A 67,890-nucleotide genomic window follows, 5' to 3' on the forward strand; every position below is an offset into this window, starting at 1 on the left:
GACCCCAATTCATCACCAGAAAAAATAAAATTTGATAGACTGATTTTCTACAGCTCAGGATCTTTTTCCCGTTACTTTTCATGGTCAAAATGAGAGATCAGGTGGCCGATCTTAAAATAAATCAATACTGAATTTTAAATAAATCGTTAAAGTTGGTGGAGCCAGGGGGCGTGGCTATACTTGATAGACAGTCTTGTCTGGAATGATTGACAGATCCTTTAGAGGCTTTCAGCAGTCTGGCTTCAGTCTGGCCCGCCCATAGACTGGTCCTGCCCCTAGTTGCTCTCCGGTTCAGCCTGTTTGATGACGCTTTTTACGTTACTGGCTCCAAAAAATCCAAAATGGCGACCAGGAAGTAGCAAAATCCGGACTTCATTTTCTCGGTGTTGAAACCAACGGATGACGTCACGGTTAGTTTACGCCTGATTAGAACACAGGAGTGATGGTTGCTGGAAATGTTCCTCTGTACCCCTATGGAGATATTCCATTAAAAATCAGCTGTTTACTGCTACAATAGTCATTTACCACATTAACCATGTCTGCACTGGATTTATCATTCATTTCATGGTATCTTCACGGGAAAAAAATAGCTTTTTTCATAAAAAAGGACATTTCTAGGGGACCCCAAACTTCTGAACGGTGGTGTACATGAGCTGAAGTTGCTCAAAAATGTTAAATTTGCTCTAAAATGAAAGTGGCTCTAAAAGGAGTTAAAGTTGGTATAAAATGCATTAAAGTTGCTCTACACTACTGTTATTCTTTCAAAAAGAAATCCCAAACTGAGGATGATCCCAAACTTTTGAGCAGTAGTTTGACTGAATTAAAACAGAAATAGTTCAGAACACCGAGTACAGAATATTTTATGTCACAGAAACAATGACACAAACTGAGAACTATTTTAGACCCTTTAATTGTTATTTTCTGTCTGTTATCCTCTTTAATCCTGACTCTAAAATGACAACGAAGCACAGCTGCAGGTTTCTGAAAAGTAATTCTTTTATTAATATTTTACAATCCTTTATTCGTGGTTATGTCATTATTTACTTTGTCAGCGCCACTCTGTGAGTGTCATTATTCCATGCTGTCTGACGACAACAAACGACAGAAGAAACAAAAAACAGGAGGAGAGGTTTGAAGAGTGAGAGTCTGTACAACACTTTACCGAGGGCACAGAGAGATTCACATTTAGGCTCTCAGATGGACCTCTCATCCAAAAAACAACCCGGAAACAGACCGGGTAAAAGCAGGACTGTGGGTTCAGGTGGAGAGTCTGGTGATAAAAACACCTCCTTTAAAAAGATCCTCGTTCTCCTCTGGGTTAAAAAAAGAAGAAAAAAAATCATCTACCACAAGATATTCAACAAATACAAAATAGAACGGTGGTCTCTTCCAGGTGCTGCTCCAAACATTGGAGGATATTTGTATTTGTTTAAAAAAAAAAAGCTTTTTGTGAAATGAAAAGGGCCGCTGTGGAGGAAAGGAACTAAAAAGGAGGCAGGAGGAGGAGATCACTGTGCTGCTGCTGCTGCTGGCGGAAACATTTCCTCATTTAATGGTCTATCAAATACTTCCTGAGAAATAAAGGAAATATCTACCTGGTATGGAGGAAGATGAGGAGGAGGAAGAGGAAATGTTCTGGTTGTAAAGAAAACAGGAGGAGCTGCTGTTCAGGGCAGTGAGTGTTTGATCAGAGTGTAAACATGGAGGAGATAAAAGTGGAGGAGATAAAGGTGGAGGAGACGTGGACAGACCTGCTGGTGATGCTCAGGAAGGAAGGAAGGAAGGAAGGAAGGAAGGAAGGAAGGAGCTGTTGGTCCAACCCTGATCGTTCCTTGTTGTCCTCCAGCAGCATCTGGTTCAGCAGATGTTTGCGGTTTTATCTGCTGAGGTTGAGATGTTTAGAGAAGAATCCAGCTTTAATCTTTAGAGGAATAGTTTGTTGAGATGGTTGGTTCCACTCTGGGTAGATTTAAACCAATCACTAGTGTGTTGGTCGAAGACTCAAAATAACGACGGGTTGAATTGTTTTGGTGGAAAATTAGCATCCATGGAGGCGAGGACTGTCACTACAACGGATGATTCACCAGAAAATACCAGCAGGGCTTCAAAATATGAAGGCTGCTGTTATCTCGGCTCATCCAGGAGATCTAGATGATAGTAACACATGACAGTGGGGATTAGGGGACGGCCAATGGGAGCCTGTAGCTGTTTAACTGATGCTAGAAGAACAGTCTGAGGGTTTACGGGGAGCTGGTTTGGTTTCTTGGTGGGGAGTCATCTTCAGGAAGCTGCCAGAGCACCAGAGAGACGAGAAGCTTCCAGCCAAGAAACCGTCCAGAACACAAGTTTCTCATGAAACCACAACTCAACGTTCAGCACAAAGCAAACAGACGACAGAACCAGCTAAGAAGAGCCGGTTCTATCAGATTTAAGGAGTATCAATCGTTTCATCCACGTCTCAGACAGACAGATGTGTTTTTAGTAGGAAACGATGCTTAGTTTCCTCAGCTGGTTTCTTTAACTCTGAACATCTACAACCACTCATTGTGTCGTCAACAGAGTGGAGGCGACTGGAGTTTGGTTTGTGCACCGTAAAGCGTAAAAAAGTCTGATTTGAAAAGCTCACGAGGAGACGAACTGGCCTCCATCACCAACATTTTAGTGTTTGAGAGCAGAACCGGAGAAAAAGTTCAGTTTCTGCCATTAAACACCAACGATGCTCCAGTCTGCTTCACTCTGCCGGGTAAAGACCTGAAGAACCAGACGGAACTGGAGTATCATGACGAGATAAAGACTTCTAGACCTGATCTGGGGCTGGAAGGCAGGATTATAAGGTAAAAGGTCTGAGGGATGATCTAAGTTTGACCCTCTGTCACGCTGCCCACCAGGTAGAAGACGATCCTACGGTTGTTGCTCCTCCACCGAGGATCGACGGTAGCGGGCAGGTCGGGGTTTTTCTGGAGGATTCTTCACGAAAGGGTTAGGACCTCTGAGAGACGATAAGTGCGAGAGAGAAGCCTGCTGCCTCCTACGACCAGCCGGCTGCTGTTCATCCACCAGAGGATGGTCTATCGGCCAGAAGGTTTCTGAGGCGACAACCAGCAGCAGGACGATGGAGACAGACGGGTTTATAAAAGGTTCTCAAACGTTTAAACGCATGTTTTCTTTAGAAGGACAAATTCATGGAAGTTTCAGTTCATATTCAGAACATCAGACCCGTTTCTACGTTCACGAAATGAGCTCGTTTAAATCCAGCAGCTCTTCCAGAACTTTCATCTTTTCGAAGCTCAAAGTTTTGTTTCCAGTGATTCTGGACCAAAAGCAGTTTCTTTGTTTTCTCATTTCTTTCCATTCTGTGGCTTATTTCTTAACCGCAAAATAAAATCCTGCATCTCAAAGCAAACTGTCCCCAGGTGACTTTAAATGACTTCTGGAAGAATTAGAACTGTTGAAGAAAAATTAAATTAGACCAAAAAAAAAAAAAAAGACTTAACATCTGCCTTCCAAATGTGTTCCTACTTCGATGTTTTATCTGTTTTCATCCCCGTCTGTAGAAACACGGCCTGCAGTTCATCCTAGAAGTCCCTGAATGATAGTTCCCTGGTCCCCACATGAATCACTAATGAGTTATTTTTATTCCATTAGGCTTAAATCTGGTGAAGTTCCCAACCAAACAGCATGAGAGATCACGTTCAAGGAGCAGCAAAAAGTTCTAAATCTGAGGATTCTTTCTGCTTTTGGAGTCTCCATGAAGACACACGATCAAGAGAGGAGAAAAATCTGGGAGTTCTCTGCTGAACTGCAGGCTGTGTTCAAAGAAAAACTAAAACTGTACATCTGTGACATCATGTAGAGTAAAATTATCCCCAGCAATGCTCACAGCTGTGTGCTCTTAGAACAGTGCTGTTCATCTGAGTGCTTCTTAAAACTTTTGTAAAATAAACAACTCTAAAAATTCACATTTTCCCCCTTTTTAGGTGATTTATTCCATTAGAATTGTGTCTTCAGTTCTCTTCTGAATCATTGGACTGTAAACTTTCCAACACTCTTTGAACTACCCAGAAAAGTCCCCAAATGTGAGCTTCGTGTCTTTTTAAAATTTGCCAAAAACAGATGAATCGCTGTAACCAGATTTGGTGAAAAACAAAGAATTCTGTGCTTTTTAATGTAACTGTGAAGCTGTGATAAAAGATCGTCTCAGAAAAATTCACTGTTTTTCAGCTGAACTGCAGGCAGTGCTAAGACGAGGATAGAGAAAAATTTAAACTGTAAGCAGTAAAATAAATATAGCATGTTAATATTTTCCAGTGTGGAACACCTGAGATGTCAGACTGGTTGATTTTCTGACAGGAACAAATCAGAGGAATTCAACTTTTATTTTTTGTGCTTCATGATATTTTAACTGCAGACAGTACTTTTATTGTAGTTCTCTCCACTTCTAGAAAGGATTTTTCTGTTTCCAGTGAGGTGCAGGACTTTTTATCGGTGAGAAAAATGAGCCAAAAAAAAAAAAGGAAAAACATGGCAGGAAAAGAAGCTGCTTGGAGTTCTCTAAAAGTTAAATTTTCCAGCTGATTCCTGCCCTGCTGCCACTAATTAGGGAGACGTTTCAGCACAGACTGAGGCTGGACTCTTCAGAAGAAGTGTTTTATGGGATTAACCAGGTATCTTTGGTCCTCGAGGGGAGAATAAAAGCAACAGTTTTTAAAGCCAACAAAACAGGAAACACCGAGGGGCGGAAAGCTCATGATAGTCTCATTATTAAACGTGTGATTTGTTTTCTGGTTGTCAAGTCAGGAAAAGATGGAAACAAAAGGCTGGATGGTGGAGGGATAGAGGAGGAGGAGGAGGAGGACAGGGTGGGAGGAGCTATCAGTGCCGGGGGAGGAGGAGGAGGAGGGGGGGTTTCAGAACGAGTCTCTGCTGACCCTCCTCCATCCTCAGAGAGCTGAGGTCAGATCCAGGAATGTCAGCAGGAGGATCTTCTTTCTTCACTCGTTCTCCGTCCGTCAGTCCGTCCCTCTCTAACGTCCTCGGCTGTCCGTCCGTCCGTCCGTCTGCGTCTCTCTGCAGGTCACTGGAGGTCTCGGTCTTCGAGGTACCGGTACTCAAACGTGAAACCCTCCTTCTTCCTCTGGCCCCATTTCTCATAATCGAAGTAGATGTAGGTTCCCTGAAGAAGAGCAGAGAAGAAGACGTTAAACCAGGAGAGTCCAACTCATCTTAGTCCAGGTTCCACATCCAGTCCAGTCTGATCTCCAGTAAAACCAGTAAAACCACAGCATAATAACCGATAACCACAACTTCTGACGGATCCTTTGGTTTAGTGCAGAAATGTTCACATTTAAGGAATTATATTTGTACCAAACATCATGAACAACCTGAAGTTTATGAAGAAAAATAAGTTCAGTTTCATCCACATTCATCCTCAGTTCATCATTTCCTCATTACAACTTCCAGATCACAGAGTGTCGACAAAGGAACACAACATTTAGTCACCTGGACCTGAATCAGAGAGGATTAGACTTTAAAAAAGGCAAAAAAACACAAAAAAAACAAGACAAAATCTGACAAAAATGAGAAACAAAACGACAAAAAATTAAACAAACGACATGAAACAAAAAAAGTCACAAAAAAAAAAATCAGACAAAAAGTTGGAGTGACAAGAAAATGGACAAATGAGACAAAAAAAGATAAAAGCATGAAACAGAATGAGAAAAAACTGCACAGAACAACGAATAAAGCAAAACACAAAATAACAAAAATGAGACAGAAAACACCAGTGAGACAAAAAGGAAACACAAAACGACAAAAAATTAGACAACAAAAACTCGTCTCATTTTTGGAATAGTTTGTTGTTTTGTTTCTTGTGGCATTTGTTGTTTGTCCAGTTTTTTTGTCGCTTTCTAAATTTTTTTGTCTAATCTTTTCATCTTTTTTTGTTTCATGTCGCTTGTCTCAGTTTTTATCCATTTGTCGTGTTGAGTCTCATTTTTTGGAATATTTTGTCTGGTTTTCGTCGTTTAATTGTCGTTTTTCTCTAACTGGTGCGCCAGCTTGTGTAAACGGGTTGAAGCGTGTGAAAGAATTCGTTTAGGAATAAATACATGCAAGCCAAACAGCTGACCTAATAACTGCACACAGCGTACAACAACACACAACGCACAGAAGTTCTAAGATTCACTCAGAGAAACGAATGGAAGCCAAACCCAGCAGGACGGTTACTAAATATTCAGCCGGTCTGTGAAGTGAAAACATTTAAGGAGCTCAAAGTTCCTCCACCAGAGGCTTCAGACGCTGCTGACCTGCTCAAACTCATCGGTGATGGTCTTGGGCTCTTCGTGTCTCTGGAACCACATCATGTACTTGGTGTGGAACCTCCACGACTGCTTCTTCAGGGCTTTGGCTGCCAGATACTGGGCCTTAGTGCCCTGCACAGAGGACAGGACGGGGGAAACGGAGCAGAAGGAGGTAGAAAACAGAGGAGGAGAAGGATGCAGGAGGAATGAAACGTAGACTAGAAAGGGGAGCATGTTCTGGTTCCAATGCAGACTAAAATAAATGTTAGTTTAGGCTGTAATTAACTCCAATAAATGCGCCTGAATTACTGCATCGGATAAACAGAGGATAATACTGGTGTTTAATCAGCCTTTAAGCCGTTCCTCCCTTTGGTTTAGACTAAAACCTGGAGTCTACTGTTCATCTTCTGGAACCAGTGTATGGTATAAAAGCAGCAGTTTACCTCCAGGTAGTAGAAGATGAAGAACAGGGTCTCAGTAGAAAGCCTCTGGTAGAACTCTACAGTGTCGGAGTGGGGGGGTGGCACCTGGTGGTGGAAAGGCAGGGTGGGGCAGGGGTTCCTCATCAGGTACTGCCTGTCAGACACAGAGGGGGTTAAAATAGTACCGTTAGCAGTGGAGGAACAACAACTAAGGATCACATGATGAAGCAACAGGGCTGTTTGAGGAGATAATCAGTGGTTGACCTCAGAGAGAACGGTCTGCTGCTCCTCAGCATCATTCTGCTGCAGAGACAAGACTCAAACTGCACTTATCGTTTCTTCAGCCCGCAGTACGACTTTAAAAAGTGTAAAAACTACAGAGAAGACATGAACTGCAGATTGTAAATTAGTAAAACTATACATTTAAAATCATTTCTAGACCATGACAAGTTGTTTGGATCAGAAAGTAAAATACTAGATTGTTTACTGTTCTTTTATCATTTTATGTCTTATTTTTGTGAGGTTTTGTCTTTTTGTCACTTTTTGTTTTACCTTATTCATTGTTCAGTGCATCATTTGTGTCATTTTGTGTTTTTTTTAGTCTTGTGTCTAATTTTTCCTAATATTTTGTCTCGTTTTGTTGCTTTTTCACTGATTTTAGTTGTCTCATATTTTTGTCATTTTATTTCTCGTTTTTGTTGTTTTGTGTTTCCTTTTGTCTCGTTTGTGTTTGTCTGTTTTTCATTATTTTGTGTTTTGCTTTATTCGTTGTTTTGTGTGTTGTTTTTGTCTTTTTTGTGCCTCACTTGTGTTGTTTGCCTAATCTTTTGTTGTTTCATTTCTCACTTTTGTCATTTTTTGCCTTGTTTTTGTCATTTTTTTGTAATATTCTGCCTTGTTTTTGTCTGACTTTGATCCTCCAGTAAATCCTCTGTGGTTCAGTTCCAGGTGACTAAATGTTGCGTTTCTTTGTAGACACTCTGTTATCTGGAAGTTTAATGTGGAAATGATAAACTGAGGATGAATGTGGATGAAATTAAAATCTGTAAAGTCTGTTTAAATCTCCAGCTACTCGTGTTTTTGACGGCGTTTGGTGGGAGCTGTGGATAGATCCACACAGAGTAGGAACATTCATCAGTGGGCCAAACACGCTGCCCAGATGCACTTTTCCATCCAAAGCCAGTATTTTTAGACGTGTGACAGACCCAGTTTGTCCTCTCCGTTTCCATTAGGCCGTTTGTGATGTCAGCGAGCGCCCAAAATACCAACCGTGTCACAAAAAACAGAGCAAACACAAAGTTTGGAGCGACAACACTCACAGCGTCTCACTAATACGAGCACAGAGACTCGAACACGGTGGAAATAAACCAGAGTATAGGCAGGAAGGAGAGTTAATGCGTCTATTTGACTCGGCAAAATCTAGCTTTAAATACAGGAAAAGAATCCCTGCAGGCCGTGTGTGTGTGTGTGTGTGTGTGTGTGTGTGGAGAACACAACAGGTAATGTGTTGTGGCACAAGAGGGTTTGAGTGTTTGGATTTAAATGTCAATTGTAGCTGTGTGGGCTGACTGCATGGAACAATAGATAGTAACAGGATAATCTGTGTGTATGTGTGTGTGTGTGTGTGGCTACACACTGTACTACTGAAAGATAACAAATGAAACACAGCTGTTCCTCACAATATCGCAGGATTTTGCTTGTGTCTAATTTTTGTATCATTTTGTCCTTTATTGTAAGACTTTGATCATAAAGGAGAATACCAGATTGCTCATTGTTCTTTTGTCATTTTGTGTCTCATTTTTGTAATATTTTGTCTGTTTTTGTCTGACTTTTGTCGTTTGTCTCATGTTCTTGCCGCTTCGCTTCTCGTTTTGCGTTTCCCTTTTGTCTCGAAGGTGTTTTTCTTCTTATTTTCATCATTTTGTGTTTTGCTTTATTCGTTGTTTTGTATGTCGTTCTTGTCGTTTTGGATTTTTTGTGTGCTACATTGTGTTAGCTAATGGTGTTGAAAGGCTCACTGATGATCAGAAAACCCTTGTGCAGTTATGTTAGCACATGGATAAAAGTGGGAATTTTCACGGAAAACATGGAATTATCTGTATGACCTCAAACCTTTGAACAGGAGTGTATAAATCTCAAACAGTATTTTGCACATTCAGGTAAAATTCACAAATATCTTCATAAATATCTACATTTAATGCAGAAACTGGTTTAAAAATGTGATTATTTGAGATGGAATGACCTCCATGTATTACCAACAATCATCTGCTAATGGGCAAAAGTAATAATATGTTTAGTTTTTGTCATTTTACATGTAGTTTTTGTCATTTTGTGTCTCTTGTCGTTTTGTGTCTCGTTTTTGTCGTTTTGTTTCTCATTTTTGTCGTTTTGTTTGCCATGTTGGACGATGGGCAGAACATGTTAAAGCAGAGAGCATTGTGGGAGTTTAGCAGCAACGGGCACCGTGACAAAGACTAATGAGGAGGTTCATGAATGAAATGTTCCATCTTTAAATTGTAGGAGCTTCAGGAAAACCACTTCTCTGGAAGACGTTTCTAGAAATGTCTTCCAGAGAAGTCCGGCTGGATTTGTTTGGGAGCCATAATGAAGGACTAAAAGTTAGTGAATGCAGCACAATCCAAGGTGGAGTACAACCAGAGAATGGAAACAAAGCCGTCTGATAGCGCCGTGTGACGACGTATTCATCCGCTCTGTTCATCAACTAGTTCCAGTAACCAGTTCTACGTAACGATGAAACGCTGTAGGTCGAGGACGCCGTAAACCGAGGAACTCTTGTACTTCTGTTCTTAACATTCTAACTTCTAAACTTTAACCGTAATGACATAATTAAACACGACACGTCAGAGTTTGACTGCACCTGATCCTCTCGGAGTCGGACGGGTGAGGCATGTGTGTCCACGCCGCCTCCTCCATGGCCTGTTGGTAGAGCTGGTCTTTGGACAGGGGGACGGGCCCCAGAGGACAGACCCCCAACGAAGGGGGGATGCTGACCTCCGACAGCGAGGGCTGAGGTGCTGAGGGGGGACCCGAGGGGGCCGTAGTGCTGCTGGGGAAGATGTCTGCAGAGAGTGGGGGATGAGAGGAAGGAGGGTGAGGGAAGGTGAGGACGTAGGGGAGTAAGAGGTGATTCAGGATTGGAAGTTGGAGAGACAAAGAGCGAGAAGTTGAGTCAGGGATGATAATATCAGCAGCAGCTTGTGTTCAGAGGAGGCTGAGAGTGGGAGGTGAGATGACATTTTGTTCCACTAAACTCCACTTTTCTATTCCTGCTGCCTCTATCTGCTGTAGTTCAGGTGTATCTGTGAGGTACCTGGGGTGAGGTGCAGGGAGGGCACGTCTCCCTCGATCCCTGAGCTGAGTGCTGCTCGCTCGGCCATGGACTTCAGGCTGCTCAGAGGCTCCTGGGGCTGATGAGGACAGACAAGGAGACTCATGGGAAAACAGACTAAGCTGGACGTGTGCACACAGCTATCGTACCTGCACCGCTGCTAAAGACATCATGGAAATCACTGTGACTTCACTTTGTTTGTTTTGGTTTCTCTGGTGTCCTCCCCACTAAAGATGAGTGTGACGTAGCGTCAAACTAAATGATGAAGACCAGGAGAGGAAGTCTGTGAGGTCTTTCAGGGTTGGGCTGGACGCCTTAGTCCAGGAGTGTCAAACTCATTTAAGTTCCACATTCAGCCCAATTTGATCTCCAGTGACCAGTAAAATCACAGCATAATAACCAATAAATAGCAACAACTCCACGTTTTTCCTCTGTTGTAGACCAGAAATGTTCACATTTAAGGAACTATCTTTCTACAAAACGTCATGAACAACCTGAATTTTTTGAAGAAAAATAAATTCAGTTTCATCAGCATTCATCCTCAGTTTATCATTTCCTCATTACAACTTCCAGATCACAGAGTGTCTACAAAGGAACACAACATTTAGTCACCTGGAACTGAACCATGGAGGATTTTACTTTATGATCAAAATGACAAAAGTCAGACAAAAAAAAGACAAAAAAACAACAAAAACGAAGTAAAAATATTAGAAGAATTAGACACAAAACAGAAGACCAAAGAACAATCTAATATTTTACTTTATGACCCAAACAACTTGTCATGGTCTAGAAATGATTTTAAATTTATAGTTTTACTAATTTACAATCTGCAGTTAATGTCTTCTCTGTAATTTTTACACTTTGAGGGCCGGATTGGACCCTCTGGAGGACCACTTTTGGACCACGGGCCTCATGTTGGACAGCCCTCCTGAGTCTGACGTGGATTCATCTTCATATTTTGGCAGCTACATCCATACATAACAACACGTTAACAGACCTTTTCCCTCCAGGTGGTGGCTCTGAGAGGCACACATCAGTCCAATGAACAGTTAAACTCCAAAAATGACTGCATGTTTAATGCATTATAAATTAAATCTATAGTACCAGCTGCAGCTCTCAACATAAACACTGCAGGTTTCACATGAGTTCATTCTCCAGCTGCATTATGTGACTGGAGATGGTGCTAATATCCGGTTTAGTGCCATGTTTAACGGTTTCATGATGAATAAACATGTCTGACAGCAGAAGTTACCTCAGAACGGTCAGCTGAAGGTGAAGCTGTTACATTTGATTTCCTCTCATTATTGTCTGCAGTTTTGTTGAAGTTTGGTAACAACGGTTGAGACAGTAAACAGCAGTAATGAGACCGTAATCATCCCCTGATGGATTTAACTGTGGGCAGAATTAATTAAAGTGGAAGCTCGCTGTGTCTGCCAGTAAATTAATAGTCCACAGAGATCTGGGAGATTAAGTTGCTCTCTTTGTAAACAGCAAACAATAAAGTGTCTTTTAAAACCCACAGAGAATAAGTCTGTGTTGGATTCTCACCTTTATGCTGTCGGAGGACTGAGAGTACGACAGCGGTCCGTTCAGCAGGCTGCTGCCGCTCACCGCTTTGGACTCGCTGTAGGAGGCGGGAGACGGGGAGCTGGACGACAGACTCATAGAGCCCAGTAGACTGGACCAGTGTCCTTACTGGGAGAGAGCAGGGACATGAGAGACGATGAGAGGACTGTAGATACTGACAAATCTGTATATGGGTCAATGTAGAACTGAAGGACTTCATACACAATAATAAAATGAGCTGATTCAAAAATAGTTTTGCTTGTGTTGTTTTTATTAAGTCGAGTGGACTCAAAACTTGTCCAAAATGACTCAAAAATGACCCTAAAGACACAAAAATGATCCAAAATGATGACAAAAGAGTCAACTGACATAAAGTTAGTTGAAAATGACTCGAAAATGATCCATAATTACAGAAAATTAGTCCAGAGTGACACGAAATTTGTCCTAAATGACTTGAAAATTATACTAAAAATACAAAAATGATTCAAAATGATGAGAAAAGATCCAAGCTGATATTAAATTTGCTGAAATTGACAAGAAAATGATCCAAAATAACTCAAAACTTGTCAGGGTCAATAACTGAGGGACTTTTGAAGTCAATGGGATATATCTGCATACATTTTTATTAAAAGTAAAAAAAATAATGTTCTTGTGTTCATTATGATCATGACTTCACAAATTCCATAATTATTTATTATGGAAACAGTCACTTATTAACAAAAATGACTGGATAAGATCACTAAAATGTCAACTATGATATAAAAAGTCCTGTAATTATAAACTGACCCAGATGACTGAAAATGAATCATATAAACAATCAAACAGTCCTAAACAAGCCACACATATATTTCCATGTTTCTGCTGCTTTGTACTTACGGCTGATTGGCTGTGGAGGTCAGAGATGAAGGTTGGCTGCTTTGTGATTGGCTGGCACTGTTGAGGGCGGAGTCTGTTGTGCTGTCTGCTACTACTGCACTGTAACCTGCAGGGAGGAGAAGACAAAACAAATGAGAATTTAACTTCTTTTAAACACACTAAACATCACCGTGAACATATAAACAAGCTTCAGACATTTAAAAACTGAAATACTTGATCAGATATAAGTCAATAAATGAAATGAAAGACTTTATTTTAGAAAGGTTCTATTAGAATTAATGAAAATGTAAGGAAGACAGTGTAAGGACCTGGTGACACGCAGAGAACGTTCAATCATTCCTATTAGTGTTGGGATCATCTGATATTCTTTAAATACTTTTGGTATATTTTTCAGATTGTATGTGTATTTTGGTGTTTCCAGGTTGGAACATCAAGGCTCCAGTAATCCCACATGGAAAAACGACTATAGGTCATCAATACACAACTAAGGATTAATTCCACTGTCTAATAATGTGCTTATTATTTTCTTAATTCATTAGATCATGATGTCAGAAAATAGTTTTCCAAAGTCTTGCTATGCCTGAAGCCCAAAGATATTCAGTGAAGACACCTGAAGTTTGGAGAATTTAAACTTTTTTTTTTTTTTTTTTTTAAAAAGAAGTACTTAAATTGATCATTCATTTACCAAAACTGTTTCATAATTTATTATTTTATGGTTCACCACTGAACATTCCCGTCCATAATTCCTTTAATTTATATTTTATTTGCTCTGACAGAGTGATAACTAGAGCGGTTCTACAGCTTTCAGCTCGTATTCAAAGAAAACTGCTGTTTGTCAGAGAATGTTTCTGATGTTGGACTTTATCTGTAACGATGGTATCTGCACTGTAAGAGCGTCCTCAGGTGTGACGTCTGTGGATCTCAGCTACTATCTGAGTGAAATGTGTGGATTCTGGACATTTCAGTGGTTTTTAGTCTGTATATGTTCCTGTATTGCTGCAGACTTCAGACACTCACTCGTGCTACCGTTCTGCTTCTGTTGGCTCGGCGGTCGCACAGACAGCGATGAGTTTCCTCCGACTACTCCCACGCTCCCCGCTGACCCACCGCTGCCTCCGTTGCTCCCGATAACTCCGACTCCACTACCTGGAGCTAAACCTCCTACCGGGCTCAGTGACATCAGGGACGACCCCTGCACCCCCGACTGACCGGAGCCCAGACCCAGAATCCCAGACCCGATGCTGCCCACCCCCGGCGACGCCCCCAGCAGCCCTCCTGACGAGGACGTCGGCCCGCCGACCGTGATGCTGCCGCTGCCGATGGAGCCCACGGCGCTGTTGGTGGTCGTGGTGCTGACGCCGCCCAGAGAGGCCGGTAAGCCCGAGCCCACCGCCCCCGAGGCAGCCGCCTGAGCATAGGGAGCCGGGGTGGAGCCGGACAGAAGCCCCGCCATGCTGCTCAGGGACGCCGGCATCCCTGACAGGCCGAGGCCCCCGGACATGGGCTGGTGGTGATGGAGCCCGACAGGCCGCCTTTCCCCAGAGACAGGCCCAGGCTGAGGCCCAGGCTGTTGGAGGTCGGCGTGGGTCCCAGGGGGCCCTGAGGCTGGGAGTTGGAAGTGAAGAGCCCCTGTGTGCTGGCATTGGGTGGGGAGGAGGCGGAGGAGGTGGGGTGGCTGTTGGTGGAGGTGCTGGGGTTGGAGATGGGCGCCATGGAGGCGGAGCTGATGGAGTTTTTGGCCTGCTGCTGTGCTGACGGCTGCTGCTGGGTGGCGTTGCTGTAGCTGCCGGCCAAAGTGTTGGAGTGGAGACCCCCCGAGTTGCCGTGGTGACTGTTGCCCCCAGAGCCGCCGCTTCCTCCCCCGGCGATGGTCGCCATAGAGACCAGTGAGGATGAGGTTAGTCCCGAGACGGAGGAAGAAGAGGAGGAGGAGGAAGAAGAGGATAACAAGGAGGAGGGGTTTCCGTTCTTCACAGGCGACTGGGATATAAATAAGAGAAAACGATTTAATGTATGAAAACCTGCAAGACAGAATACTGGGTTTAACGTAATAACGGGCACAACCAGAGCTTCATCAGCACACTACAAGTTTTACTCGGTGTCTTCAGAATGTTTTGGAAAAATTAAAGTCAATGATTCAGCTCAACATGGAAGCAACACGTCATAACTGAGTTTAAATCTGAAGCACACAGCAGAGAAACAAAGCTGATTTAAGATGATGAAATTTGTGAGTACCCTGCAGGATGTCAGGGCTTCAGCAATACTTTTACTGTTAATCTTTTAATTGTTCTGTAAAATGTCAGAAAATCTTTTAACAGCTTGTGAATGCTCAAAAATCTGAAAATAACTCACATACCCTGATACAAGAAAGAAAAATGAGGCAAAACTCTGACAGAAATGATAAACCTAACAGACCGTTTGCTACCTGTTGACTCGTAAATGAGTTTTATTCAGTAATGTTGTCATCATGACGACTGCAGTTGGTATTCCTGGAGCTGTTGGTTTTACTGACTTTGAATTTACTTCAGATAAGACCGAACAGGAAGCTTCAGTGTCTTCAGACTAACCTGACTAACTTCACTGTCTGTTGAACGTCCCCTCTTCTTGTCATCTTCTGAGTTCTCCTGAAAAACAAACACGACATTGTCTGTGTAGGTTCTCATTCATCCAGGTCATGGTTATCCAAAGTAGTTTAAATCAATCCACTGGACTTTAAGAAAGTTCCTTGAAGACGTTCCACCTCTCATCCAAGAGGCTTCTTCAGTTCTGGTGGTGGTTGGTGTTGCCTCAGCTTTTAAACCTCTGTGAGGTGTGTCCAGGGCTGTTATTCCAACGACCGATACCAAAACTCATCTGACTACTCAACGATGGTCGTTGCGAGTATCGGTGGGGTCGTTGAAATGCACAGATGTCACTGAGCCCTCGTGTGCTAATGGTGGTCATTAGCATGAGTCTGCTGAGTCGTTCTTTTGGGGAGTTTTGAAAGGACCTGATTGTAAATTGGTGAAAGATGATGTCACAGACCACCCCCCCCATTCAGAGATGGCTTCTCTACTTTGACATGGATGGCTTCTTTCACTCCTCTCTCAAACCATCTGTCCTCCCTGTCCAAAATCTGAACATTGGTGTCCAGAAACGAGTGTCCTTCTTCCTTAAGGTGAAGGAAGACTGCCGAATCCTGTCCTGAGGAACTGGCTCTCCTGTGTTGAGCCATGCGCTTGTTAAGTGGCTGTTTGGTTTCCCCTATGTAGAGGTCTGAGCATTCCTCGCTGCATTTAACTGCATACTCCAGGTTGCTCTTCTGGCTGTGTGGTGTGGGGTCTTCTGGGTGGACCAGTCTTTGTCTGAGGGTGTTATTTGGCTTAAAGACAGGGATCTGGTGTTTGTTGAAATCCTCCTCAGTTTTTCAGACACATATGGCATCACTATATTGTTGCGCCTGCTCTCCTTCTCTTCCGTCTTCACTGGGTTATTCTCCTTTCTGGATCTTGTGTGAGCTTTCACAAAGGTCCAGTCAGGGTATCCACAAGTTTTCAGTGCCTGAAAACTTGTGGATACCCTGAGGTTTAAAAGCTGAGGCAACACCAACCACCACCAGAACTGAAGCAGCCTCTTGGATGAGAAGTGAAACGTCTTCAAGGAACTTTCTTAAAGTCCAGTGGATTGACTTAAACTACTTTGGATAAACACGACATTAAGACCTCATAAAGCCAAACTTCACATTCATCATGTTTAAAAAAGCTGCACCGCAAATCTTTGAAACTCTGAACTTCTTCAACTCATCTTAACCCTCGTGTCGTCCTGTGGTTCAAACTGACCCGTTGGAAAAAAAAAAAAAAAAAAAAAGAAAATTTCACAGTGAAACTTCTGATGTCCACATTTTTAACATTTTTGGGAAATTGTTAAAAATGTTTCTGAGGAACATTCACATAAAAATCATGGTTGATTTTACACGAATGTTCTACAGAAAATATCAGAAGTTTTACTGATATACAAGTAATCACTTTAGATATTTTTAGGACTTTTTTTAAAGATTTTTACTCATTTTGGAATAATTTTCTTGCCAAATTTGGGGGATTTTTTTTAAAATAAAATTTTTAAAGGAAACTTTTAAAGAATTATTAGAATTTTCTTCCTGAAGTTTTTGTAAATTTTCAGAAATTTGGGGAATTGTTTTACAGATTTTTTGGATTTTTTCAGACAAGGAAACAATATTTTTTGATGAGGACAACAAGAGGGTTAAATGAAGATTTGAGTTCCTTCATGAAACTGAACTTTGCAAGTAAGACTATTAAACAATTTAACTTTTTAAAAAGGTTCTTGTTGCTGGTATATATCCATACTGTCTTGTCTTGTATATTGATCATTAGTGTCTGGGTGAGTAAATCATAATCTTCCATCCTGCAGGACAGTAACACTCTGTTCTGTCCTAAGATCATAATCAATGTCAGCACGTTTAGGAAGTAAAACACAAATTTTTAAGTGTCGAAAACTTTCAACATCTTTCCTCTGAGAATTAAAAGTGAAACTCCACTGAGTGAACTTCACGTTTTCATGCTCTACACCCAGTTCCTTTACGTTCCCTTTCAAAGTGCAGCTCCTCATCGCTGAACAACACCACGCCTTCCATTCAGACACATCACACTAATAATCACCGCTCTCACTGCATTCTGCCTGTGGGTGGACAGGAAGATCTGACGATATAAAGGCCATACAGCAGAACAATGAGAGCAGATGGCAGGGCACTACCATAGCGCATACAAAGACAATTATCTCACATTTACATTGCAGATATTGACCCGTTGGATTCAAGGTGAACCGGAACAATCGACTTAATATTCCTCTGACTGCCGATGTTAAATTCAGAGGTCAATGAAGAGATAATAACACATCTGACTGATGATTTTTAATGCAAAAGTCGCGGGTCAGGTGAAGCTTTTTGTCCGGTTTTTGACATGTCACATCATTAGAGAGTAAAAAAACTGAATTCACTGAGGCCAAAATGACTCCTAATCCTTTCTGTCCACAGACGAACACAAAACTGCACCAAATGTAGTTTTTTCTGTGCCGTTAGCGAGACGAAACTCTGCAGAGGACAAGTTTGAAGCAGTTTTCTCACTGTAGTGCAAGTTGCAGGCGACGGGGGTATGGGCGAGGACGAGGTCGTGGAGGTGGGTGTGCTGCTGGAGTGCTGGAAGATCTCGTCCTCCAAGTGTGAGTGACCCGGTGGGGAGGTGGCGAGATGAGCTGGAGGGAGCAGAAACACAGGGAGCAGAGTTCACCGATGACTGCTAACCCGTATCGATTCACTGTACTGTGGTTTACTTCAGATTAAAGCTGAAAACTGTGGAGCTACTTCAGTTAAAGCCAGACGAATCCAAAGTTAGTCGTGTTCTACGGTCAGATTCTACTGAGACCAAGAACATCACCAACATAAACATGAACACTGATGGTAAAAGGAAATCAGCAGCGACGTTTGAACTGTAGCAACAAACTAAAACGTGAATTTGTTTCCATTCATTGGAGCGAATAAATTCTGCACATGAATGTAAAAAACACAGTAGAAGAAGATGGAGACAAAGCCAGGGGTGTGTTCCAGTATCCATACTTCCATAATACATAGCATCATTTTGTGTCTCGTTTTTGTCAGTTTGTGTCTCGTTTTTTATCATTTTACGTCTAGTTTTTGTCAATTTTTGTCTAGCTTTTGTCGTTTTGTGTCTCATTTTTGATAGTTTGTGTCTCATTTTTGTCATTTTACGTCTAGTTTTTGTCAATGTTTGTCTTGCTTTTGTCGTTTTTTTCTGTCATTTTTGTCACTTTCTATTTTGTTGGTTTACATCTCGTTTTGTGAAAAACTGATGACTGGACCTCTAGTCTTCAGCTTTATGAACGTTTTGTTAAACACCACTTTCTGAGGCTTTTCCTGACTGCTAACAGTTTGTGTGTTTTTGCATCTCTAACAGTCTTGTAAGGTCGGGTCTGAACAGGCTGCTTCCTGTAGATATTTTGCTCTTCAGTTGTGATGCTTTCTCCTCATGGGGAGCCACACAGAACGTCACTTCTTGGTTCCTTGTGTCTACATTTTACGTTTCTGTTCTGTGTTGTGCAAACAACAAATAAATAAGTGATGTGAAGCGAGGCCGGACGATCCTCGGCTCTTTGTCTACTCACGAATCTCCTCCAGATCCAGGTCGTCGTACAGGAACTCATTCTCCTCAAAGTCTGGATCCTGTGACGAGTCTAGGTAGTACTCCACGTCATCCTGTGTAAAGACAACACAAAGGAACCAGTTTAGAAAGATGGAAAGCACATGAAATGATGACGATTGTAGTCAGATATACGAACAAACCTTGATTTTCCTGATGGCTTCGACTTGCACCGAGTCGTTGTCCAGCATCCTGAGTATCGTCTCCAGCATCCGGATGTGGTACCGATGCTTCTCGATGAACTTCTTCAGCTCTTCGATCCGGTCCTGTTTCTGCAGACAGAAAGACGTGGACAAAAACCTGAGTGTCAATGTCAGAGTTCAATTCTGAAATGTCTGGACACAGGTTGGGTATAAAAACGTCCGTATTTATCACGCTTACAAAGAAAAACAAGCGTCTGAATGTGAAAAAACATGCTGAAGGTTTTACAGGCAAAATGAAAAAAAGCATCGAGACGAGAGAAAACATAAGAGACAGATAACAGCATGTGCACTTATGGCTTAATGCACCACTTCTGGTTTCAATATTTAATTCTTCCAATCCAACATATTCGGATGCTCCCGGGCATTTCACGTATCGTATATCGTGTGTTTCTTCGCCCTACAGACAGAGCTGCACATGTTCTGTTGGATGAAAACTTTACCACAGAGTGAAAGTGTCGCTCTGCGGGTCACTGGTTGAGCTGATGGGATGGTAAAAACACAGAAGGAACACTTGCATTGTGTTGTTGAGCTGCTGGACTGCATAAGTGGAGGCAGCGGAGGGGAACATATTAACGTGTTTTACTGTAGTACATACATATATATATATATATATTAATGCTGCACATGTCAGGAACGAGAACCAGACTCGGTGCTGCTGACTCAACAAATAAACTTTAAGAAACAGTGTGTGAACCCAAAGAAAAAGTCCAGATGTTGACTGAAATTATATTAAATATCTCAAAGACAGGTTAGCTTTAAAACTAAACGACCAGAAAGAAACCGTTTATCTGTAAAAACTGAAAGAATTGTTGTATTTCCAACCTTATGACAGACCCTGAACTACTCATACATGACATGGTGTTCTATTAAGAAAATTAACCAAAATCTAAGCTTAAAATCACTTCATTTAACATCACGGATAGATAAATAGATTTTTGTCGTTTGTCTAATTTTTTGTTGCTTTGCGTCTCATTTTTGTAATACTTTGTCTTGTTTTTGTTGTTTTGTTTCTCGCTTTTGTATTTTTTGTCTTTTTGTTTTGTTCCGTGTCTTTTGCTTCATTTTGTGTCCCATTTTTGTAATATTTTTTTCTTGTTTTTGTCATTTTGTGTTTTGCTTTATACACTGTTTTGAGCATCATTTTTTGCATGGTTTTTTTTGTTGTTTTGTTTCTCACTTATGTCATTTATTTGCCATTTTGTGTCCATTTTTTTGTGGCTTTGTAATGTTTTTGTCTCAATTTTTGTTTCTTTTTTGTTTTGTTTCGTGCCATTTGTCTTATTTTTGTAATACTTTGTCTTGTTTTTGTTGTTTGACTTTTGTGGTTCTGATCCTCCAGTAAATCCTCTGTGGTTCATCTCCAGGTGACTAAATGTTGTGTTTCTTTGTAGACTCTCTGTGATCTGGAAGTTTAATGTGGAAATGATGAACTGAGGATGAATGTTGCTGAAAATGAACTTATTTTTCTTCATAAATTTCAGGTTGTTGATGATGTTTTGTCAAAAGATAATTCCTTAAATGCGAACATTTCTGCACTGAACAAAGGAACCATCAGGAGTTATGGTTATTTATCAGTTATTATGCTGTGATTTTACTGGTTTTACTGGTCCGGTCTACTGGATCTGGAACTAAGATGAGTTTGACTCTTCTGATCTAAAAGATTCAAACCACACAAATCTAAAACAGACTCAGTATTTCCTATTTTCTGTCTGGCTACAGGAGAAGGCTGCGTAGGTTCGAGGACGTTTCCAGTTGCAGATTAACACACATTTAGTGCTCTAGTTAGTATTTGGGGCAGCAGCACAAAATAATGCAGGAAGATGTCACCCAGTGCAGGAGAGCAACGCTGAAGTGTTTTTAATTAAACAGTGGAGCTCCGCGGCACAAAGCGATGAAACATATCAGAGGATGTGAGCTGGTTCTGATTTCTCTACAGTTAAAAAAAACCAGATACTTCCATCACCCGAGTCATTCTTTAAATTATAAACCAAAAACAGACAATCCCCAAAGTGAAGAAAACATTTAAATGTTTCAGCTGTGAGCTTCTTTCATCTCTAAAAAGAGAGAAGAGTGAGAAATATTCATACCGAGGATGCTTCCTCTTTGTGTAGAGAAGCTGCAGTTTGTGCCACAAAATGCCAAAATATACTGGGATATAATACTGGGAATTAATGCCAACGTGTACGCAACGTATTATAATAATAGGACAAATAATAACAATAATGTCATTTATATAGAACCCTGAAGAACAGCGTTTACAAAGAGCTTTGACAGTTAAAGCACGCAAACAGACAACATATCAGATATAGGAGACAAGTCAGAGCAGTTAGTTAAGAATAACAATAAATTAAATGAATAGTTAGCTAGATTAGCACTCAACTCAAACAAAAGAACTCGGCAGTTTGAGGGATAAAATTAAAAGTAAAAAACAGACAGTGTTTCCCCTCTCATATAACCGATGAGGCGGGCTGCCTCGTTGGTATAGGCCACCGCCTCACTACAATTTTGCCAAAATTGCCGCCTCACTGGTCCGCGCCCCAAAAAAAACAAAAAAAATAACAACGGAAAGCACCAAGCCACCGGAGCTGTCATTTTTAACTGTGCGGGTCCGCCGGCTGCTCTCCCCAGTCTCCCCCGCTAGCTGGTCGGCTAACACCTGCCGCCGCTCGTCTGCCCGGGACAAACCACGCCACCCCCCCCACGGAGTGAAGGCAGTAACGCCGAATATTCAGTCCGCCCGGTAACGTGAGACCATTTTCATCTTCCCTACTGCACCCTCAACAGGAAACAAACCAGTTTTTTGCTCACCAGTGCAGCAGGCGACACTTTGTGATGATTTTTCCATGAAACAGATTCTTATTTTTTGCTTTTTTTGCCCTTGACATTTGGAGCTTGTGAGAATCTGGAGACCAGAAACTCGTATCATTGCAACATTTCTCTGAAGATCTCCGCTGAGAGAGGCCAGTCCTACGCTTTTGGCCAGAGAAGGTAAACGCACAAGCAGCAGACAAAAATAAACCCCTCAGGGTCTCATTTAGAAAAACGCCTTTTGTGCAAAATTCACACTCAGCACCAAACATGAGGCGGATCCAGAGAAAGACATATTCTCTGTGACAACAAAACAGTTATTTTTCTGACGCCGCGAGTTTGAAGTCTGGATGCCGAGCGACGGATCCACGAGTTCTCCTGATCTCTGTGTCATCTCTCTATAAATGAGGTCTCCAGAGAGGACTTTAAAGGGAACGTGAGAGAGCAGCGGTCAGCAAGGTTATCCTGGAGATGAATGGAGGACACACTATCTGACCTCTGGAGCTGAGCGGAGATAAAGGAGGAGAGGAGGGCTGGAGGCCGACCGAGCCGTAAACAGAGGAGGGAAAACCAGAAAGGAAAGTAATGAACGAATGAGAGCAGACTGACCTCCTTGTCTCCTTTCTTTTTCCTCGTCTGGACCGACAGAGACTCCACTTCGCTCTCAAACTGGTCCACCTGCATGTTCAACGTGTCTATCGTGTTCTGGAGAGAGAAGAAGAGTTTAGAAAGAGTTAACAGCACGACGTGAGTAGACGAGCCTGAAAAACTAAACGACTCCGCTGGTTGTTGGTGGTTTAAGAAGGTCTGAAACAATGACTGGGATCAGCTGGTTTTCACTCTCATATGTCAGAATCTGTTTTACTGCCCAGCAGGTTTTCACAAACGAGGATCTGAACTGGTGAATTTGGTGCATTTGTTCTAAATCCTAAAGAACGATTCAAAGACTTACGTTAACTGAGCGTTGTGAAACAAATGATAAGTGTTGCAGGTGAAACAGCAGAATTTTAGGTAACAGAAATATTCACAGTGTGCAGGAATGTACAGATCATTCACTTGAAAACGTAAATTCACTTAGAATATAGTATAAACAACTTGAGTTTATTAATAATAACTATTTATAAAGCACCATTCATACAAGAATGCACCTCACAGCGCTTCACAATCATAAAATATAAACGTTAAAATCAACTAAAACATCGCTATCATAGTGAATAAATATAAAAGGAGGAAATGCAATAATACAAACAACAAACAATACAATAAACAGTTTAAAAAGAACAAATAAAACAAAATAAAATAATAAAACTCCTAACTATAAGCCTTAACAAATAAAAAGGTTTTAAGCCTGGTCTTAAAAAGAGAGAGGTTATCAGCCTCTGGAACTGAAGGTGGGAGCTGGTTCCACAAGAAAGGAGCCTGGTAGCTAAAAAAAAAGGTGATTTTAACAGAGAAACTGGCTTTCAAAGCAATTAAATCAGAAAAGTAATCACTCAGCTCCAGTTTAATCTAAACTACAAAAGTAAAATATATTTTAAAACCCTAACGCTTTAGTGTCTGGGTCGACTATAAAATAAAGAGGGAAAAATGATTTAATATGCTGCAAATACTTTTTACGTCGATTTAGAATCCCTTGAGGTTAATAAATAATGGTAGCTATGGAGTAGTGAGAGTGCCAAATTTAAAAAATAAATCTATAAAAGAATAAAAAAATTAAAAGCAGAAATATAAAAGAATAAATAAAATGAAAAATAAACAATGTTGTCATGTAAAGCAATATTCATCCAAAAACAGAAAAGGCTAACAAAAGCAGAAATATAAAGACAAATAAACAAAATAATAGAAAATAATATGAAGAAATGTGCTTTTCCTTTGCTTTTAAAACATCATTATAATGTTAAAATGTTGCTTTAAAAGCAAAGGAAATATGTGCAGAAAACTGAGCACAGAAGGAACGAAGGCTGCAGAAGGAACGAAGGCTGCAGAAGGAACGAAGGCTGCAGAAGGAACGAAGGGTGCAGAAGGAACGAAGGGTGCAGAAGGAACGAAGGGTGCAGAAGGAACGAAGGGTGCAGAAGGAACGAAGGGTGCAGAAGGAACGAAGGGTGCAGAAGGAACGAAGGGTGCAGAAGGAACGAAGGGTGCAGAAGGAACGAAGGGTGCAGAAGGAACGAAGGGTGCAGAAGGAACGAAGGGTGCAGAAGGAACGAAGGGTGCAGAAGGAACGAAGGGTGCAGAAGGAACGAAGGGTGCAGAAGGAACGAAGGGTGCAGAAGGAACGAAGGGTGCAGAAGGAACGAAGGGTGCAGAAGGAACGAAGGTGCAGAAGGAACGAAGGTGCAGAAGGAACGAAGGGTGCAGAAGGAACGAAGGGTGCAGAAGGAACGAAGGTGCAGAAGGAACGAAGGTGCAGAAGAAATCCCGATCGAGGACGAAGGATAAACATGACGAGTGTTGTGTGAAAAAGTCTCTGGGTCATTATTGTAGTGTCGTTTACACCTGTGGGCACTTGTGTTAACTTCAATCAAGGAATCTAATTAAAAACGTAACTTTTACTGTCTGATTTCTGGCATTATAACTATTATAGAAGACATTTCTGAGTTCGCTCTACTTCTAGTCATGATTGTTCTGTTTCCATGGAGATACATGAGTTTATACTGCAGTGAAAAATGAGTCCACAGCGAGTAAAAATGTTCCAGGAGCAGAAAAAACAAAACGGCAAAAATAAACTGCTTGGATCTTCAAAGGGATAATCTGTCCTCCAACAAGATAAATTCTACTGCTGATAGTTTAATGAACTGATTAAATCAGCTTTGCTCAGTAATGGAACATGATAACATCTTCTCAGAGAACTGAACCTACAGTGAGTCCGGTCTTTGTTGTGTATCAGTAAAACACAGCAGCTGCTTCCTGAGGTTTTTGTTCTGAGGAAAAGCTGAAATTCTCCACTTTCACTTTCAGTTCTGGGTTTTGTTGAAGAAACACTGGCAGCAGAAAAGTCACCTCTGATTCCTCCAAGTCTCTGTGACGGAAAATAATCTCGTTTCTGAGACTAAGCGCTGCAAATTGGGGTTTTCCCCATTAGCTAATGAAATCTGGAGACATCTGTAGAAATTTAGAGAATGTTCTGTGTTGCTTTGGATCCAGTGGGAAAAAAAAACAAGTGGATGAAGGTTCAAGTCATCCATGGATAATTAAAATCCTGTGATAGCAATGAGTTGCATAATTTGCATGTGGAACTAAGGGCAGAAACACAAATAATGACACGTAATAATTCATATTTTAACGTAAAACCCAAAGATGTCCATGTTTGGCTGTACTAAATGGTCCTAATGTTTTATATTTACTTACATTTAACTAATTGATCTATAAGTTGCATCCTTTGTTGTCTCTTTCATACTGTTTTCGTTTGTTTTACCAGTTTAGTATATATACATTTATTCTATATTGTCCATCTTTTTTAAACAAATAGCCTTAATTTGATTAGAGTAACACGTTAAAGTGCATCTGTTTTTTTAATTTAAACTTACCGTTAGCCACGTGCCGACCTCCTCCTTCTCCCTCTGGGCAGGGTCCACCTTCTGGGCGAGTCCTAGTCCTTCTTTAGAGTACGCTTTCGTCTTCGTTTCTCTTTCCACGATCTTGAACCGCTCCATTTGCTGGAACCACATGAACATGCAAGAACAAAAAAAAAAAAAAAACAGTATTCATATTTTCTACAAGCAAAAAAACTACATTCATAGATACAATAATTTGAAACTTTCCCCACTGCAGGATCAATAAAGGCCTTTATCCATCCATCCATCCATCCATCCATCCATCCATCCTTTTAAGGAGCTTTAATGTTCGGTTTTTGGTCATTATAGTCAAAAAACAACCAAATACTGTCATTTAGACACATCAGGAGGTCTGAATACTGCTCGGTACAAAAACAACATAGAACTGATTTAACACCTCTGTGATTGTTGCAGAAATGTCAGAACAGTTCAGTGTGCATACTCAGCATGGCAGTTTGTATTATCTACTATAAAGACCACATCTTGTCTGCTACAGCCTCTTCTCTTCAACACCTAACGTCGACCTTGATGACGAGGCTCTGACCTCCAGCTTCGACCCGATCGCATGTTTCAGTCTCGTTAGGTTGTGATGATCTTTTTCTTTTCTGTCGAGGCATTTCTGCTGCTTCCTGCTGGGCTGCAATTTTGGTTTGACCCACAAAACCACAGGAAAACTCGAAGAGCAGCTTGGGAATATAAAAAGAAAAAAAAAACACTCGTGGAGATCAGAGGGAGCTCTGCTGAGTCGTCCCTCATTGTGAAGGCAGGTGGCTGGCATTCACTCCGTCTCAGCGGCCTCATCAAAGGGCTGGAGATCGAACGATTTCCAGCTTTTATAACAAACGTCTCTTGGGTGCAGCTCTTTAGTCTCTATTAATAATGTAAAAACCACTCCCTCCAGGAATGCAACAATGAACACACATTGAATCAAACTCCATGAATTCTGTGCCACCTTACAATTTTGTCCAATCCCTGCAACTTTATTGCAATTTTGTTGGCCTCCAATCATAGCAAATGTAATGCACGTACGTCACTGAATCCACTTCCTGTTTATGGTCTGAAGATGCAGACATGTCCCATTCTAATGTCTCTCATTTACCAACAAAAATTACTGCTGAAGACGTGAAAAACAATTCCCTGATGTTCTTCACCAAAGCAGAGCTAAACTGTTTACACCCGTGGAATATTGTGGTGGAAAAAAAACGAAAACCATCGACTCACAAACACTTTTCTACCTCAAAAAAGATATAAGGAGAACGTCTGAAAGGAGCGGAAACAGACCAGACAGATCACAGTGATGGAAGCTGTTGATCCAGATCAGTACCACACCAGTACCATAAAAGTACCAGACCAGTACCAATCCACTACCAGACCAGTACCAGACCTCTACCAGACCAGTACCAATCCACTACCAGACCAGTACCAGACCTCTACCAGACCAGTACCAATCCACTACCAGAACAGTACCAGACTTCTACCAGACCAGTACCAATCCTCTACCAGACCAGTACCAATCCACTACCAGAACAGTACCAGACTTCTACCAGACCAGTACCAGACTTCTACCAGACCAGTACCAATCCTCTACCAGATCAGTACCAATCCTCTACCAGACCAGTACCAGACCACTACCAGACCAGTACCAATCCACTACCAGAACAGTACCAGACTTCTACCAGACCAGTACCAATCCTCTACCAGATCAGTACCAATCCTCTACCAGATCAGTACCAATCCTCTACCAGACCAGTACCAGACCACTACCAGACCAGTACCAATCCTCTACCAGACCAGTACCAATCCACTACCAGAACAGTACCAATCCTCTACCAGATCAGTACCAATCCTCTACCAGATCAGTACCAATCCTCTACCAGATCAGTACCAATCCTCTACCAGACCAGTACCAGACCACTACCAGACCAGTACCAATCCACTACCAGACCAGTACCAATCCACTACCAGACCAGTACCAATCCACTACCAGACCAGTACCAGACCAGTACCAGAACAGTACCAGACTTCTACCAGATCAGTACCAGACCACTACCAGACCACTACCAATCCTCTACCAGATCAGTACCAGACCTCTACCAGACCAGTACCAGACCTCTACCAGACCAGTACCAGACCTCTACCAGACCAGTACCAGACCTCTACCAGACCAGTACCAGACCTCTACCAGATCACTACCAAACCAGTACCAGACTTCTACCAGATCACTACCAAAAAACATGCAACTTTATTAGCAATTGTCACTGTCTCCTGCAGTTTTATCACAACAAATACGTTTAAAACGTTGCAATTTTTTAGAAAAGCTGCTGCAAATTCAGACATTTTAGGATGCAACAATCTGGAAAAAAAAAACAAAACAAAAAAAAACACGAAATCCTGGAGGGACTGAAAAATACAGTTTGGTGACGTATTTCGACTATTTCTGTCCTGGTGAGCTTTGAGTTTCTGTAGGTGTCACTGTTCATTGTGTCCGTGAGCATTTAAACCGACAATAATTAGCTTTTTTTGACAATCAGCAAAAGCGGAAACAACACAGAATTGACATAAAAATCACAATTTAAATCAGAATTTTGAAGAACAGTTGCTCATTTACACATCACTTATATGAAGTCATCTAATGAATTTAAGCCAAATATTTTGTTCATTTTCGTCTTCCTGAGGGAAACATCCAGCTCCTCTGTCGGTAAAATGCTTCACTACTTTCACCAGCTAATCTCTAACTGAGCTGAAAACGGTCACAGCGAGAGTGAAGCCAATCAGTGATGCTGCAGCTGGACAGTCAAACTATCAGCTGACACTTCCTGAAGCCCGTAAAAGCAGACGGATTCAGGCGATAATTCTCCGGACGTTCATCACTGCAAGCGGCATGTTTACATTAAAGCGTCAAAGATCACTCGACGATAAGAAAATGGAAGGAATGAAAAGCTTTGGAGAGAAACCAGCAGGGACCTTTAGGTTAACTGAATATGAGCTTCAGTGGAATCCTTTGGAGATAATCCCATTTTAAAGACAGAATACGAAGGTTTCATGTGTGTTCTGATTAGTTTGAGGTGTAAACGAAGCTTCTGTGACTTTCTTTAGGAGATAGCATGAAGCAGAGGCTGTGGATCTGATTAAAAAAGACAGAATGGAGCATATTCAGCCATTAAAGCCATAACTAACTGATTGAATCTACACTTTATACACAAAGAAAAAACTTTTTCGGTTATCTTTCACGTCTATAAGGGTTGAATTTTGATATCAAACAAATATAAATTATATTAGTCAATTACTACATTTATGAATGTTTTCATGATTAAACGTTTTTAAAAAAAGAGTTTTTATGGCTTTTCGGACTATGTCTACTGATGAATGTGTGCGATTGTTTTCGGTCTTCTATTTTTTGTGCAAAGATGAAAAATCAAACAGAATAAGTCTGAGTTTTAGCTAAACTATTAAAAACTCGTTTTACGCTGCGATAGAACTGGAAAACACTAAAATAAAGACGTTACTGAGAAGAATAAAAGAAGATTAAAAAAGCATAAACTGTCACACGATGAAGATAATTCTTTTGTTTTTGTGCATGTGTCTGAAAACATCACATTGATTTTATGAGCTGGTAAACCACTGCTGATCGCTGTGGAGAAACAGCTCTTTAACTGCATTAACTCGCAGTACCTTCTTTTCAAACAGAGTTTTGGATAAATTCCTCTAAAACTCTTGAAAACAAACAGAAGCCTTCAGAGATAACAGAGGTCCTACAGGGAGAGCAGTAATCCTCACTCCCCTCCATTCCTACTCACCGTTTCTATGAGTTTGCGGTTCTCTACTAGCTGCCTTTTGTCTTTGATCTCGTTGGATGCCACCCACGTCTTGATCTGGTCTCGAAGACGCTGAGGGACCAGAAGAAGAGGAGAAGCAGAGCGGGGGAGGAAGGGAGGGAGAGATACAGAAACATCAGTGAACTCTGAGATACAAGCAGAGACTCGACTTCATGGACGGTGAACCTGATGAGCAGCAAACAGGCTTGGCTTGGAGTTTGGTCCTCCTGACAACAAACAACGCTCCGATATCCAACACTCCACACACACACACACCTCTACCTGAGGGAATCAGCAAAACACCTCGGCACCGTCATCCAATTTTCACAGACCTCGGGTCGAGTCGATATCAGCAGTTTTCTGTCTCACCTGCTCGCAGGTGATTGGCTACAAATGAGACCCCATTTACACCTGGAGCTAAACACTGATCTGTTTCTGGATAGTGAGAAATAACAAGTCGATGCTGGAGTAAATTCACACTGAATACTGTCAAAGTCTGGCAGAATGGAAGACGTGAAGCTTAAACTCGTTAGATTCCAGTCAGATGGAAGATAGAACTGATCAATGCTTGTCAATAAACGGGGCACTATGGAGGGACTTTTTATGTCCGTGGGACATATCTGCATACATTTTTATTAAAAGTTAAAAAAAAAAACTAATGTTATGTTCATTATGATCATGTCTTTACAAATTTCATAATCATCGTACTTCATCCAAATCACTCATTTCCAATTATATAAAAATGAAACCATTTACTTTAACCAAATTATGTAAAAAAATTTAAAATTCTACACTCCATCTTCCCTTATTTTGCTGAGACCAAAAGTCACGTAAGAGAAATTCTGGGACTTTTTTTGCTGAAAGGCAGGCTGGTTGGTTGGTTTCAGAGGTGATGGACTATTCAATTCAATTTTATTTATATAGCGTCAATTACAGTCAAATCGTCTCAAGACGCTTTACAGAACCCATATGCCTGACCCCCAGAGCAAGCCCAAAGGCCACAGTGGCAGGAAAACACCAGCGGACTACCAGCGTTAGTCTCCTGACATGAAAATAAAACGACAGCCGTGAAACAAAAGTGTAATGAAACTGATATTAACTTGAGAATCTCTGTGATGGAGCTTTGCTGAGTTTCCTCATTTACTGAACCGGTGAATTAAAAGAAAGCCGGCAGGTTTACTGGCTTCAGATGTTCCCATGAGGACCCATGTGCACTTTTTTATTCCCCTCAGAGACCATCACGCTGGAGTGATGAAACTGGGTCAACGTTTTAGTCAGAAAGTGTTCATGAGGACAGACATTAGCTGAGATCTCAGGATGGACGTCTCTTAAAACACACCAGACTCCATTCCTTTTCTGTACCAAATCTAAACCCAGCAGAACTTCAAAAACACTGGTTCTGAAAAGTTCTTATCTTAAAGCTATAAGTGCTGATTTGTCAACTCAAGCCCTGAGAAGATTTAAACATTTTATTGAACCCTTTAACTGCTGTTCTCACCTGTAGCTTTTTAATCTCTTTCTTGAGGTCTGCTTCATATTTCTCCTTCTGGTTTGCGTTGGCTGCATTGTGAAGCTGCAAAGAAAAGAAGATAAAAGGTTAGATGAGATCTGGTCCAGAACAGAACATTAACAGAACGAGCACTCATTAAGAAAAGGTTCAACATGCACACTAGAAATACTGAAAATACACAACCTGTTTCTACTTTAAAACACCCATTGATCTTAGACAGAAATAGGTTTGAAAATGGGAAAAAACAAACAAACAAAATAGGTCATAAAATAAGCTTGAAAAACAATAAAATGAAACCAAATCGAACACAAGCCTTTAAGTGGCAAAAAAAGGCTTAAGGAGAGTGAAACGGAAACGGCAGAGAGAGCCAAAGAAACACAATAAATACGATGAAATGAAGGAAAAGGAGGCACCTGGGAGCTGGGCTAACTAAAGCGCTAATGACTTCGTGGCCCTTTATTAGTGGAACTGATCTCCAGTCTGGGCCTCTGTGCTGTTGTTTGCTCCGGGCCAAACGCTGCTTTAATAACAGCTCATTCTATTACAGGTATCATGAGTATTGGGCGTCCTGTTGTGGTAACAGCAGCGCTTATTTAACTAGCATGGTGGCAGGAGAATATTCTCTCTTCTTTAACAATGAGAGCAGCCAATGTGGGAGAAAAATGGAACAAAAACGACACAATAAAACACAAATAATTACAATTCAGGGATGAAACAAAGAGTGAATGCACTGATCAGTTTGTAGGCAGAGAATCAATGGATGGTAATACAATTTAGAACCTATTAGTTTGAACTAACTCCTGAAGAAAAACATCTCTGGGGACGCTTATTGGATTCCACTGTCGTCTATGAATGAATATCTTCGATTGTGGACTGCTGGTTAATTAAAACAAAACCTCTGAAGGGATTTCTTTCATTTTGCAGACTTTTAATTCTGTAGACTGATATCATGACAATGGATTACAAATCTAAATAAATGAGTGAGTGAACAGGAATATAGGAAGCTTTATCCTCTAGTTTTGATTAGAAATTATATGATATGTGACCTGAGAGTAAAAATAATCATCTGTTTTTATCTTACCTTTTGCCAGATGTCTTCAAACTGTTCCACTCCCTCCGCTACTTTTTTCAGACATCGATCTATTTCACCTGGATGAGGAGAAAGAGGCAGAAAGTGAATATAAACATCTGATAAAAGTGAAAATCTGAACTAAAAATCAGGACATGTATCTTAAAGTTTCTGTTCTTGCAGTGATGAAACGTCTAAAAACTAGGGCTGGACCCGAATATCCCAAATATCCAGATATTCGTTCGCTACGGCACTATCCAGATATTAATTTGGTATCCGAATATTCACCCCCCCACCCCCCGTCGGACGTTACTGGGCGGAAAGAATATGCCACGTTACTGTCTTCCCTCCACCTTCGGCCCACATCGGCACATCTCATCCTGTGATCACATAAACATATACACATATGTCTATGTGATCACCCCCTCCTCCCCCCAGAAGAAAATATTCGGAGCTCGTCTCTTCCCTTCGCCTTCGGCCCACTTCGGCTCATCCCGTCGTGTTCGACTCATTTCGGCTCCTCCATTCGTGTTTCTTACCACCACCTGAATGGCCGGGTTGCTGCCGACTCTGACGTCGCGCTTCACTTCGTTGCATAAACACAAGACAAGATACCGAAGACCTCTGCTGAAGACAAAACGAAGGCAACGAAGGTCGGTTTACACTGGGTTCAATCTGTCATCAGGAAATGTTGGCCAGAACTTTCTAAAAATGAAAAAGGATCTGAATTTTCAGGCCGTCTGTGTCACAAGCCGCCGCCACTACCACACCTCCGCCGCCGCACCGCGCCACGCGCTCCCCCGCCTCCCCTGTCGGACGTTACGGGGCGGAACGAATATTTGGATATTCGTCTTTAATAGGGCCCGAATATTCGGAGGCCAGAAACCACTATTCGGGCCAGCCCTACTAAAAACTTATTTCTGCTGATCAAAATGACACTTCTAAACATGAAAGTCATTCTTCTTGTGTATTAAAATTGCTGGATGTAACTTTGTAATGTCTCCTACAACTTCTTCACAAATCCCTGCAGCTCAGCACACCAGCTCACCTCCAACTCCTGACACTGTAAAAACACTCTTGTGATTGTAATATTGAAGTAATTCATCCACACGTTTGAACCAGAAACAGAATCTAAAGAATGATACAGAAAACCCAAAATAATGTAGAAATCACAGAGTCGGTCTGTGACTGCTGCAATGCACCATGGGAGTTTGGGGTGTTGGGGGTTTAAATGTCATTATTGTGGTTTATGTGAGTGTTCCAGAGTTATTAGTGTTTGTGTTTTATTGTGCTTTAGTCAGTATAGTTAGTTTGGTTCAGCGCTGTACTGTCAGGACCGTGATGTGTGTTTGATCACTTCCTGCCACATTTTCTATAGTTCTGCTTTCTCTGTGTTTCAAAATAAAAGCATCTGGCAGTTGGAGAGTGCACTAAAGGCCGATATCCGTTCTCCAGCGTCATTCTGCAACAGAGCTCGCCACAATAATAAACATATACAAACACCTATACACCTATTAAAAGTCTGTGAAAAAGGCTCAGTAGTAGGGTTGTCCGATATCGGCTTTTATGAAAATACCCGACATGCCGATATCGTCCAACTCTCAATTTTCAATTCCGACATCAACCAATACCGATATATGTGGGCCATTTAGCCAATGTTATCACAGATCTCCTGTGGTGGAATTAACACATCATGCCTCATTTTATTGTGATGCCTCATTGGATGCATTCTCAGGCTTTCAGATGTAAACTTTGCCTGAGCAAAATAAGAAAACCACTTCAACTGAAGTTATGGAAAAAATCCCGTATTTATGCCTTTTTTCTTTTTTAAAATTGTCTCAAACATTATTTCACTCTCTCTCCCTCTATCCAGGCATTATTTTATCGGTTTTAATGATAGGCAAAAAAAAACAATAACGATATTATCTGCGATTACATTTTTATGCTAATATCAGGCTGCTACTATCAGACATCCCTACTCAATAGTCACTGCACCAGAGGCAGATCGATGAATTCCTAATGTACCGATACAAGGATCAATGGGTTTGATACAGTAAGAAACGGATCCATCACATCCTTACAAACATTATCTGCTCTGTTGTGTACATTTGCACAACAATGACCTCTTCAGAGCAGATAAACATTTGCATTTACCACTGTAACCTGTGTGTGATTAAGTCATACAAATGCCTCATATGAGGCTAAATATTTGGCCTATCAGTGTTTGTATTGTTCTCCGCCCTGGTATTACCTCCAGGTTTGAGAGGTTTTGCTCAGCAGAGTGTTTGCTTTTCAGAAACAGGCCAATGAAGTGTTCTCTTTTATATCAGACGCACAGAACGACAACAAACACCCCGTAGAACAGCGGGGCACTTACAAACCACCGTCGACATCTCATGAAATATGCACATCCTAAAAGGCACATTATGCTGGTGAGCAAGAGGTGACACGCATCTCCTCCATGTGTGTGATGAATCCCAAAATCTTAAAAACTGCAGCAGCTCCATGAATAGTGCATGGGTGATGGGAGATTATGGAGTGACAGGAAGAGGCAAACCCGTCCAGATTTAGGCTTTGTTATCACCAACATGTCCCAGATTTATGTCTTCCTCTGTCGTGTGACACAGATTAGCAGCTTGCTGTTAAATGTAAACAGGAAGAAGATTATTTTAAGCCTAATTTTAGCATTTCTGACCTGGATTACATCACCAGGACATTTTATTTCCCTTCAACACGCTGTACAGCTGAAGGTTTTAGCGCAGCCCAATGTCATTTTTTTAATTACTGGATTGGAAAACACTGATGTGCTCTCTGGTACCTCATCCAGTTCTCAACATAGAACTGCCAAATGACCAGTAAAACTGCAAAAATTGAATTTTTTTTTATCTCACTTTCCAAAAATCAGGAAAAATCTAAGCATTAATTTGTGTTTCTTGGAAGGAAAATCTGTGTATAAGCTGTAGATAAAGTCTCATAGGACTGAAGATATAGAAATATAGGACCTGAAGATACGGCCTCGTAGGACCTGAAGATATGGCCTCGTAGGACCTGAAGATATGGCCTCGTAGGACCTGAATCATTTTACAACCTGCTGTAAAAAAAGAGAGTTGAAAAAGTTTGAGCCACTTTGGACATTTTTGAACACTTTTGACACTTTTGAACCATTTTTAGCTCGTTTTGGACTGTTTTCAAGTAATTGTGGTCATTTTTTGCATAATTTCTGAGTAACTTTGGACAAATTAGTTTGTCATCTTGTGCTTAGCTTGTTTTAGATGAGTTTTGAGTAATTAGTAAATTCAAGTCAATTAGAATAAATTTTGAGTCGTTTTGGACCAATTTTGACTCGTAGAATAATTTTTTTTCCCTCTCATATTGGATGAGGCATTCGTCGTTTTGGACTAATTTTCAATAGTTTTGCACAATTTTTTTAACCAGTATGGTCAAGATTTGAGTCATTTTTGACAAACTTCAATTTTTTAGGCAAATTTTTGGTCAATTTGGATGAATGGGGATGAATTTTCTTCTTTGGGGGGTTGGATCATTTTACAACCTGCTTTTTGTATAAAAGTTGAAATTTTGGATGGATAATGAATTAAATCTTGATTGCTGGTTTGGTATTCTATGATTTAGGACTTGCCTGCAGTTGTCATGTTGCTCATTTTGCCAGAATGTCAGAAGATGTGAGGAGAATGATTTTCCATGCAGCTGTATAATCCTACGTGGTTCTGACGTCCGTTTGATCAGCTGTGCGGTCGCTAACGAACACAGACTGATGAGAAAGATTCAGAGAATAGACTGCAGCTCTAACTAAGTTGTCTGAACAAATTCCAGTTTGTCCTTAAACGGCCTTGATGTTAAGATACTGCTGCGGGTGTGTTATTTTTAGATGAAAGTCTACCTCCTCTGTAATAATACATTAAAAATCTGACACAGCCGGGGTGGCGCTGCTCCTTCATCTGTTTCATGAAGACATTTTGGGGAGATACATGTGCAGGTTTTCTGTTTTTAATATGACAGGATGAGCGCACGTGACGGGATGAGTGACACAGAATCCTGTAGAAAAGGAAAATAACAGCAAAGGACTCAGAGGAGGGTTTCTGTGGGACGGAGAAAAGCTCTGAGGTTTTCTGTCTTCACACAAAGGTCTGGGTCAGGTTACAACGCTGCTTGTGATGAGCGTCAGGCTTCGTATTATCATCTGAAGAGCTCCAGACATCAGCCAAACATCAGGCGGTCACACTGAGGACATTTTTCAAAATAAAAGTCCTGAGAACAGACGAGACCGAAGCGATGCAGCGGTCAGGCGTTAGATGTGGCCAGAAACAAAGCGTCTGTCTGCTGTCTGTGAAAGTGTGTCAGCATCATGAGCAGACTTTTGCACAGCTGTTTGCCAACGTGCACGACGGACGCAACGTCACCCTGTGCACAGAAACAGCCCGTGTCATATTTACCAAACAAACAGAAAGCTTTCAGCAGAGATGGAAAACAGATAGACACAACTGGAGGGAATATTTAATATTTTTATGAATGTTGATGATTAATTGTTAATTAACTGATTGATGCTGTTGATTTAATCGGTTAAAATGTGCTGATATTCCAGGTGTCTTAGTGTGGCAGCTTGGTTGCTGTGGTTAACGAAGAGCAGTTTAAATTGAGTCCTTTTTTTGTTCATCTACATTTCAGTAACCTAATGTTTATTTCACCTGTTTTACATGTTCCTGATGTGAACACTCACTTCATTCTACTCATTTATAAACCAATTAGTGTCAGAGAAGGAAATTGCTTAAAAGTTTAATCACTTCTGTGTTCCAAATTCTGTTTTCTCGAACATCCAGTGAAGCATACGTGGTCAGGAATGATTATTAAATAATGATTGTTTCAGAAACCCTTTTTCCTTCAGCGGTTTACCGTTGTCTTTAAAGAAGCACATTTCAGAAGTTCTACCTCCTTATCGACAGAATTTCTGCCAATAACCAACTTGTTCGGACTTGTTTTGATTGCCATCTGCAAACATTTTCCACCTCATGACAGAGAACATCAAGTCTCTACTGTTGTGAAATTAACAAATTATTACGTCCACTTCTTTCCTAATAGCCTCCTGGCAGCTGCAGATATAACACTCAATGTTTTTGGAACAGGCAAGATAAAAAAAAAACTATTTCCACTGACGTGTAAAATGTGCAATATTTGATTTTGTGCAACGTCTCCAAACAAAACTGAAACCTTTAGCCTGACAGGTGTTTTCTTATCATCTGATTAATGCTGATTTTGGGCCAAAGCCGACGTCATCCAGTATCCAGAAAACAAAAACACATGTTTACGGCTTGTAAAACGGTCAGGTGTGATGACCAGCCACCAATATCAACACAGACAGAACATTTTCTGACGCTTCTGCTCAGCTTCTTGTGACAGAATAGTTCAGATAAATCCATCATTTTTTATGCAAAGCCACAGGAACCAAAACCAGAGCCAGAACCCTCTGACCTGGCAGGATAACAGATTACACAACTCAGCAAACAAGCTACTTGTGAGTGCATGTGACTTTTCTGTGTTTCCGAGGCCGGGTTCTGATTTAAGCCTGGTGTTGTCCTGCGGGTCAAACTGACCCGTTTTAAAGTTTGAAAATGTGGAAAAATATATATTTTCACAGTGAAACTTCTGATTTCCGCATTTTCAACATTTCTGGGAAATCTTTGAACATTTTTGGTGGAAAAAAAGAAATGTTGAAAATGTTTCTGAAGAACTTTCATTAAAATAAAAAGCACAACCAAAATCCAGTGATTTTTATGCGAATGTTCTTCAAGAAAATATCAGAAGTTTTACTGATATATATGGAATCACTTTAGATATTTTTTAAAGATTTTTACTAATTTTTTTAAAAATCCTACCAGATTTTTCTTGCCAAATTTGGGGGATTTAAAAAAAAAAAACTTTTAAGGGAAACTTTTAAGGAATTATTGGGATTTTCTTTCTGAAGGTTTTGCAAATTTTCAGAAATTTGTGGATTTTTTTGCTGAATTTTTGGGTTTTTTCCGACAAGGAAACAATATTTTTGGAGCCCATAAATGAGGACAACAGGAGGGTTAAGCAAACAGCGTGAAACTAAATAAAGAAACACACTACAGTCAAATTCTCCACTTTTGGTCACAGAACTAAACAGCAGCGGTGAGTGTCATCACGCTCCAATCACGGATGTAAACAGCGTGACACACGGGTCAATCACAGCGAAACAAACAACAATGATGCTGAAATGCTGTTCTGTGATTGTGGAGCTCCCTGTGTTATAATTTGTGGTAAACCTCGTTCCCCTGCCTCCTGATCAGACCACAAAAAACCCTCACACCCAGCCAGAAAGCTCACCTTGTAGTTTCCTTTTATCGGCCATGGCTGACGACTAGGATGATGTCTTCATGCCTTCTTTCACTGTAGGAGGAAACAGAGATTAGGAGAGGTTGTGAACATTCAGAAAAGCTGCTGTGACTTCTCATCTGGACAGATTTCAAATAGAGAAACAAGAAATACTGAAACAGGATAGAGAGCAATGACAGAAAGTTGTCAGAAAAGTGGAGTGGGACTAATGGAAAGACAACTGTCCTCGTTTTGAGGCGGCAGCTCGTCTGAAGCGTCTTTGGGCGACTCCAGAGGTGAAGATCTGCATCTGATTGTAGCCTCTAAACTCCAAAATGTACCTAAAGATCCTCAACAAAACCTCATTTCATGTCATCTGCTGTCAAATGGACTCCAGGAGTAATTTTGATTGCTGTAAAGCAGGGGTGTCACACTCACTGTAGTTCAAGAGCCACATTCAGTCCAATTTCATCTAAAGTAAGCCGGACCAGTACAATGATCAAAATGACAAAAGTCAAGACAAAAAAAGAGCAAAACTATGCAAAATATTACAAAAAAGAGCCACGAAATGACAGAAAATGAGACAAACAACATGAAACAAAGCAAAAAAGCAACAAAAAATTTGACAAAAAAATAGACAAATGACAAAAACAAGACAAAGAATTACTGAAATGACACAAAATGACAAAAAAAAAGACAAACGGCACGAAACAAAAGTGACAAAAAAGCTACAGTGACAAAAAAAATTGACAAACGAGACAAAAATGGCAAAAACAGGAAGAAAACAACAAAAAATAGACAAAAAGGAAACACAAAACAACAAAAATAACAAGTAAAGCAAAACACAAAATGACAAAAATATGATAAAAAACAAGCGAGACAAAAAGGAAACACACAATGACAAAAACGAGGAACAAAAGGACAAAAACCTGGCAAAAATAAAAATACAAAAATAAGACAAAAATAAGACAAAATATCAGAACGAGACACAAAATGACAAAAAAAATGAGACAAACTACACGAAACAAAACAAAAAAATAGACAAAAAGCACAAGCAAGACAAAAAGGAAACACAACGAGCAATCTAGTATTTTACTTTCTGATCCAAACAACTTGTCATGGTCTAGAAATGATTTTAAATTTCTAGTTTTACTAATTTACAATCTGCAGTTAATGTCTTTTCTGTAATTTTTACCCTTTGAGGGCCGGATTGGACCCTCTGGAGGACCACTTTTGGACCACGGGCCTCATGTTGGACCCTCTGGAGGACCACGGGCCTCATGTTGGACACCCCTGCTGTAGATTAACTTATCTGTGTGCCTGCTATGTCTAAATCTGCCTCCCAAACTGACTGAACGTGAGTTTCTAGAACGTTTTCCATCAACACAGAAACTAGTCTGCACTTGTAGCATCTGATGGCCCACTTCCACTGCCTCCGTTTACACGCTTCAGCTGCGTCCCGGCGTGCACAACTGTGATCACACGCATGTAAACTATGGCAGCAGCTGACTGAGGCACTGACACCAAAACCTGGTGGCAACAACTTTAGAGACATGTTACATCAGCCGTTTCCATTTTGGTAAAGACGTGAAGCTCCACAGCTAAAAAAAATGTTTGTTGAGTCTTTATTTAAATCAGGAGTGTCCAACATGAGGTCCAAAAGTGGTCCTCCAGAGGGTCCAATCCGGCCCTCAAAGTGTAAAAACTACAGAGAAGACATTAACTGCAGATTGTAAATTAGTAAAACTATAAATTTAAAATCATTTCTAGACCATGACAAGTTGTTTGGATCAGAAAGTGAAATACTAGATTGTTTATCGATTTTGTTGTTGTTTTGTGTCTCTTTTTTTTAATATTCTGTCTGTTTTTCTTGTTCTTTGTCATTTTGTGTTTTGCTTTTCTTTGTCATTTTCTAACTTTTGTCATTTTTTTGTTTAGTTTTATGTATTTGATTCATTTTGTTTCTCTCTTTTGTTGTTTGTGTGTCACTTTTGTAATATTTTGTCTTGTTTTTTTTTGTGTCTTTTTTAAAGTAAAATATTACATGGTTCAGTTCCAGGTGACTAAATGTTGTGTTCCTTTGTAGACACTCTGTGATCTGGAAGTTGTAATGTGGAAATGATAAACTGAGGATGAAACTGAATTTATTTTTCTCCATAAATTTCAGGTTGTTCATGACGTTTTGCAAAAAGATAATTCCTTAAATGTGAACACTTTTGCACTAAACCAAAGGAACCGTTAGGAGTTGTGGTTATTTCTAGGTTATCATGCTGTGGTTTTACTGGAGATCAGACTGGACTGGATGTAGAACCTGGACTAAGATGAGCTGGACTCCCCTGGTTACATCTGACCGTTTTGCTAACTAGACAGCCTGTTATAAGCCTGCATTCTGTGGCAGAGCAGCGTCTTTAAAAGCACCATGTGTGCACACAGGTCTAGAATTCATTTAGTTCGATGATAAAGTAGAACTCGCATGGTTTCCGCTGTGCTGTTTCTACTTTGGCCTCTGCAGAACAGCCCCCCCACTGAGCACTAATGGCCCTCGTGGCAAACCGAAGTCAGGACGGGGTTAATGAATGCCACAGAGCGGTGGCAAAATAGGACTTCAAAGAGCTGAACTCTTTTCACACAGCAGAATCTGCCTGTCCACCAGTCAAGTTCATCCCTGTCAGTTCAGTAAAAGAAACAAAACAGATTTATTAAATTTCTTCTATGCGCTGGTCTCACAAAGCTGAGTTGTAGAGGTGATTGTAGACGATGCTTCAAAATGGACGTTTCTGCAAAAAACCTCTACGGACAGACGGACATTAATCCCGAGGGAATTTTAAGCGTTCAGCAGCTTACATGCAACATAAAACAACAGAGAAGGCAGGTTAGCAACATTAACAGTAAAGGTTAGTATATAAAACTAAGGTAAATAAGGTGGTCTTTATGAAACATGATGCTCATGAGGTGGGACTGAGCAGGTTTGTTCTTCTTCTCTCTAATTAGAAGGAGGAAGTGAGCTAACTGTCAATAATTACAGGCATTTATATACATTCACCAGCCAGTGGTAATCTGACAGCAATCATCATCATCATCTTTGTTTCTTCACACCAGCAGGAAAAACATCATCAGCAGTTTCTCTGATTGCAAACCGCCTCTGGAGCAACAGATCTCATGTCCAAGTTGTTTTTAAATGTCAATCTGTCGCTTATTTACCTGTAGGGACAGGTACTGCTTTGCTATTAATACTCCGTGTCAGCGCTGATATAAACATTTTGCAGAAAGCTTCTTCTTGTGCTGAAATGTCTGTACTGTAACATCTTTTCCTATGAAAATAACGACAATCTCATGTCATTTGTGATAAATTTTCATCTAGTTATTGACACTTTAGGACAACATTAAAGCCATTTTCTGTTTCTTTGCAATCATTTTGTGCCTCTCTGTGCTAGGTTTATTATAGATATTATTTTAAGTCTCTTTTAAAGGTATTTTATATGTCTTTGTTGTTCATCAATCGAAGCTTCATTTTCAGTTCTAGTTGGGAGTGTTTCCTCTGAGTTTGTCAAACAGCAGCTTACACAGAGCTCAGCTGCAGCTCTGGCTAACAGCAAAAAGGTGAATAAAATACGTGGATACTGCAGGAACACTTAGTGAGATGATGCTGTGAATGTTTGAAGGAACAGAAAGAGCCTAACCACACCTACAACCTAACAGCTTCTCTCACCGACTGTCACAACATGCATGATCTAAAGTAATGTAAACAGGCGTGTCAATCAGAAGATATTTCCCCAACAAGCTGCAAAAAACAATTCTCCAAAGATCCAAGTGCTTTCATTTTGAGAAATATTTGGTTGGACACAGCCCTAGTGATTACCCTTAGTTGGTTTTGTTGGTCTGTTAAAAAGAAAACCGTAAAAAATGTCAGAGTCTCTCAAAACCCAAGAGGACATTAGCTTTCTGACACAAAAAGGAAACCAGCATGGTTCTTACAGCGTTTTCAAACTCTATTAAAAGGAGTTTGCTGACACACAGGCTCCACATGTGCACGGACAAATGAGCGAGGAACACAAACAAAAACAAGGCTTTTCTTCTAAAGGTGGCAAATCAAGGGAATAAGAATCACAGTTTCTCACAGTAGTAAAGATGACTGATTGTGATGCTGATGATTAAGAACCGCTCATAGCAAACAGCCCATGCAGATATAATCACTTGGTTTCTGACATTAGAACACCAGATTTCACTCTTTTCAAGGTCTCACAGCCGTCTGAGCTGCTGTGGAGACTAGAAGCTTCTCTGTGCACGGCCGACGAGCAGCTTCTACCGCAGTCTGCTTATGAGGCGTTTAGGGAATATCTGTAAATTCTAGTGTATATTGAGGAGCAGGTTTTTAGCCAGTGAGGAGTTTGCGGTGTAATTAAAATTATCTTTGGCCTCTGCAGATGATCATTTTGGTGTAAATTAGCAGAAATGCAGCACAGCATGAAAGTGAACGTAGTTCTGTTAACAAAAATGTGAATTATTTAGTCTCTAAAACCAGTGTACAGCTAGAAAAACCCCATCAAGCTCTGTACAAAAGGCACAAAGTCTGATATGAATGTCAACGGAAGCAGAAAAAAAAGTCCAAATACTAATAAGAAACATTTCAACTTTTGGATTTGTTCTAGTTTTTTTATGCAAATGCACAAGAAAATCCCTCCACTCATTTTAGTACGGTTTCCAAATGTTATTAAATGCTAGGGCTGAGTACCGAACTTCGGTTCTTTAATGGCACCGACCGAAATGTTTCGGTACTAATGAGTATCAAAATAAGCCTCGTCTTTCGGTTCCATGTTCCGGTACTTATCACGTGATTAAGATAAAGCAAACCTGTGATTGGCTGTAACATTACACGTGATTGCGGCAAGCCAGAAAAAAACATGCTGCCCATTCACAGACAGGTTTCACGTTTGTCAATAGTACATGAGCTAAAGTTGCAGTACATGCCAAAGCGGGTGGTAAACTCCATCTAAGGCTAAATACCGGCACGAGACCGATAGTAGACAAGTACCTTAAGGGAAAGTTGAAAAGAACTTTGAAGAGAGAGTTCAAGAGGGTGTGAAACCGTTAAGAGGTAAACGGGTGGGGTCCGCGCAATCCGCCCGGGGGATTCAACTCGGCGGGCCAGGGGCGGCCGCTCGGTGCGGGAGGATGCCCTCGCGGGACCTCTCGCCGGGTACGGGCCGTCCCCCGCCGGGCGCATTTCCTCCACGGCGGAAGGGTCCAGGGGTGAAGGTGGCTCAGTATGTACTGAACTGAACATTGCTTGCAAAAGTTCTTTTGCACTGGAAATCACTGGAAAATTAAACTCAAGATGTGAAAAGTAATGTGTAATGCAATTTTCATTCTGTTAGAGTATATATTGTAAAACTGGTATCGAAAAAAGTATCGTTTAGGAACCGGTATCGAAGTGAAGGTATCGGAATTGGTACCGGTATCGAAACTTTTAGATTGATACCCAGCCCTAAAAGGCACTGGGTGAAAATCGCAATCTATATCACAGGAAAAACTAAAAACATGCCTGTGTATTGGTGTCAAAACCTTCAGGGAAACTTATTCATTTATTTATTCGATCAGGGACCATGGAATTAACATAGAGAACATCTGATGTCTTGCATACAGAGTTTATAGCATCAAGCCAATTTTCAACTCCTGCCCCTGGTTGGACTTCTCAGTAAAAGTACACAAAGAGGACCAACAACACAGACAAAACTATAAGTCTTTGTTTGAAACTTTCAAAACTCAGTAAAGTTTTTTTTAAAACTTCAGCAAACTGTGACACAGAGCCGATCACCTGCAGGTCCTCGTTTTGCAGCTACAGCCTCGTCTGACTAACAGGACTTCCACAAACAAACCAGTAAACGCAGCTTTAGCATTATTTGATTACATTACGACCAATGGGATTCTAAAATGTCACGCACCTTATCTAGTTTTACACAGCTGTTGTCTTACTACCTGTCAAAGTCACTTCAAATCACGCTGTAGATTGACATTTAATACATTCAATATTTCTATAGAATTTAAAATGATTTTTTGTGTTGTGCAGCAATTTTTCAGAGTATATACAAACCTTTAATGTTAATCTGACTATTAACCTGGCTGTCTTGTCTGTCTGTTACTTCTGTTGTTGTCCTCTGTCCTCCTGCTCTCAGACACAGACTCACTGATGGACAATAATTATTTTGATGTGCAATAATCAATTTAAATTGAGCATTTTACTTGAATCAGACGCTTTAAAGCAGACGCTGCACCTCATCGCACTCACACTTTTTAAAATACTCGTTTCCATTTACGATATAGATAGATAGATAGATAGATAGACTTGTTTTATATTACTGTTTGTTATACTATGTTGTCTTTGCTTTTTTGGAAGTGCCAAGAAAGTTTTGTTGCAGAAATGCAATGACATAGCTGCTGAACACTTGAATATCGATCCATCTAGCCATCTATCTATCTATCTATCCATCTATCTATCTATGCTCTAAAGGAGTTAAACTTGCTCTACATGAGCTAAAGTTGCTCTAAAACAGTTAAAGTTGACCTACACTTTTGTTCAACGGTCAGTATTTTTGTTTTTGTATGTAAGCTGCTGAATACTTGCATTTCCCTCTGGATTAATAAAGTTTCTATCTATCCATCTAGACACAGACCCTCTCTTGTCCCACTAACACACATCCACACTGACCAGCTGAGTTTGCTCCTTTTACCGCCTGTTTTTGGACTATTTTACAACCAAACATGAAAACTTGAAAACATATCTGGACAAAGTTAACCAAACAACCAAACGGTGTTTGCTCACCGGGGGTGGGGTGGGGGGTGTTTGTTAGCCCGGGATGTTTATAAACAATACGGGCATCATTCGTGCCAACAGTGGGCATCAACATCCGAGCACACACACTCACACACACTCCACCAACATCCGAGCGCGCACACACACACACTCTACCAACATCCGAGCACACACACACACACTTCACCGCCAACTCCGAGCTCACACACCGCGGCTCTACCCTAGAAGTTGAGCTTTTCCTCCGTTTTAGGAGCAGAAACCCGGACAAGAAGTTGTTGTCAGTGTTAGAGCTGCAGCTTCCCACCGGCTGCGCTGTTTGATGTGGGAGAGAGGAGAGAGAAAAGGGGAGAAGACACACAAATAATGCATCACCTTTGGCTCCGAGGCCAATTTACCTGGATTTTTCCGAGCTGCGATCGCTTTCCTCTGTCGCCGCACTCCGTCAGATCTTCAGCGACTCAGTATGAAGGCTTATTTTCTAAAAAAAAATGTCAATTCTTCTCGCTAAACAATCACTCCGCACATCCAAGATGGCTACCAGGAACACCTCCTCCTCCGATGCCCCGTTGGACAGGAGCACCGCCCACTTCGCTTCTGATTGGTCCTTTAAGTCCGCTCCCGCACACCTATTCGTCGAAAGCGGCTGTCTGTCATGACGGTCTGGTTTTACTACTTCCAGCGTATCTCCCGCTCTGATTGGAAGTCTCGAAAAGGTCAAAGGGTAACCTGAGTTTTCACTGGAACTGTACTCCAACCCCCGCCCTTCCCGTTGGCCGCAGGGGCTTGTGGGAAAAGCAGTCCACTGCCCGAGCTTAGTAGGAATCGATTTGTTAATTAATCCAGACATTATTTGCTTATTTGTTTAATCCACGTGGCCATTTTGTATTTTATATATATATATATTCATGCAGAGCAAAAAATTCATAAAGCTTGATCTAATTTTTTTTATTTTTTGTAAATCATCAGTCAGATTGATTAAAATGTATTTAAATGGCTAAATTCATTAAGCTACGTTTTGTTTGTTGTTGCTGTTATTGTCCTCAGAGACATTCAAACGTTTGTTTCCACTGTATGATCATCATATTTTGATTTTATGATGGTGTAACATTTTCCGTCCTCATGTAAATCTTATTTAAACTGTCATCTGTATGAGTATTAGACCTCCACTTTGGATCGACCTGCCTGAAGGGATCAGACCTGCAGAGTCAGAAATTTTTTTTAAATCACTTCTTAAAACCCACTTTTATAAACTTGCTTTTATGTGAGGTTTACTTTTATTTTTAATTAGTTTTAGTGTTTTATTCTGTATTCTGTCCTCTCTCTGGCTTTATTTGGCTTTCAGCTGCCTGGTTCTTTGGTGTGATGTCGTCTCTCTACTTCTTTAATTCTCTATTTTTTTAAACTTTTATTTTTAATAATTTGTCACATTTTCCACTTTGGTGGTCCTTGAACTCCTCATGTGTGATTCCATCTGGAAAAGTCACCAAATCTGAGCTTAAAATGTTCATATTTCATTTAAACTATTTTGTCCTTCATGTCTCATTTAAATATTTGCCAAAAATAAATCATTTGCTCAAAAAAAATGAAAGAAAATTCTTTAATCCTTCAGATGACTGTGCTGTTCACACAGAGAGGAGAGAAGTTTGGAAAAACTTTTAAAACATAAGCAGCAGAATATCTCTCATATTAAATCACTATTTTCCAGCATTTTCAACAACTGTGGGGACAAAATGATTGCAGGTTATTCCATTCTTTCAAAGTAAGTAATTAAACAAACTCAACTTTTATTTATGGATGATTTATAGCAGAGTAACTGAGTCATTCTGCACAAAAACATGTTTCTCTACCACCGTGGATGTGCAGGAAAAATGAGGGAGTAAAACGTGACAGGAATGAAAAATGCTCAGAAATTTCTTCGGAAAGTTCAACTGTTGCCACTTGATATTAAATTTAGATGTTAAGATCATTAATGAAGCTTTCTTGAGTCCAAATTTGTAATTTCAGAAACAATTTACAATTTAGTTTATTTATTCTGCATTGTTACTTTCTCCCACTGGAGGGCGCTGCAGGCTGCAGCAAAGTGCAGGACGTGAACTCTGTTTCACTTCAATGGTTTTTAAATCATAAATCAGATGTTTTCAGCAGTCTGTCTGCTTCTGCTCATAATGAAGACTTCCACGTTTAAAATTAAGATGCTTACTTAAAAAAATGTCTAAATCCTCCTGTAAAGTACAATTAAGCTGAAATCCTGTTCAAACTCAGAGAAAGTCTGTGACATTTCTACATATATTTTCTTTTGAATTCAGGACTTATAAGCTTGAATTTATTCTCCAATGACTGATGAGTCTTGACTCTGAAGAAAAACTAACAATAACATCTGGAACAACATTTATTTTCTTGTGCAACATGTTATACATCTTCAGTCATAATTCCAAAAATTTCAGCAACAATAATACTTTCAGCTTAAATACTTTCATAATGAAGGCGTGAATACATAAATAAAAAAACTTGCTTTGTTAAATAATTGATAACAAACTTAAACATTCCCTGATATTTCTGTGCAAGTCAAAAAATAAAGAAAATACATATCGCTCTCATCTAATAGAGACAAAACCGAAAGAAATTAGTTTACTCAGGAAGAAAAATAATCTTTCACAACTTAAAGACACATTTAGTCAAACTGACTATTCTGACACAAGATCTGGAGAAAAATAACTCATGTCCAAAGACTGATAGCCGAAGAAACAGAAAAAAAAAACAGAATTTACTTCAGTCTCTGCAAAACCAAATCTGACAATAAACAAAAACAAACATTTCAACTCTCCTGGCTGCACATGAAGGAAGAAAGCCTATTTATACAAAACAAGCAGCTCATTGGAGAAACTACTTAATCTTCTCAGTCTCACAAAACCAGCTGCAAAAGTTGTGTTTGTTGTTTGTGTTTTGTTCTCATTTCCTCCTCAGTTCCTGAACCTGTAGGAGATGGGCAGCAGCTTGTGAGTTTTCTTCATGGTCTGGACTTTAGCGTGCGTCTGCTCGTCCATCGTCTTGTAGCACCGCCGGGCGTAATCCAGAGCTTCTCCTTCGACGCCTCGAACTCCCCGACTTCTGTCACCTGCAAGAACATCAGAGCCGTTCATAGAGGCACAAATCTGGGCTCTTTAGATCCTTTTACAGCTCAGGCTGATAACACGATGGAACACGCAGCGGTAACAACACAAAGCATAAAACAAGTAAAACATGAGACAGATTTGTTGATTTAATTTACAAAAATGGAAACAAACCTGAAATTAACGTGTGGAACATTTCTGAACCGGTGTTACCAGTACTGGAATAAAAGAAACTCTACAAACTGTCGTATGATATCTTTACATTTCTAACTGGTGTCCATACTTTGTGAGTAAACACTGCCTGCAGTTCAGCTGAAAATCACTGAATTTTTGTCACATGACTGTTGGTCTCAGCTGAGTCAGTCGAGGCTCCATGGCAGCAGGGAGAGCACGTTTCCTTTTTTAAACGATCTGCTTTGAGCAAACGGTCTACTTTTGGTGATATTTTATTGATTTTGGTGAAATATAATAATTCATCAAAATCAAGCTTGAGCTCAGATTGAGTTTTTCTGATGGAAATGATGAGTTCAAGGACCATCAGAAAGAAGAAAATCTGATCTTTCTTTCTGTTTGACTGATAAATGTCATTTCTTAAAGGGTTCCCAAACCAAACTTTACCTAAAATATACAGCTGATGCTCCACGTTACATTTAGAATTTTGAACTGAATTCCTTCCTTGTCTCTGGCCCACACTAAGTCCACATCAGGAACTCTACATTCAGACCTTCTCTGGAGCCACCAGCAGCAGCTCGGCGATCGGGGAGGTGGAAGCCATGGTGTTGCGGTCGACTCCGTGGATCTGGAAGGCTCTGGACATGCTCCTCACCCGCTGGTAGGTGGACAGGATCTTCTTGTAGCGAATCAGAACCCCGTCTGGGTCTTTAACTGGAGCAGAAAACAGAAACAATGCAATCAGTCAGGACTGAATCTACTGTAGACAGCAGCTTTGTTGATGAAACCGTGTGTCTCAGTGGGTCTGGTTTTAGTTGTTTGTGGACAACAAATAGGTTTGTGGCACAGAAGAATAAAGAAAACACTAGTTAACCCTGTGAACCTCACATTTTTCCTCATTTCACTACAATATGAAGTCCTGCAGCTCCATGGAAACAGAACCACCACGACTAGAAGCAGAGAGATTCTGTCTTAGTAGAAATTTTCAGAGCAGCTAGAATGTCCAGAACAATTTCAAAAATCAGATTTTCTTTCAATATTTATTTGAATTCAACATGTGGAACATTTGTCATCACAGTTTACTTAATACTGGAATAAAATGAGACATATTTGACATCTTCTATGTAAACACTGCCTGCAGTTTCAGACTAAAACTCTCTGGATTGTTGTCAAGTGTCTGTCAATAATAATCATAATAACGCATCAGATTATATAGCGCTTTTTTGGTCACTCAAAGACGCTTTACAAGATAGACAGAAAAAAAAAATAAGCAAAAGTCAGATCAAACAAGTGGGTTCTTAGGAGGGTTTTGAAGGTCGAAAGTGAGTCTGAGTTCCTGATGGGTGGTGGAAGTGAATTCCAGAGTTGGGGGGGCAGCGGCTGCGAAGGCTCGGTCCCCCAAAGTCCGGTGCTGGTACGGATGATGGGCGTCAGGAGGTTTGGTGTGCAGAACGAAGGTGACGGGAGGTCGGTGTTGTTGGAGGTAAGGAGGGTCAGGTTATGGAGGGACTTGTACGTGAGAGGAGCAGTTTGAAATGGATCTCAGCTGTCGTCAGAGTTTCAGCGCTGCACCATGAAGCAAATCATTTTAGTTTTTTTGCTGATTCTGGTGAAGAGCAAACTGTTTATTTCTGGCCAATTTTTAAATGAGATATGTGAAATAAAGGTTTTTTAATTTTTTAAGCTTAGATCTGGTTCTGTTTTCCAGTGACGATACATCACATGAGCAGAATGACCGAAAAGCTCAAAATAAGATGATTTTTTCTCCTCTTAGAGTTTCTGGCTGATGGTAGTTTTCAATTAAATATTATTTATAGAGCACCAACTACGAATCAAACTGCCTCTACATGCTTACAGGAACCCACATGCCTTTAATATTGAAGGCAGAGGAACTGATTGCTTCCTGGTGTTTGGAGAATAGTATTTTTTAAATCACTTTGGGGTGCAGCTCTCAAATATAGACGGTGACAAATTAAAGGAAAACACGGTGGGTTTTGGATTCAGAGGATCAACAGACACATTTCCTGCCAGTTTTTGCTTCCTTAATAGGATTTATCGATTAAAAGAAAACAGTTCCTCTCTATCTTTGTTTTCAGACACTAAATCTTCTTTTCTGTTTTCTGCATCCTGGTGCATTCGATGACCTCACCTCTTTGTCTCTCCCTGCCGGGTGATCCTGAAGATCCTCCTCATCTTCATCCTCGGCTCTCCGGTGGCTCGTCCTCTGCCCTTCTTCTTTGACCCCTTCTCCGCCGAAGAGTCCTCATCTCCTCCTCCTCCTCCTCCTCCTCCACGTACTCATCGTCGGTGAAGTATTTCTCCTCCTCCAGGTGATACTCCTCCTTCACTACAGCCAAGAAAAAAAAAGAAAACCTCCTTCATTCCACTGTGAGATGAGGAGATAAAACTCCAGTCCATCCATATCCTCCTCACCAGGGATGTGGGCGCTGCGGCGGGTCCGAGGTCCTGGTCCTGGTCCCTGGAGGCGTTTGAGGGTCATTCCAGACCTGGTGGTCATGGGGGAGGGAGGGGAGGGAGAGCTGGCGGCTGGACCTTCACAGCATGCTGGGCGTCTCCACACCACTCTGTGGCTGGGAGAAGAAAAACTAGCCAGGAGTTAGGATTCATGTTCAGCGACGATAAGAGAAGAAAGAAATGTAGAAGCGACATCAGGTCCATTTAAAGCCTCCTGAAGCTCAGGTTAGAAAGACTTCCTGACTGTAAAACTGTAAAAACAGAAAAGAATCAGCAGATTTCCAACTCTCCCATGGTCCCTGAACTGCTCATCTGTGACTTAACCAAGGTTAAAATTGTAAGATTTCATTAAAAATTATTCAGCCTGAATTTCTAAAACTTCACCAGAAATAAACAATTTGCAGGAAGGCAGATTCTGTCAAAAACTAAAAATTGTAAAACGTTATGCCTGATATCAGCATAAAAATCTAATATTGGTCAATATCATTCTCGTTTTTGCCTATCATGAAAATCTATAAAATAACGCCTGGATTTCGCTGACATTAACCAACTCATAGAGGGATGGAGAGTGTGAACTGTTGTTGAGACAATTTAAATATAACATAAATACAGCATTTTTTCCATAACTTCAGTTGAAGTAGTTTCCTGTTTTGCTCAGACAATGTTTACATCTTATCATCCAATAAAATGATGTGTTACTTCCACCACAGAGATATGTGATGTTACCTAACATTAGCTGAACAGCCCACAGATATCGCATCTGTTGATATCGGAAATTGAGAGTTTGACAATATCGGTTATTGGCAAAAAAAGACAATATTGGACATCACTAGTGGAAACAAATTATCTATCCTATCAGAGGCACCGTGTTTCTTCCCCAATCAAAGAACTTCCATTTCATTTTTTTAGTTCTGTAATCGTTTATCTCACTGTAACTGGTGTCATATTGTGAGCTCTCTCTACTTCTAGTCCTGCTTTCTTCTGCTTCCATAGAGCTGCAGGACTTTACACTGCAGTGAAAATGAGTCCACGGTGGCTAAAGACGAGGCCCAGAAGCTGCTTTCAGACGCCTCACCCTCTGGACTCCTCATGCTTGACGCATGAAAGCGGTCCAGCTGACGCGCAGGAAGTTGCGTTCCTCCTCCAGCTTCCTCGACTGCGTTTCTGCAGCCAGGCGTTCTTCTCCAGAAGAGACGTACAGTGAGCCCTCAGTTGGACACAGGAGAACGGACTGTACTGAGAGTAGGGCAGCTCCTGGACCACCGGCCTCTGAAGGGACGAAGAAATAAGAGGAGGAACGAGTTTATAGACATGGAGGAGAGAAATCAGCTAAAAACACTAACATTACAGAAGAACAACTGCTTTGGACTGAGGAAAGTAGATTGAACTTTACCCTGTAAGACAGAAAAAATAAATACACAATTTAAAAAAGAAAGAAAAAAATATATCCATATGTAGAAAAATTAAGAGCAAAAAATGGAAATAAAACTAAAGATATATATATATATGTATACAATAAACACATCACAACATTTAACTATATGTGTGCAAATCACATGCTAAGGCTGAAACTGATCTCACGTTACATGTGGAGAAAACAACCAGTTTAGTTCTTTTTTCCTTCACAAAAACATTAAATCATTCCTAATGCTACCATGATCAACACACTGTAGCTGATTGTCATACAAAGAAGTGCAACTATGCCTTAATTGATGTTTTCTGTTCATTTTACAGCTCTGATCGTTTCAGATTAGTTATATTCGTGCCTCTGAGCTGCCTCCTCCAACTTATTCGTGCTCTCCTTTTCATTTGGCTTCAAACCAGAAACGGCCCACAGCGGTGCCGTGATGTTTGGCTTTCCAAACTAAATCCATGACGTCATCTGATGCTCATAGAAAACGCAGTCGGCCTGATTTTAGAGGTAACGCCTCCAGAAAAACAGTCAGTGCCTCTAAATGAAGCGGAAGAAAGAGGGGAAATGGTGGGAAATGATTCAAACGACGATGCTTAATGATCGTTGTTTCAGGTCCACGAGTACCTTCCAGAAAATTTCATCCCACAGTAGTTATTCGCTACATAGTTCAGGCGTTTTCATTATTAAACCTATTCCATTAATGTAGAAAGCCATAAACAAATAGAAATGTGAAACTTAGTGAAGATAAGATAAGATAAGATAAGATAAGATAAGATAAAGATAAGATAAGATAAGATAGACTTTATGATTCACAAAAGGAAAAATTTACCGTTACAGAGCTCTAGAACAAACAGAGGAGTGCAAAAAAGTCACGAAAGTGCAAGTACAGATAATAAAGATAGTAAGAAAAGGTAAAATAGTAAAAATATACACATCTAAGGATAGAAAACTTTCTTATATACATGTATAAGATAGAAAACTTAGAAGGTGCTTTCTAAGTTTCATTCAGCTCTTTAGTAGATTAGACTGGAAATGATTCTCATGATCAAGAAAATGACTGAATATGATCAGGTAATTATGTAATAATCTGTACCACTGAAATACAACAGAATAAAACACAATGATTGAAACACAAACGCGGACAATAAGAGATGAAGTCAGGACTCCTGTTCTATTATTCCTGTTTGGTTGTAGTAATCATTTTTAATTACATCGTTATGCACAGCAGGTCTCTGCTTTCACACACTGTTAATTTAGAACATTTTTTCCAAATACCAGTTTTCATTCCTTGATTACCAAAAACTTCAATTTTGAACTAAATAGGAAAATAACAACATGGTTCATAAATGGAGGACATGTTTTGGATCGATCTGTCTGAGGAGATCAGACCTGCAGGGTCACTAACTTCTGTTGAATCACTTCTTAAAACCCACTTTTTACAGATTTTAGGTTTTTTTTGTGAGGTTTACTTTTAGCTTTACTTAGTTTTAGTGTTTTATTCTGTATTATGACCTGTTTTATTTTAGATGCTCTCTCTGGGTTTATTTGACTTTTAGCTGCCTGGTTTCTTTGGTGTGATATCGTCTCTCCAATTCTTTAATTCTATATTTTTTTTACTTTTAATTTTAACCCTCAGTCTTGTTCTTTAATTTGCAAACTGCCTAGTCCCTTGTTGTGTAGTCCTGTGTAGTAGAGGTGACGTACCGTCCATCATTGCTGGCCTGGTTCAGGTGGTAGGCCGGCGGTCGCTCCACACTCTCCTCAGGGGGAAAAGACACGGACATAGGCATCCAGATACAACCTCCTCCTGCTGAGGACGACGACGACGACGCTGCTGCTGATGAAGACTGCGGCATGTAGTTGTCTATCACATGCAAAAAAGAAAATCAGTGGAAGCTCTGCAACATTACAAATGATCAGTGTAAGCTGCTGTTTTATCTGGGTCATCATAACGAAAAAGCGACACCACAGAATGTTTGATGTTTTCTTGATCAATATCTGAGGTGATACAGATAATTTTGGTTTCAGCTAAATATAGTTAATGGTGTGGGACTACTAGTCATCTACTACTAATTTTGGACTAGAGCTTATATTTTCTAATGTCCTTTATGCGACTATTCTCCTTCTATTGTGATCCACTGTCCTTTTATTGTGACTCATTGTCCTTCTATTGTGACTTATGTCCTTCTATTGTACTTATTGTCCTTTTATTGTGATCTATTGTCCTGTGTTTTACTGTGTTACCTGCCAAGGAACTGTGAATGTAAATTAGCATGTTGCTTATAATCCAGCATATTTAAGTCTATTGCTGTCTAAATAGAGTTCGCTAATGTACACTGTCCCGATCAAATAAAGAAATAAATAAAAATGAAATAAATAAAATCTGTCATAACAGAAAATCTGATATGTCCACTATCATTTAATACAGTAGTACCAATAGCTAACAAGCAGTAAAAACAGTATTATTATCTAGGCTAACTAGCTGACTAAATGCTACATTAGCTTGTAGTTGCTCTCGCTAGCTAGCTTAAACTGTTAGCTACTGTAGGCTAACTAGCCCTGCTGTTTCGAGATTATTTTGAAATATCATTATAATCAACTAAATTTGACATTAGTGTGTTTAAAACGACGCCTTTAGCTTATCAATACAGACTCATATTTAATTTGTAAATGAGATTTGTCCATTATCATCTAATACAGTAACACATAGCTAACAAGCAGTAAAAAATTGCATTATAATCTACATAAAAGGCTAACAAGCGGGCTAAAAGCTACACTAGCTTTCGTTATCTCGCTCAAACGGTTTGCTGCTGTAGGCTAACTAGCCCTGCTGATTTCATATTATTTGTAAATATCAATTAAAATGACCACGATTTAATGATAACTTTTCCCTTGGCGTTGCATTGTCATGTAATTGGCAATAATCAAATGTTCAAAGGGAAAAATAATGCGTCATTTGTGTTAAAATTTAGTAGGTAAAGTTAGAGCAACGCAAAAAAAATTGAGAACATAGCTTATCTTATGCATAAATAACAGGTTGCTTTACTCAAACTGACTGTGAGGTTACATATGATGAATAGAAGTCATGATAAATCTGAGTTATTTCAGCATTTATCGTTATTTATATTCATCATATTTAGCTTATAATAACAAGCTGTAGCCTGGTACGATTTAATTACCCAGTAAGTTTGTTCACGTAAGCATACTTCCTGTGTACATATTATACTTGTGTTTAAAAAAAAAGAAATTAAATAAATAGACATTGTTCTTAAAGGGGCATGTCAGAAAACTAAATTAGGTATTAGTGTGTTAAAACGAAGCGTGTAGGTTTCACTACGGACTCATTTCCTTATGTTGAAAACCAAACATCAGCAGTTTCTCCGGTGTGCAGCTTTTCAAAGATGGTCTGAACAAACGCTCTAGTTTGTAAAAAGCTGCAAACAGGAGTTTCGAACTTATTTAAAAGCATTAAGCGGTTCTCGCTGCTGCTCTCGGAGGATGCACCGTGTCGTGCTGCGGTTACCTGCCGGGTTTGAGTCGTCTCTGCCGCTGCAGGGTTCATGTTTGGGCAGTCTGCTGGTAATAACCGATAAAGCTGCTGTTATCTGGATGCTGTTGTTGTGTGCAGTTATACTTCAGTAATACAGCCTGGAACGAGTCACAGCTGCTCCTCTGCAGCTCACTCTCAGCAATTACCTGATTATAAGTGGCGTCTACAGGTGTACCGGCGTGACTGCTCACACATGCGCAGAAGCGTTCCTGGCTTCTTCCAGGATTCAGAATAAAACATCTTCAGTCCAAAGAAAGTTAGTTGGAAATAGAATTGGTTTCCCTTCTTGTTTAACTTGCGAAAGAAACAGCAAATAGGAGGAAAAGAACAAAAAATTAAAACAAAAACAAAAATTAGTTTCAATGTCATCCCTGTTATTGTTTGTGGAGTTTTTTTTAAAGAAAGAATCATTTGAACCCTGAAAAACAATGAAATAAAATCCCAATATTTTCTATACACACCTCATTCTGGAGTCTAGACCAGGACACATGATAAAGTAGAATAAGTGAATAAATCAATGCAATTAAAACAGTGGAGAACAATATTATTTATGTATTTATTCATTATATATGTATTTATTATTAATTCATTGTTGTTGTTGTTGTTGTGTGCATTAACAGGTACAAACCAGGGTGGTCATGTCAGGGGCACATAAGCCAAAAATAAACAGAAAAATTAAGAAACAGACATAATCAGACTAATACATCATCAGTTTATCCATAATTCATTGCCAGTCTCTTCTTAAGGATGTGGAAATTATTCAACGTTAAAATAAACTGTGCAATCTGAATTAAACGAATAAATTTATCTCTGTCTTTGTCATAAGAACATCCAGTGAGGAGGAGAAGAAGCTCTGTGGTGGTCACGTGAGGGGCGGGGCTCAGGTAAACGGCGAGCAGGAAGGTGAAGGCGGAAGTAAAGAAAGACGTACATATCCGAAAAAAACCGTTCATGAGGAGTTGTATGTCGCCGAAGGGACGAAAATAACAAGTAAGTGAAGATGTGAATGGAGTAAAGTTAAAGTTTGGGATTAAAGTTGTTCTTATTTAGTCAAATCCAACACGAACCTCCTCCTGAAACAGACCCTGCAGACACTCCAGATCATCTTCAAAAAGTAAAAAAAAAAAAAAAAAAAACTAACTAAAAACTCGTTTATTATTCGGTGAAAAAATAAATCAAGACTGTCCAGGAGGTGCAGTTTAGTCACGTTGAAGTCTGAACTCAAACTGAACTAAATATGCATCATTAATAAAACTAATTAAAAGCACACAGAGAACTCCAGCTGTCTGCACAGAATACAGTCATGGAAAAATGATGAGACCACTCATGTTTTTTTTGCAGTTTATTGTTCATGTTTGGTGAAGATTTCCTGCTTATGTAGCATTTTCAGTGCGGAGCTTTAACTCAGAACTGTCTGGTTTTACAGTATGATAGTGTGTTAATAGAAGTGTCATCAGAGGGATGACAGCAGCTGACCTCTCAGCAGTTTTCTCGTGTTTTTCTGTATCTGCAGCTCCTCTTCCATCAGATAATAATGCTGTTTTCTGTCCTCCAGCTGAACTATGGGTCTGTGTGACCGGCTGTCCCACTGTAAACTGGCTCTTGCCTTTGCCGTCCTGATGGATTTACTCGGAGGAACTATTCTGCTGGTGGGAGTTTTCGCCCATCTGGAGATTAAAGGACGAGACTACGGAGACTTACTGGTCTATACTGGTACGTAGCTCATAGTCAGAGCTGGAGGTGTTGAAGAGACACGACAAGTAAACTGGGAGATAGTAGATAGAGGCAGATGTATTCCAAAATCTGTGAAGTGAATCAGTGTAAGCCCACAGTCATAACAAATGGGTCTCCATATGTTAACCATCAGAAACCCACAGGTGGCTTTGAAACCTTGAAAAATTAACTAAAATGACAAAACTGATGAAAACCAGAAACTGTCAAAAGAAGAAATGATCTTCAGAGTTTCAGCTTTTGAGTCTATGGGATATATCTGCATACATTTTTATTAAAAGTAAAAAAACTAATGTTTTTATGTTCATTATGGTCATGTCTTTACAAATTCTACCATTATTTATTATGGAAACAATCACTTACTAATAAAAAATGACTGGATATCACTAAATATCAACTAAATAACGTCTGAATTTAACACCAACCACCTTCTAATGAGCTAAACAATAATAAAATGAGCTGATTCACAAAGAGTTTGGATTGTGTTCTTTTATTAAGTTGAGATAATCAGGACAGATATTTCTTTTTGGGCAATATATCAGATTTTCTATGGAAAATAACAAATTAACTCACTTTCCACTAAGTTCCCCGTTAGAAAAGCACCTCTCCAGGAAGTGTGTTAATTCCAGATTACATGACCTGCTCATTTTGGTTCTTTTTTAGTCATTTTCAATCTGTTTTGTGGGCATTTTACGTCTTTTTGTGGTAATTTTGTGCATTTTTGTCTTGTTTTCAGTCTGTTTGTGATGATTTTAGTTTTTCTGTGGTCGTTTTGTAATTTTTTAGTTATTTTGCATGTCTGTCATCATTTTGTGTCTTTATAGGATAATTATCTGTCTCACTGAGTCATTTAGTGCTTTTCTGTGGTCATTTTGTGTCATTTTCTTGTCATTTTGTGATTATTTTGTGTGTCTTTGTGCTCATTTTGGGTTTTTTGGGGGGGTCATTTTCAGGCTGTTTTGTGGGCATTTTAGGTCTTTTGTGGCCGTTTTTGTGGCAGTTTTCAGTTTGTTTTGATATCTGTTTTTTGTGTCACATTTTGAACATTTTAGGTCTTTTTAGGTTCATTTTGTGTCACATGTTGAACACTCCTCCTAAAATTCTGACCTGTTTAGGAGCTCTGTTCATCATTATGTTTTCTTAATTATTAGTAATTTTCTGACCTGTTTAGGAGCTCTGTTTGTGGTCATGTTTTATTAATTATTAGTAATTTTCTGACCTGTTTAGGAGCTCTGTTCATCATCATGTTTTATTAATTATTAGTAATTTTCTGACCTGTTTAGGAGCTCTGTTCATCATCATGTTTTATTAATTATTAGTAATTTTCTGACCTGTTTAGGAGCTCTGTTCGTGGTCATGTTTTCTTAATTATTAGTAATTTTCTGACCTGTTTAGGAGCTCTGTTTGTGGTCATGTTTTATTAATTATTAGTAATTTTCTGACCTGTTCAGGAGCTCTGTTTGTGGTCATGTTTTATTAATTATTAGTAATTTTCTGACCTGTTTAGGAGCTCTGTTCATCATCATGTTTTATTAATTATTAGTAATTTTCTGACCTGTTTAGGAGCTCTGTTCATCATCATGTTTTATTAATTATTAGTAATTTTCTGACCTGTTTAGGAGCTCTGTTCATCATCATGTTTTATTAATTATTAGTAATTTTCTGACCTGTTTAGGAGCTCTGTTCATCATCATGTTTTATTAATTATTAGTAATTTTCTGACCTGTTTAGGAGCTCTGTTCGTGGTCATGTCTCTGGCCGGCTGGGTCCTGTGGTACAGCGGGAACATCGAGGGTCTGACGTCCAGGAAGGAGCTGGGACACATCAGCAGCGCCGTGGAGCGACTCGCCCGGAACCTCAGCCGCAAGATCAGGACGTACAGAACCCCACGCTGAGGAGGATGTCAGGGTTCCTTTCAGTGTAAAAGCCTGTGTTGGTCAGTATTAACATGATTTAGAGACACAGATCAAACTGAAGTGTTACAAGCAGCTGTAGATGTGGTTCTGTTACAGTCATTTCATTATGAATGATGTTTTAAAAATGTTTTAATGTGTTGGAGAATGACTGATCCTTCAAAAACCTTTGGTCTCTGGTTGCATTTCAATAAAAGACAGTTTTTAAATCAGAGAAATGTCTGGTTTTGTTGCATTTCAAAAAGAAAACTCTAAAACAGACTTTTCTACAATAACACATTTAAAAAGAGATATGATCAACTGTTTAAACAACCAAACAATGAGAATTTTAATGTTTATATTTACACAGCAGACATGTTAATTTACATTTCTTACTCCGTTTGCTCATTTGTCTGACAGCATTTTAAAGAAAGTAGACACTGCAGGTAATAAAACAACCTTTAAAGTACAACATACTGTTACATAACTATTATGTAACTTCTACAAATGTTTCAGCAAAAATCTATGAAATCTTTGAAAAGAACTGCAAACAGTCGCATGCTGCTGATCCTGTTTATGGTCTTATGAGGGCATGCAATGGATGATATCAGTCAAATTAATACTTTTACTGTAATTGTTGAACTGCATTTTACTGCTGTGTGCTTCAGATTTTTCATGAAGGACTTTAGGGTACGATGGAGTGTTTTCACTTTGCTGTGTTGCTGATTTAAATGAAGGATCCAAGAAGAAACCGCTGATGTCTGACCTGTACTGACCTCTGCTGGTCACTAGTGGGAACTACAGCATCAGAATGTTTCCATCAGCAGACTGATCCACACAGACCTCATCATCGATGGAGCATTCAGTGGTGCTCATACGTTTACGGCAGAATTGGTGATTTTTTGGCCATGGTCAGTGGTTGGGTGAAGCTTTTTGTTGTCAAACAGCTGTTTACTCTTTTTACATCATAATGACAACAGAAACTACCCAAATGACCGTGATCAAAGTCTGCATACCCCAGTTTTTAAAACTTTAACATCAGTGACAGCTTCAGGTCTTTAGTGCTGGTTGTGGATGAGGCTCTTATTTCCTCAGACAGTAAAGTCGCCCGTTTGGTAAAAAGCTTCCAGTTCCTGTAAATTCCTGGACTGTCTGCAGGAACTTCTCGTCTGAGATCTCCTCAGGGTGGTCCAATGATGCTGAGGTCAGGAGACTGAGATCTCCACAACCTTCCCTTCATTCTGCTGTAGCTGATGACAGATCCACCTGGACCGTTGTCATGTTGCTGTTTGTGGTGTTTTTGAGTCACATTTTAGTTTTTAAAGTCTTTTCAGGGTTTTTTGTGTCACATTTTTGTTTTTTTTTCATCTTTTAAGTATCATTTTGGCTCACCTGTACTGCAGAGGGATTGGCCCATTCTTAGCATTTTACATTTTGTTATGTTCCTTTTGTGTCACATTTTCAACATTTTACGTCTTTTTAGAGTCATTTTATGTCACGGTTTAGTTCTTTATGTCTTTTTAGGTTTATTTAGCATCACATTTTAAACTTTTTACGTCTGTTTGTGGTTGTCTTGTGTCGCATTTTGTTTTTTACGTCTTCTTAGGGTCGTTTAGTGTCACATTTTGAACATTTTGTATCTTTTTAGGGTTTTTTGTGTCACAGTTTTGTTTGTAATGTCTTTTTTGGGTCATTTTGACTCACCTGTACTGTAAATGGATTGGCTGACTTAGTATTTTACATCTTTTTAGGGCCATTTAGTTCACATTTTAAACTTTCTATGTCTGCTTGTGGTGTTTTTGTGTCATATTTTAGTTTTTTAATGTCTTTTTAGGTTCGTTTGTGTCACATTTTGAAAATCTTATGTGTTTTAAGAGCTGTTTTGTGTCACATTTTTATTTTTAGGTCTTTTTAGGGTCATTTTGGGTCATTTACTGTCACATTTTAAACATTTTGTGTCTTTTTAGGATCTTTTTGTGTCACATTTTAAACATTTCTATCTTTTTAAGGTCGTTTTGTGCCACGTTTTTGTTTTTTACACCACAATGGAACTCCACCTGAGCCCAGGCTCCAGCAGCATCTATAAACAGACCAGAGAGGAACTGACTTCACTTCCACCAAGAGGGAAACTTATAATCTGATTCACCTCTGACTCTGACATAGATTGGCCTATAAAGTAATAGATTACTGTCTGCAGGATCACCTGGTCTCTGAGGAAGTCCTGACCTGTTAGTGTGAGGAGGGATCCCCTGCAGACGGGGAAGTTCAGCCACTAACGGGATTAAAGGACACTGAGCTGTTTTCAATATTTATTCTGACAAACAACCTCCTGCAGCTCTGCACACAAAACTTTATTCTTTCTCAATAACGTTTACGATAAAAAAACAATCTTATTTCTGCAATTTTTTCTTTTTTCTGATTTTTTCTAGATTTTTGAAATACACAAAAATATAAATAAAAGTACAAAAACAGACAAAAACACTAAAAACATGAAACTGAATGACCTTAAAATGATCCATTTGTTTTTATACAGAAATTACATTTTATTTTATTTTTTATAAATTCTTCTTTCAATATTCAGTTTTTATATGACAGACAAATCCGTTAAATTCAATTTTCATTCTGGAAATATATTTCTAAAATTAGATTACATTACATAATTTTATATATTTTGTTGTTTTTAAACATGTCAGACATGATGTCATGTAAAATTACTTTTAAAACTGTATTTTATTTATGAAAAGTTCTGTTATTTTGTGACATTTTTTTTAGTAAATTCTGTTATTTTTCATTATTTTTGATGCAACACAAGAATGCAAGAATATGATATAAAACATAACATAATATTATATTTCATTATTTTCAAGTTTTTATTTTGCAGCTCAGCATGATGCTTATTTTCTGCTTATTTTTGTGTAAATTCTGTTCTTTTTCATTATTTTAATTATATTATTGTTCATTATATTATATTCAGTCAGTTCAAGTTTAAAACTGATTATGTTTCTAAAATTAAATACAATTAAAAGAAAAATAAATATTTGATCTGTAATTTTAGAGATTTTTTTTGCTAAATGAGAAACATCTTGTTTAATTAATTAATTAAAGTCTTGCATAACAGAATATTATGAGTTATTAGTTGCCTAAACAGCAGAAATTTCTGTTTGGAAGACACTGGATGTTTTCACTCGATTACAATCTCACTGTTTAATATTTTTATATCAGTAATGCATCAGATTAGTGTGTGCTCTGGGAAATGTCTTTTAGTTTGATAGTCTTGGTTTGTCCATCGGTGCTGCAGACGGACAAAGTTAGCAAAGTTTTAGAGTCTAAACAGTCCGAAGTCACGATCTAATGGAGACTAGAACACTGGAACCAGAAATAAAACCCAAAATGAACAGAAATATAAAAAGACATGCAGAGAAGTTGTCACATGTTAGAGATAGGAGTGATTTTATTCCTTTTTCAGTCCCGCCTCTTCACGTTCCCTTAATTCTTCTATCTTTATCTCCACTGTTGATCTGACCTCTTGCTGCTCTCTCGGCGAGCCATGATGCCCATTAAGGTGTCCAGATTAAACTTTCTTTTTCGAGCCGCAGATTCCCAAAGGTTGAGCCAAAGAGCTTCGATAAGACTTCTCAGCTGCACTCTGGTAGCCGCCGATGTTCTGTTCCTTTTATCGAGTGTGTGCCAAAGCCTCCTCAGCACCTCCACCGACTCTCCTCCAGCTCCTTCTGTTCCCCTCTAATCCCTCCCACTCCCTTCAATCAAAGGATTCCCTTTCCAAGAACTCAATCCAAACCAGGTTGTGGGTTAAAGGTGAGATTTCGAGAGGGAAAGATTCGTCTGAAAAGTCAGGGGACAGAGCTCGCTAATCCAGTAAATCCAGACTCTTTAGTATCTGTAGCCTGGAAGGAAAATCCTCCTTCTAAAAGAGGAAGGATGAGAGACTGAGGATAAGGTAAAAAACACAGTGAATGAGCTGGAAAAGCTGCAAAAGCCTCCATCCATCTCTCAAGCTGTTGCTCTACTAAAAGAAGAATGTTTCCATAAATACACCTGTTAAACGGATAAAATGCTAAATTTAGAACTAATTCTGTCTAAAGACTTAAGACAAGAATACAAAGCAAAATCAGGAATCCATCACTTTTTTAAATAACCCCCATCCTTTAACTTAAACCAGGGGTGTCCAACATGAGGCCCGTGGTCCAAAAGTGGTCCTCCAGAGGGTCCAATCCCTCAAAGTGTAAAAACTACAGAGAAGACATTAACTGCAGATTGTAAATTAGTAAAACTATAAATTTAAAATCATTTCTAGACCATGACAGGTTGTTTGGATCAGAAAGTAAAATACTAGATTGTTCTTTGTTCGTTTGTTGTTTTGTGTCTCATTGTTGAAATATTTCTTCTTGTTTTTGTTGTTTTTTGTCTTTTGTTTCTTATTTTTGTTGTTTTGTGTTTCTTTGTTGTCTCACTTGTGTTTGTCTATTTTTTTGTTATTTTTTCTCACTTTTGTGATTTTTTTGTCTCATCTGTCCATTTTTTGTGCTTTCTCATTTTTTGTCTGTTTTTTCGTTTGTTTCATGTTGTTTGTTTCATTTTTGTTATTTTGTTTCTGGCTTTTGTCATTTGCGTGTCACTTATTTAATATTTTTTCTTGTTTTTGTTGTTTTTTTGTCTGAGTTTTGTCGTCTGTCTCACGTTTTTGTCATTTTGTTTCCTCTTGTCCTGTTTTGATTTTTTCTTATTTTTCTCATTTTGCGTTCGCTTTATTCATTGTTTTGTTCTTTTTGTCTCGTTTTTGTCGTTTGTCCATTTTTTTTAGTGCTTTGTAACTTTTTTGCTTAATTTTTTGTCTCCTTTCTCTTTTGTTTCATGTCGTTTCTCTCATTTTTTGTCATTTTGTTCTCATTGTTGTCATTTTGTGTCTCATTTTTTGTAATATTCTGTCTTGTTTTTTGTTGGTTTTTTGTCTTTTCTTGTCCGACTGTTGTTGTTTTGATCATGACTGAATGTTGTGTGTCTTTGTAGACACTCTGTGATCTGAAAGTTGTCATGTGGAAATGATAAACTGAGGATGAATGTTCATGAAATTGATTTTTCTGAAAAAACTTCAGGTTGTTCATGATGTTTTGTTAATTAATTGTGAATATTTGAAGATTTTTTTTCACAAGAAAACAAAGGAAAAATGTGGAGTTTTATGGGTTATTTTGCTGTAATTTTACTGGTCCGATCCACTTAAGATCAAACTGGGCTGAGTGTGGAGCCTGAACTAAGACGAGTTTGACATGCCTGGTCTATTAGATGCTAAAATGCAGAGCAGCCATAGTAAAAGTCAGAGAATTCACATTAATTTCTGTCTAAATTGTGCTGTACCTCCATTAGCTCGTGTTCAAACCAGAACAAACCAAACATTGTGTGGTTAACTGATCAGAGGCATTTTCTGGTGTGTGTCTGTTTATTTGTCTCACCTGAAGAAGCTGTTTTACCTGAAAGGTGACATTGGTTCGGTGTGTCCTCTCCTGCCTCTCTGGCAGAACTCTGCAAAGCTTCAACGTCCAGATGGTAAAATCCAAATCACCTGTGGAGCCGTGGTGCCAGGAGGGAGGTGGGGTCTGGAGTTAGGAACGTCAGCGCAGGAATTAAGTTGTTGTATTTAATACAGAGGAGAGATCAGCACCTGGCCAAGAGGGCTTACTGCAGACCAGGTTCTGTAAAAAACCCAACGTGGCTTTGTCTGGCTGAAGACGACGTCTGCCAGGACTTATGTCACCTTAATCCGGCAGAATGCACAGAAAATGCAGGTTGTTGTTGTTGATGGTGCTGATGTTACGTAATGATTGGACATCCACACTGGAAACTTCTATTAGTGCTTCAGTTAGCTCAGTTAGAGCTAAAAAAAACTAACAGAATGAGGCCAAAATAAGTGGAAAAAAACTGCAGAACACATAGAATAAAACAGACATTTTATGCTGGACCACCATTTTTATCTATGTAATGTGCTCTATATGATTACCATTGCTTTGAAAACACATTTTAAGACGTGTTTTCAGTGTGAATGAACTTGCGTTAGTACAGTTGAAGTTCTGCTTGTGATGGCGTTGGTGAAACGTTCCTGGAGATGATTTATGTCTCTTATCTTCACCTGATCCACCAAAGATAGCGTCAAACGCATTTTCTGGGGTTCTGTGAAACATAAAAAATATACAGTATACATGTTCCTTATGGCCCACCCTGTAATTATGTGCTATCATTTTTAAAAACTGGGATATCTTTGGAACTCTGTCACCTCACAGCTAGAAGATCCCCGGTTCCTGTCCCAACCTTCCTGGGATCTTTCTGCATGGAGTCTCCATGTTCTCCTGTACATGTGTGGCTTTTCTCCAGGTTCTCCAGCTTCCTCCCACAGTCCACAAACATGCTGAGGTTAGCTGGTGATTCTAAACTGTCTGTAGGTGTGATTGTTTGTCTCTATGTGACAGATTGTTACCTGTCCAGGTGAGCCTTCACCCTCAGTCAGCTGGATAGACTCCACCCCCCATGACCCTGATGAGGTTTGAGCGGTATAAAGATGATGGATGGATATCATTGAGACTGACACTTTTTTGTGGGGTACATTCACTGAACTCACAGGAATCAACTTCAGCAGAGCCCCAACAATGAAGGATGAACTCGTCAAGAGTTTCCTTTCTGCTCTCATACAGTCCAGAGCAATATTTACTTTGATAACTTACCTAGAAAATGGTAAAAACTGACAGCTTCAAAGACGTACCTGAACATATCCTACCATCGGCTTCATAAACTGCAGTACTGACCAGGCTGGGACTGTTTGTATGAAAGCAGAGTGATGATGCAACACAGATCAGCTGTTCTCACTGCGTTTTGAACTGTCCTGTGGTCAAACACTCCATGGAAGCATGACATGGTAGTGAGTCAACATTACTGAAGATATTAGCTTTGATGGCGCCTTAAACAGACAAACCGGATCTATGTTCCACTGCTTTCAGTGACCTTTCTTATGATCACCACCTGGAGTGTAACTTAGGGTCACTGTTTTTGGTTTTTGCCTCCTGAGTTCCATCCATCCATCCTCTATACACCGCTTTATCCTCACTAGGGTCATGGGGGGTGCTGGAGTCTATCCCAGCTGACTCGGGTGAAGGCAGGGGACACCCTGGACAGGTCACCAGTCTGTCACAGGGCTACATATACAGACACACAATCACACTCACATTCACGTCTCCTTGAGTTGATGTCACCCAAAATTTTTCCCTTTAAACATCCCCGAATCCCACTCAATCCCAATGTCCCCACTGAAGATGTTTGTCTCAATGGTCATGCGTTTAACAGCCTTTGATAGACAGACAGACGGACGGACGGACGGACGGACGGACGGACGGACGGACAGATAGATAGATAGATGCTATCTATTAACCACAAATATTTAAGTAAATAAAGTGGCATATCCTGGAACTATAAAATGTTCTTTGCACCTGTTGATGTGTTTACTGTGTGAAAAGTCATCAAATAATTACAGTGGAGTTAAAAGTACTTGAGTAAATCTCCTTAGCTACTCTCCATCACACAGCTGACCTCTGTGGTCTTTAGCTTATTAAAACCATATTGTCGTGTGGTGGAGGTGATGGAGGGAGTCTTCAGCAGGTCAGTGTGGTTAACAGTCTGGCTCTGGGGTCGTGGCCTCGCTGGAGTTCAGACGGTTTTCTTCAGGTCCAGGTGCTCTGGGCTGGACGGTGTTTCTGTGCAGACTGCTTTACGACGGAGCAGATGGTGGATCAGCAGTCAACTCTCAGCTAAGCGCCTTGAAATCCCACGCCCGCCACCCGCCACCCGCCCGGTACGTGTTGACCTGGCCCATGGTCCCAGGTAGCGCTGCCTTTACTTTGTCACTTGCCTTGATCGGGTTTATTTTTACGTTTCGGTGCCAGGTTGGGTCAGCTGACTTGTTTTCAGCTGGAGGCCGAGGCAGGACACAAGCTGCAGGGGAATGCTTGTAGTCCGCAGATTTAACTCAAGCTTTACCCCGCAGTCACATGTCAGGCCTCCATTTTCACCATAGCTCTGACTAGATCCTATCTCATTACAGCAAAAGTCTAAAATGAAACTCTAAAATAAGGAATAATTCAATTACATCTACAGTTTTATTAAAGCAAAGACGTGAAAACCTCTGAAATCAGACCGAAATCATCCCTTTGTTACGCCAAACCAGAACAACACTAACTCTGCTTTGATAAAATGTAGTTTAATGAAGCAAAACCTGTGATACTGGAATGCAATTTACACCTTAGTGATTATTGATGCTAACATTTGAGGATGTTCTATTAGTTTCTAAAGCTTCCGCTGCTCCAGGATAAGACAATAGAAGCTCCATTTATTCCCAACAAATCTGACCTCACAGGCTTTAGATCTCACAGAATGGACTGCAATAAAAGACTGATTATATCTGCAATAATCCTGGAGAAAAGTAGCTTCTATCACTGCCAACTTTAGCGAAACTTAAATATAATTTACAGATTTTCTCCTGAACCAACTAGACAGGATCAACAGCAAAGTTCAGATTTTAAGGAAAGTGTGCGCAAAAATAATAAATTTAGTTGATATATGGCTGCTCCATGAGTCTTTTTAAAAATATATCTCATCGTTTTTTTAATTCTGAGAAAATAAATGTCTATTTATCATCTTAAACTGAT

At 39.8% G+C, this 67,890-nt stretch overlaps 3 protein-coding genes across 3 annotated transcripts; 1 reads left to right on the forward strand and 2 right to left on the reverse strand.

The window, feature by feature from the left end:
* Positions 1–978: 978 nt before the first annotated feature.
* cnot3b (CCR4-NOT transcription complex, subunit 3b) lies at positions 979–45,381 on the reverse strand. The gene is given in 21 exon segments (XM_051955698.1): positions 979–5,173; positions 6,306–6,431; positions 6,743–6,875; positions 9,600–9,801; positions 10,053–10,149; positions 11,619–11,749; positions 11,752–11,765; positions 12,513–12,618; positions 13,530–14,004; positions 14,007–14,492; positions 15,080–15,136; positions 17,632–17,759; positions 18,687–18,777; positions 18,865–18,993; positions 22,342–22,437; positions 25,263–25,391; positions 29,087–29,176; positions 30,603–30,677; positions 31,696–31,763; positions 38,044–38,106; positions 45,238–45,381. Coding segments are annotated over 20 exon segments (2,757 nt in total). The 5' UTR covers positions 38,069–38,106; positions 45,238–45,381; the 3' UTR covers positions 979–5,074.
* Positions 45,382–46,228: 847 nt separating this feature from the next.
* Positions 46,229–53,868, reverse strand: LOC110950969 (coiled-coil domain-containing protein 106-like). The gene is given in 8 exon segments (XM_051955592.1): positions 46,229–47,918; positions 47,921–47,957; positions 48,677–48,837; positions 50,273–50,299; positions 50,366–50,470; positions 50,557–50,714; positions 51,674–51,865; positions 53,717–53,868. Coding segments are annotated over 8 exon segments (948 nt in total). The 3' UTR covers positions 46,229–47,802.
* A 2,547-nt stretch (positions 53,869–56,415) lies between these two features.
* Positions 56,416–59,423, forward strand: tmem238a (transmembrane protein 238a). Its single transcript, XM_051955883.1, has 3 exons — positions 56,416–56,552; positions 57,118–57,275; positions 59,025–59,423. The coding sequence occupies exons 2-3, from the start codon at positions 57,125–57,127 to the stop codon at positions 59,186–59,188; spliced, it is 315 nt and encodes a 104-aa protein (XP_051811843.1). The 5' UTR covers positions 56,416–56,552; positions 57,118–57,124; the 3' UTR covers positions 59,189–59,423.
* The last annotated feature ends 8,467 nt before the right edge of the window (positions 59,424–67,890 follow it).

The sequence above is a fragment of the Acanthochromis polyacanthus genome, chromosome 11, assembly GCF_021347895.1.
Source record: "Acanthochromis polyacanthus isolate Apoly-LR-REF ecotype Palm Island chromosome 11, KAUST_Apoly_ChrSc, whole genome shotgun sequence".
Taxonomy (NCBI): Eukaryota; Metazoa; Chordata; class Actinopteri; family Pomacentridae; genus Acanthochromis; species Acanthochromis polyacanthus.

What these genes read in the sequence shown, in the direction of transcription:
- tmem238a (XM_051955883.1), top strand. Translation starts at nt 57,125, where the DNA reads ATGGGTCTGTGTGACCGGCTGTCCCACTGTAAACTGGCTCTTGCCTTT. An exon ending in AGACTTACTGGTCTATACTG is followed by an intron (nt 57,276 to 59,024) that starts GTACGTAGCTCA and finishes TGACCTGTTTAG; the next exon opens with GAGCTCTGTTCGTGGTCATG.